Source organism: Pieris rapae, chromosome 2, assembly GCF_905147795.1.
Source record: "Pieris rapae chromosome 2, ilPieRapa1.1, whole genome shotgun sequence".
NCBI lineage: Eukaryota > Metazoa > Arthropoda > Insecta > Lepidoptera > Pieridae > Pieris > Pieris rapae.
Window position 1 is genome coordinate 59,762 of NC_059510.1, and position 70,946 is coordinate 130,707.

Consider the following 70,946-nt stretch of genomic DNA (forward strand, 5'->3'; position numbering starts at 1 on the left):
CCTTAACGGTAGCGGCGATCAATACATTATTAATTGTCAAAGTTCATATATTGTCCAGTACATACGCCACAGCATATTCAATTTTGTTTTATGTATTTACATAAATTTAAGTGTATGGCATTAGTAATGGTACATTGGATGCACTTAGTACTCAAAAGAGAAAAAATTAAAATAAAAGAAAATTTGTTATTTTTTCTAGGGAAAAAAATGAAGTAACGTACTGCGTGCGGCATGCGGCATGCGGCATGCACATAAACAATAATGATTTGCATAAAGCGAGCGAGGCGAGTCTCGTCCGACCACGAATAAAGCTTTTTCGCTTTTACGGGAATGTATTCAATTTGCCTTTCTTTGTAAAATACGGCCTTTGCCCGTGCAAACTGTCCGACATTTTACATATTTCATGGTAAATTTCGAAAAAACATTAAAGACAAAAAATTTATTATGGCATCTGCCCTAAACTTTTTTATTTATTTTTAAAGAGTCTATCAAAACAATAGTGACATACCTGATAATATAACTACGGAAGTCGCGATATTTCAAGCACATTTAATTTATTTGTCTGCCTTAATATTAATTTAGAACGCCACACAGAGAGGGGAGAGGGGAGAGGGTCAGAGCGAAATTTAATTAGCTTTTGTTCCAGCTCTAGTGGCGGCCTTCACGTAGCGTTTATTTAAGAATAACCAGGTTGTCTGGGGCCTTTTCTACAAGCTTATATGCTCATTTTATTATAAAATTACATACGTAACCTAAGCCGTTTTAAATACATCAGCAAAAACATGAATCGTAGTAAGGGCGGTGCTCAAACACTCATTACTATGGCACGTATCGGTAGGGAAGGGTGTGTGGGGGCACATCAGGAGGCGAGGAATGTCGTCAATCAAAGCGGACGATTACGGGATGGCTAGCATTCTACATATAAAATTGTGTTATAACATAGAGAAGATCTGGCTCAGCCAGCCAGCCTGCATATTTGCTTGACCTTAAACTACAATGTCTTACGAACATAATTGAGTTTTCTCCTTCAGCTCATTGATCAGATTATTGGGCGTTTCTTTGCTTTCCACGGATTTTTATGTTAAAGTCTCCGAATGTATTTCTAAAACCTGCATGATTAATCCAAGTTCAGTACCGGTCTCACGGTAAGGTCGCGCGGACTAATTACTAGCTACACGTAATGTTCTCCGCTTTTGTTTCCCATAAGTTGAACCTTCTATCGCACAGACCTACTTCATGCTCAGAAAAATTAATAGTTGCTTGCGGTCAAGTATGCCTGTATGGGCTATTGTGAGGCATTGTTGGCCTGGGCTGGCCCGGATGACCGGGCGGGTCGCGCATGTGAGTCCGTGTAAGTAGCAATGTATTAAGCGCCCTAGTTCTTTTTGGGCCGCTGCATTGCGGTGTTAATCACGAGAACGCTCTCAATGCGATCATTTGTTCTGCTTTTTACTGAAATTTAACTTAATATTACGAAGTTTAAAGTTGGTACATAGCCTCTATACTAATAAATGTAATAAATTAACTACTGGGATCTTTTTTTTAGTTTAGTACCTACTCGTAGTACCAGGCTGACGAATGGCAAATTTCGCAAATTTTTATTATTCATGAATAGTATTGTATTGAAAAATAAAAACATAATAATATGATACAAATTAAATTCTATGTCATTCCCCTCGTGTTGGTAAAGTCGAAAAGTACAACTTCTGCCACTATGAACGTGCGCCCTGCGGGAAACTTAAACGGTCAATGGACTCGTGTGTGTTGTGTGCATTAGAGAACCTAACTATTTCTGTATGTATAGAACAACTACTGTAGCCTCTTAACTAATTCTGAGTCCCTCGTCGAGTTGCTTTATTAAAATTCTTATTGTTTTCTCTTACAGTTCATGCTACTACAATTAATGTAAGCTAAATAATATATAGCTATGCTTTCTATTTAACGTAAATTGAAAATGTATTTTTGTTAAATATACTAATTGTTCTGTTGTAATAAATCTCTTTGAGAATATTTAGAGAGATGAATGTAGCCGCACAAAGTAAAGTTCAGTTTCAATTGCAAGTTGGGGTGAGGATTCCGACTGATAAAAGTATAGGAACGTCGTAATACGACAGCTGAAAGCAATCAAAGAGTTCTTTCTTGGTATTAAAACTTGCCTCCGGAGCCTCTCCTAGCTCACAATCTGATTATTGCCAGGACAACACTAAAGACTGAGCAGAATAAAACGAAACGGGTTTGAGGTTTCTAAATATTTGAAAAGACCCATGGCAAACAATTATCATATTAATTCGCATAAATGCCACCCGACGAACCGAAATAGTTTTGCGTTATATCAATCTTATTTGCTTTAATTTGAGCGGTGATCTTTAAAATTTTACTGTATCTTTAGACTATAAACAGAATCAAATGATTCGAAGGAATCTTCAACGAACAAGGCTTTCAAATGTGAGAAAAGTGACAATGTCGATTTTCAATTAGTTAGTGCTGAAGACTTGTAATATATAACACGTCTGCACGAAAACCATATTATGAGATGATATATAACAACGCGGTCCGAATAAGTACTTACCTACAAATAAATATACATCAATGGTATTTTATACATTTTGATATTGAGATTGACTTTAACGTAAAAATAAAACCGAAGAGCAATGAGATGAGCGACGTGAGCGAGACTAGTGAGCCATAAAACGGCTATTAAGTGAGTGGTTCGGGACGGGACGGAAGAGGGACGGTGAGGGACGGGTCGAGAAGTTCTCGTTATGTTTTATGCAAATCTCGTAAAGATGATTTATTAGCAAGCTTCAGTGCGCTCATTATGACCGCTTTAGGGGTCCTTTAAGACGGCGATGTTCAGAGTGCCCGAAAGTAAAAAGTTTTCATAATTACTTTATAGGCGAAAATTCAGTATTTAAATAATTAATAGTTTCAATAATACTATGAATTCTAAGAATTCGCATCAGGTCGATAGTTAACGAATCGGCTTCTCGCTCACGTTCTCTTCCTTCGTTCAACAAAATCTTAAAAACAATTAGCACATTTCGCAGTTCGCTAATACGCACAAAAACCATTTTCTTCGAGGAAAATTTTATTCAAGTTTCACAATTAAGTATTAATATTGTATTAATAATCTATATCACGATATTTTACTACTAAATAAATATATTTTTAGGGCAAATAAAGATATCACACTACATTAGTATTCTTGCCGCGCGCCTTCGTAATACCACTCGTACCCTTGTTCTGAACCCTATCCGAGCACAATCTCAAATAAAATAAGTAAACAAAGCCCTCATAAGCGACACAATTACGCAGTAAATTGCTTGCGAATCAAACAATAGCAATATAACGTTACGCAATGCGGGCCTCCAGAAGCCACCATCGGAAACATCGCTGTTACCCCAGCAGAAACTGACCGCAACAAACTCATTTTTAGTTTTTCTTAAATTGTTGCAATTTGTTAACGCATATAATTTAATTAACGACTTTTTTGATTGAAAACACTACATTCGATTTTTATAAGAATTTAAATTTACGTATATAATATATAATACAAAACTCTAGTAATAGCGAAAGCGTAGCATTAGTTTGGAGTAAATGTTCAGAGAGACCAAGATGTATTCGAGTAGCCTGTCAGAGCAAGTCTAATAAATTAATTTAGATCACTGTTTAATATTTTATATTTAAGTTTTGTTTAATATTTAAGTTTAGATCACTGAGAGGTTAACAGCTCCTTAGCAAGTATGATATGACATAGTATGGTATATGAAACGTTTTCTCGTATAATACGTTTATTTGAAAAAGCATATCGCTGCTAGTGAAGGCTTGATACGGGATGAGCTTAAATACAATTCGGTACCTTATAGGTGCACACAGAAAACAACTTTATATGAATGGTTATAGAATTCAAAATGTATTGGAGGGGGTTATATTTACAGTGCCGAGAAGGCTATGCCCGTTCTAGTGATATTTACTTATGAGAATTCCGCGCGAACGCCGCCGCTCTATTTTATTTCAATTATTCTCACAACGGCAGTGTACTACGGACACCCAAGAGTTGTACGAGATGTATTAACCACTTCCACAGTTCAATGCGACAATTGCCATGTAAACGTTACATTAAAAATATGCTTTTATTATCCCATTTTGTAAAATAAAATGATAACAATTAGCAGGAAGCATATTACGATAAGTAATAAATTACGAGCCGAAACAATTGGTTATTTAACAATTAACATGTTCTACCGTGCTCGTGGGGATCGATATGTCCAGCGGAGACCGTCCGATGCGAAGCGACGTATTCCCGGCCACTCGCTCGGCTCTGCTCTCCGCCCGCGATCCAATCTATCTCACAAACGGAGCCGCCAATTTGCAAGTTTTGACGAATGTCCAGATTTTTACGGTTTTTCATATTCGTCCAATCGTTATTACTAGGCTTTGATAGATTATGACGCATCGCCCGACAATATTTACTTATTAAACTACAACTTCAAAAATGTGAGTATTCCATTAATTGAGGTAAATATATTAATCAGGATCATAGATAAGAGAAATAATGCCTTATAGAAAACGAGGTCGAAGAGAGGGCTATTTAGGGCGCAGCATCTTTAGCCTGACTTTCTTTAACAGCTAATATGTCGGTCATCTTATCTCAATCACTGTTGCTAATTTACTGGCCGTCTGCCCGATGCTAATTACTTTTTAACGACTAAAGACGCCTGTTCAACGTAGCTGTCTCCTACAGCTCGCTGATCTGTGATCGAAGCGTTTAATAATAGAAAACCGCACCTTAGTACGCTATTTTTATATATTATATCACTATTCACTCTATCACTTCACTATCACATAAAATATTAATTTCCGACTAAAAATGCTATCCTCGCAGCGGATCACAACGCAATTTGTACGATCGGCTTCGTTGGCAAGACGCGCGAGGTCGCATTATTTTCGTATTCACCTAAATGTGTCACGAAATTATGAGATCAATAGCGCCACGGACTGTATGCTTGTACGCCATCGCCATCATTACTATCACTTACCATTTTTATAATAGTATTTGCAACAGTAATTAAAATAATTTTTACCTTAACATTAGCAAAGTGACAACTTGATATGATAATTTAATGAATGATAATTTAAATCATTAATTTCACAATAATTCATGATTAATTGCCGCGTGTTCAGGTAGGTGTAGTTTATTAATTTTTCTAATGCTTCAGTATAACATCGTGTCGGCTAGGTTTAAACAGGGCAATATTACTCCGAATCAGGTTTAGTAGCAGTGCCGCAGCGAATTAGAATACATGCCGTCACGGTGCGACCCTGATACACACACACACACACAAAATACCCTGTCGCCCTCATTCGGTTCTCGCCCGAATTGATGTTGAGCTCTAGAACCTTACTCTAAATTAACCATCACGACGTAAAATATCTTCACTAATAGGTACTTCTTATACCCATTCAGGTTTCGTATTCGAAATAAGCTTTTTACGTCACATGTTTTAAGTACAAATAATATTTAGCATAAAATTAATAAAATGTTTACACACTAATACGTTAACGATCCGAGGCACAAATTGCGATATAATTAAAAACTTTTCTCATAAGTGAGTTGCCCTCGCCCACTCGCGTCAACTTAAAGTTAGGCAGCGCGCGAGTTAATAAGCATGGCTGGTGATGAAAAGGAATTGCTTTGCGAAACTCTACCGCGTATTCGGGTTTCACCTTCGCTACCATTGCAAATGTTGCGATCTCATTTAGGCTTTAGACAACGTCTGCTTTGTCGTTTATAATCGTTAATACGTACAATATGTACTTTGTCTTTGGTATCAATCGGCGTCATGTACCGAAATGATATTGCAAAATCGTGTATAACGATGTATAATATATGGAAAGTGCAAGTCACCGTTGAAGCCTTGTACTTATTTGTAAAAATAGTAGTACTTGTTAATAATTTCATATTTTTTTACGTAAGAGAGCGATACTTTTATCTATAATCATACATTAGGTGTTTACTTAATTATCCCAATGAGTAGCACAAAGTGACCTTGAAATTTTCCCGTTCCCCTCCACCCTTCATATCGATCGCTGCGTGTCAAATGACTGAGAAACTCGTGCAAAAGAGAAATAAATATATATAAACAAACGCAGAAGCAAGGCAGCACGATGTCTATGATTCTATGGCATCTTACTTTTTTGTGATCTCCGTTGACCTTTTGTATTAGATCTTCTTTTAAATTTTACAGATATTTAGCTGAACTAGAGATGATTTAGAATATATTTAGTCGTATTATTTGTTTCATTTGTGTCTACGGTTTTTGTCTGGATCAAACTTTAAGGGGACTATAAGACTAAGAGGTTTTAGTCAATTGGGGCTTATGGTGTAGATCGGTTGGCTTATGTTCGCTTTATTCTTAAACATTCTTGATGATTATTGAATTAAAGTTATTTGATTTGAGTGATTACTGCAAGCATATCAGTTATAAGATTATTAAACGTCTCTTTCTTCTCTTATTTCAGCTATTTAAATTTTGACTTGTAAAATATTTTCCTGCATTTTGATTTCCATTCTTCCAGGAACGCTGCCATAAAAGCGCCCCCAGTTATTACAATAATAATTAAATTGTGTACTTTTAACATTAATCGATCATTTTTGCTTTACTTTCTCATACTATGATAATACTGAAACTCTGTAAAATGTTGTAGCGATGTCGTATATATCGTTATAAACGCAGTTGGTGGTTCGACAACGGACAACAAACGCTCTCGTTACAGAAGTTCGGTGAGCCTCAGCCGCCTCCGCCGCAGTTTGTGCCTAACTACTAGGTTTGTTAAAAACTTTATTACAAGAATAGTTCGCAACTATGCTAAGAGATTCATTTTACACCATAACAATGGCAAATACTGAGTTTCCTTGGGTATTTTTTTTTGATCGACCCTCACCATTGCGCTTATTAAGCCTTTTAGAATGGTAGAAAACAGCTCAGCGAGACGATACAAGAAATGTTACTATATGAACCTGATGATGGACTTCGAAGGTGGGTACTGGGTCTCGAGGATGGTAAGCAGTAGACATACCGTCATTGAGCTCGTTGTAATCAGCTCAGCGAGACGATACTAGAAATGTAACTATATGACCCTGATAATGGACTCCGAAGGTGGGTACTGGATCTCGAGGATGGTTAGCAGTAGACATACCGTCATTGAGCTCGTTGTAATCAGCTCAGCGAGACGATACTAGAAATGTGACTATATGAATCTGATAATGGACTCCGAAGGTGGGTACTGGATCTCGAGGATGGTTAGCAGTAGACATACCGTCATTGAGCTCGTTGTAATCAGCTCAGCGAGACGATACTAGAAATGTGACTATATGAACCTGATAATGGACGCTAACCATCCTCGATACTAGAAATGTGACTATATGAACCTGATAATGGATGCTAACCATCCTCGAGACCCAGTACCCACCTTCGGAGTCCATCTTCAGGTTCATTTAGTCACATTTCTAGTATCGTCTCGCTGAGCTGATTACAACGAGCTCAATGACGGTATGTTTACTGCTTATCATCCTCGAGATCCAGTACCCACTTACAGATTACATCAGGTTCAGCAACTTATTTTACTTTGTTGTACAAGTTGCACTTGAAACTTGACAACTCTAAATTTGAGTTTTGTTTGGGTAGGTACTTATATACATATACTTATAACATACAATAATTTCCGAAGTTCATGTCCTATAATATTTCTTTTTATATTTTGGCATTTCTAAAAAATCGGCGGGTAAAAACTAAAATACGCAAATATTTAATTATTATTGGCTCCGAAACACAAGCGTAGTCCTCCCGTCACAAAGCGTTGAGGTGGACTGAAGACAGGCCGCATGCAGGGCTCGCGGGTGTGAAATTGCCGGGGGAAGCCTATTGCGCTTGAGTTTATTTACCTTTTATTACTTTCCATGCCCAGGAAACGAATTAATACAATTTTTTTTTATCAAAATAATAATATATGCTATATCTAATAATACGTGTAAGATTAAAATAAATCGCATTAACCGTTTTGGAGCGAATTTGTAATTTATGTCTAATCTACGGTTCGATGGTAAATTTTTTTTTGGGAAATTGGTATAGCTTTTATCTTTTTTGGTTTTATCAATCGATACAGTAGGCTTCAACCCACAATATACATTTTTTTCAAATGCATATGAGCGACAGTTCTTCCAACAATTTAATTTAAACTAGGGCTAGTTGACCGATTTAAACACTGTTCAAGCCTTAACTTAAAATTTTCAGAAGTAAGACAAGTTTTTAAAGAAAGTAAAGCTCTGAAAGACTTAAGGAAGTGAATAAATAATCGATTTTTATTTTAATCGATTATTTTTTTCTTACGATCGATTTTTTGTAATCGATTTTATTAATTGTAAAAATCGATTTTTAATAAATCGATTATATGAATTAGGCATTTTAAATCGATTTTTGTAACGACGGACAAGATATATGGCAGGTACACCAGCAAAAAATAATGGCTGCTCATACGTCAATGACCAAAAATTCAGAATTAGACTTATATATTGCGGCACCATTATCAAATCTTAAAATGGACCCTCTCGATTTATGGAGAAGCTCTGAAGGAACTTTCTTAAAGTTAACTGCCTTGGCTCTGAAACACCTCTCAGTTATGGCCACTTCTGCACCAGCTAAAAGGTTATTTTCGAAAGCGGGAAATATTGTCAGAAAAACTAGGAACCGCATTTTAGGAAAGCGATTGCCAAAATTATTATTTTTAAACTCTTTGACTGAAGACTTATGGCAATAATTTTCTTAAGTTTTTTGATTTAATTTCATTTAAAGTGTGAAGAAAGCTTTCTTTTCTTTTTCAATGTTTATACCTAGCAATTATCGTTTCAGTTACTACTTAAACTAATCGGTTTATTTCACTTTGATTCTAGTCGATTGTTTAGTGATACAAAACATTTGTGACAATTATTTATTTTAGTTTTTTTATTATTTAAACTCAAAGCTTGAAGAAAACTTTTTTTCTTTTTCTAAGTTTGATACTTAAAATTATCATTATGTTTACTACTTAAACTAATCAGTTAATTTTACTTCGATTCTAGTCAAATGTTAAGTGATACTAAACATTTGTGGCAATTATTTATTTTAGTTTTTTTTTATTATTTAAACTCAAAGCTTAAGAATAAAATTATTGTGTTTTTTAGTTTTAAAACATACTAAACATTTGTCATTTTATTCATTATTTACCCTTATCAGTTTATTTTATTTTTTTAAGTCAAATTTTAAACAATACTGATGAATAATATATCGAACAAGCATTTTTCGTATGAAAAAATCGAAATAAAACAAATATCGATTATTTCCTCGAAAATCGATTTTTCACAAATCGATTTATCTTGAAACAAAAAGAATCGATTATTAAATAATCGATTTTTTCGACTTGAGGTCACATCCCTAGTCAAAGACTTAGTAAAGTTACTAACTCTCTCTATGTTTGTTTTGTTTACTGTCATGTTTTAAGTAAGAACGGTCAAAGTAAGTCATGAAATCTCAAAAAAAAAGCCTCAATTGTTATCGGCTGCCAGCTGTCACTGTGTTTTCTTCTTGTATAATGACTAACTCATAAGTAATCTGTGGTATTAACATAGCAATAAGCAGAGATTTTAGTCAGTTTACGATTATGTACAAAAAGATTATCTTTGTTTTTAAAACTTTAAACAATAATAATCGAGACGTGCGTCCGCCGTCGTAAACAAAAAAGGATTCTCTGAGGCATTCTAATCTCAAATCATAACACAGTAGAAAAATGGTTGGTGATCGTGAGCGAAGTAGACATGGTAGCATGGAAAGAAAGCGAAGTAGAAGTCGGGAACGCCATCGAAGTCCATTATATTATAAAGAAACAAAAGCAAGTAACAGAATCCGAGAGGATAACAGAAATAAACCTGATCGTAACCGAGACCGAGATGGAAGCAGAGATCAAAAAAGAGGAAGGAGCTCGTTCAGAGGGGGTGAAAGTGGAGGTCTTGGAAGTGGTATGATGAGCTTGTTATTTGACATATAGATTAATTTTATCTGAATTTAATGTGAGCTATTAAAAAGTACTTCCATAAACATTCTGTAGTATGGTCAATTCATATCACCAGTTAAATTTAGACTGCTTTACTTGGTTTAATAAACAAGTAAAGGCTTTTAAAGGTTTAACTGCAGCATTTTTATAATAATTTTGTTTTACAAATAGTAGAGTAGTTTTGAGTCTAGTTACTTATTATTATACATTGCAAGCTTTGCTATTTGTAGACTTACACATTAAATCATTTAAGAATGATGGTGAAACAAAATCTATCTTCATAATAGGCAACAAACATACTTGCCTTGTTTTACTTGAATGCAAGGTCTCTCAACATAACAATATAGGTATTACTTGAAATCTGATAATCCTTGTATATAGCTGAGTACAGCATACTACCTTGACTGACCACAAGTATGGTCAATCTTAATTTGATCAATTTGCCTGTGTTATGGGTCAAACAAGAACATGCATAATAACAATTTTGGATTCTAATAATAATAAAAAGTTTAATTAATATAGGTGTACAATACATTGATTACATGCATAGATAATCTATACAATTTACCAATAGAAAAGTATATCAATCTTTATTCAATAATGAATTCCTCTATGTGTTAAGAACTTAGTTATTTATTTAACTTCTAGGGTTGGGCAGTGGAGGTCTGGCTGCAAGAGGTCGTTACAAACCTCAAGAAGAAGAGTTTCTGGATGCACGGAGAGAAGAAAGGGAGAGAATCGGTGAAGTTGGGGTTTCTTCTATTTGGGGAAAATCACCATTGAGGCCTGAGTAAGTCATCTTTATCACTATCTGCTGGTATTAATTGATACTGCTGTTCATTATGAATACATTATTAGATCTTAAAAAATATTATATATTTATCTGTAGTTTCGTATCATACTGGAATTATATTATTTGTTGTAAAGATAATCATTTACAGTTCTGAAGAAGAACCAGATTCAAACTCGTCCGAAACGAGTAAGAAGAAGAAAAGCAAAAAGTCAAGCAAAGGGACAAAAGAGAAGTTGAAAAAATTGAAGAAAAAGTTAAAGAAGGTAAAAAAAGCCCGTAAGAAAGCCAAAAAGAAACGAAGAAGCTCGAGCGAAGATTCCAGCGCCGACGAGCAAGAGGTGTGGGTGGAGAAAGGCAAAGAGGAAGAGGCTAGGGCGGTCGTGGGCGACGAAATCATCGGTCCCGCGCCCCGTTCCGGCCCACAGCTCGGCCACAAGGACTTCGGACGGGCGCTGCTGCCGGGCGAGGGCGCCGCCATGGCCGCCTTCGTCGCTGAGGGCAAGCGCATCCCGCGTCGAGGCGAGATCGGCCTCACCTCGGACGAGATCGCCTCATACGAATCCGTCGGGTACGTCATGAGCGGCAGCAGGCACCGCAGGATGGAAGCGGTGCGAATTCGCAAGGAGAACCAGATCTACTCCGCGGACGAGAAGCGCGCGTTGGCAGCCTTCAGCAAGGAAGAGCGAGCCAAGAGGGAGAACCACATACTGGCGCAGTTCCGAGAGGTGCTGCAGGCCAGGCAACGGTCGCATCATTGACCACGACATGTGAAACATTCACAAACATAAATATATTTCAATGGCAAAACGACTCTCACCGTCCGGAAGAACGAACTGGAGTCTAATGTAAATAAAAGAAATACGTTTTAAAAAGAGTTTAATTAAAACTTAACAGTACGGTATCTAAGGACTAGTCCGCGCCCCGACTCGTGCCCTCCAAGGCGGCCAGTCGCCGCTGGGCGGCGGCCAGTTGGTCCGTGAGCACCGCCAGCGCCGCCCTCACCGCCGCCAACTCCCTCCTCGCCGCGCAACCCGCCCCGCACCCCGCCGCCTCCTCCTCTCGCGACTCCCGCCGCTGCGGCGTCACGGCCACGAGGCGCGTGAGGTTGTTTCTGTTGAGCACGATCTTGAGAGGCCTCGCGCCCCCGCTCTCCTTCAGCAGCAGCTTGCCCGCGTCTGTCCTCGACACGAGATGGGCGTGCCGTCATTACGTATTCAATAACACTTATTGTTTTAAGAGAAAACAGAGCAGAAGTTTACCGGACAGGCCGACGGTGCGTCCGCTTTGCAGTGCCGTGAGCAGCGTACTGCCGGTGTCCGCGGGCAGCAGCGTGATGCCGTGCCGCCGCAAAAGCGCCGCCGCCGCCTAAGCACACACTTCCCTATCAATATACATCACTTGATTCGACAATTGATAACACTGGAGTCGAACTTTCCTTATTTTTCATGTCCGCCCCGGACGGCTTGTCCTCTTGCGTTTTAGCTGGCGATTTTAATTCTGGTCCTGTCGAACGTAAAGTTTGGTTAGACATTTTCATGTACTCTAGGGAAACCCATTCATCCTATTTAACCACTTGACATTAAGTCACATAAATTTCTTTTCAGCCTTTAAAGACCATCACTAACAGTCATTCTTTTGGTCATTTTAAATCAATGAATAACAACAATTAAACAAATTATAAATAACGTACCAGGAATGTCCTCGGTCACTTCGGGTGATAGCTTCTTTTCTTGCACCAACTGATCTGAAATTTATCACTGTGTTTTACTTAAAATATGTAGATCTTTCAATGTTAAACAATATTATATTAAATAGTAAACAAGATGTCATGGGTTCATTGGTACCGGTGGCGGCGTCGAGCTCGGCGCGAGCCAGCAGCGCCACGAGCGCCTGGTGTCCGCGGCGCAGCGCCAAGTCCTTGGGCCGCTGCCGAAACTTGCAACGCAGAGACGAGTCGGCCCCGGCTTGCAGCAGCGCGAGCGCCACCCCCTCGTGGCCTCGGGCGGCGGCCCAGTGCAGCGGCGTCATGCGCAACATGTCTCGGCAGTCGGGCGGCGAGCCGTGCGCCAGCAGCAGAGACACGACACGCTCGTGGCCGGCGTGGGCGGCCAGATGCAGCGGCGTGCGCTCCACTTTGGTGCGCGCGTCGCGGCTCACACCGGCGCGCAAAAGCACGGCGCAGGTGTCAGCGTGATCGTTGGCGGCGGCGAGGTGCAGGGCCGACGTACCTAGCCAATCCGTGGTAAAGGGCGCGCCGGCGGCCATTAGTTCCAAGACGAGGGCCGTGTCTCCCGCACGAGCCGCCAGCAGCAGCTGGCGCCCGAGCTCGACTCCGCCCGCGACCACCCCTGCTCGTCCGGCACCCGGCCCACCCTGTTTTATTATCGAATACTAAATGTTGCTTTATTTCTATTCCAACTTACAAAATAATGCTGAAAAATTATACTTTAAAATATAAAAGTTTCAGACAAGAAACGATAAATTAAAATTAAAAAATCATTAATTATTCATGTAGGTAACATAATGTACACTTATGAACGTCAAAAAAAGAAATATACTAATATTGAATGCTTCTAATTTTACATTTACTGCCAGTTCTCACAAGGGCGTAGAACGGAAGAGAATAATAAACTCTCCGCCACTCTTTTTAACCGCCAAGTTTTTTCTTTTACACAACGTTTGAAAAGGAGCTGCAACCATTACACCATGTTCCATATGACATCTTGAGTTATAAAGAATAATAAAATAAATTAAAAACAAATATTTGTCCTCTATGAGCAGGAGGCATGGTGAAATAGGAGCACGCACTTCATTCTCGTGGGAACGTTTTTGATGTTCATAAGTGTACAGTACGTAACCTATATGAATAAATGACTAAAAAAGACTTGCAACACGCAAATAATACTATGTATTTGCGTGTTGAAACAACTAATATCAGCGCATACACGAATTCAAGTACGACCAGTCACAAATAGCACCCGTTCACGAGTATGACGCATGGCCAGCCATCGGCCCCCTCGCCATATTTTAGGGAGACGTTAAAATTGTAATTTGCGCGCTCAGCAAAAGTTAAGTTTTTTATATGAATATCCCATTATTATCATATTCTTTTTACTGTAAATTGTCAAATATACATTTTTTTATAGTACTAAAGAACTAAATAATAATTTTACGTCAATTTCAGTTAAAAAATCGGTAGTGTATCCTATAAAAGCCGGTGGTTCCTTATAAGGCCAATCGAAAATTTGACGGTTTTATTAGTTTTAGTAGTTAGATTATATTATAGATATCTTTAAATTTCTTTAACAAAAAGGTTATGTCTAAATATTGCTATAAGAATAAGTCAAATGAGTTGAAAATTGAACAGAAGGTTAAATTTTATAAATTGAAACTATTAATTTCAGATTTCAAGAATGTCAGGATCAAAACCTAGACAATGAGATATCTTATTTCATTTTCTAGGCTTTTTAAATTTAAGTTAAAAAAAGGTAAGAAGGTAAGAAATTCAAACAATTGACTAGAGTAGTCAGGATGTAAGTTTGTTGATAACACAGGTGGTGAGAGGAACTATATTACTATAGATATTGTCAATACATACTGACGTGGTGGCTGTTACGCTAGTAGGTACAATAAAATTATTAATTAAATAATATGATTTAAACAGATTAAGCATTTGTCAACCAAATTTACATTAAAGTATCCACTAACAACCAACTTTTTCTTGGATTTTTATTTGTATAGGACTATAGGTAATATTTTTTTCAAGCTATCATATTGAGCTAAAGGAGGGCTATACAAACTAATAATGTTTATCATAAACATTATTAGTTGCATATGTAGTATGCTCCAGCTCCACACAAGAAACTTTAATAAAAAATTTCACATAGAGGCTCACTATGTCCTTCCTTTCTTAAATTTTTTTAAAGCAATATTAATGAGCCACTGCATATGACATTTCATCTGCAGAACAAACTACCAATCCGATGATTACAAAAATTGAACATAAGTTCATACATTATTAGGCATATTTTTTTAAAAAGATTAATATTAACCTAAATTGGAAAGAGAAATTATTTCTACACTTTCACATATACCTTATATTTATAGGCTAAGTCTACAGTGTGATTAATCAAGATTTTAAATGGCATTAAAAGAATGCTTAAATTAGAATTAATACACTCAATGAATTTATTACTTACAGTAAGCTGAACCACATCTTCAGAACATAGCTCTGAACTCATCTTGTACTAAACGGCATGCTCTGCTCTTGATTATCTGTAAAAACCACTAACTAGTTAAATTTTCTGCAGAATTCATGACAAATATAAGTTGCAATTCTTCACTCACCAAATTTTGACTAACATTGTTAGTATAAATGTATGTGTTGTTTAAGGTATTTCATTCAAATTAAATCTACATAATTAAATATTAACTAAAATCTCCAAAACAAACTTTGCTAAACAGGATATGGATATCGGGCTTTTTTTATATATGTTTAATTATATACTTCCTTTTCCAGTCAACAACGGAAGTTATTTAACATGACTACGAAGGATGTTATGTAAATTTGAAAATTATTACTTACAAAACGTAAATAAGCACAATATTTTCTTTGGGTTCTAACTGAAGATACAAGTAATTTATAGTTACCATATCAGTATAAACAGTTAAACACCTATTAATGTCACATTTTAATGTTTTGTTAGCATAATATCTAGATTATATTATATATTATATTCGTTTATCTGTGGCTTTTTAATACCATAGCCATAAATAGTAATTTGAGTTTTTAATAAATTTAACAAATGTGAGACAACAAACACTGAATAAAAACTGCTAGATTATGAGAAACAAAGTTATTTTTTCTCCTTCGTCACCATCAGCTGAACAAAATGATCAACATACACAAGCAAAAGTATAATTTACCGAGTGTTGTGGACTGGGATTGTTTCAGAATAATATAATCTTAAACAAGTATGTAGTAACCAACAGTCTTAAAAAAAACCTATTTGTAGTCTTATCATAGTAGTAGTCGTATCTTTATTTATTGTCACATGTGAAAAAAAGGTGAAATGAAAACTCGTTTCAAGTTCACTATTAGGTTCGAAATATATATTTTAGCTCTGTTTATGTTACACAAAAGCCAAAGTTTGACGTCAGCGCAACTGTTTCCGGGGCGGGTTCTTCAAACGGGGCTGTACGAGTTCATGTTGGGAGCCAGTTTAGCGACATACAGGAGGCACTTAAGTTACTTAAGCCAAAAAAGGCAGCTGGCCCCGATTGGTATACCGCCCTATATCGAGATTGTGGCGTTGTACTTGCTGAACCTCTGCTCCACATTAATGACTTGTGTCGCAAAGCAGCAACATTTCCCGCATCTTGGAAAAGCAGTCGGTTTATCCCAGTTCGGCAAGCTAATATTAGCCCAGTAGTGGACAGTGGCAAACAGGACGACGTTGGCTATTTCGACATTAAAAAAGCTTTTGTTCGATATGTTGATCCATAATGACGAGCTTTTTCAGAAGTTTGCACATATAGGATTCACTTCACAGTTATTAAACTTTATGACCAATTTTATGGAAGGGCGAACGCAATACGTGGAATACGGCAGTAATTTGGGACCGTGGGAAGAATACCCGGGCTACAGATGGCTACCATAAAAACTTGACCATGGCTACGTACAGGTGACCTGGTGAAGGCTGCTATGGCTGGGTTAAATTACTATGGTTAAGAAATATTTTAAATTTTTGGGTCATTTATAACATTTGATGATAATGACTCATGATCAATAATCAAATTGATTTGCTTTTGTTATCTTTTTGAAGTGAAACTTCTTTAGAATCGTTGTGATTTCAAACCGGATGCAACGGAAAAAAGCGATAGTAAAAATAGACGGAAACATAAATTCATAAGATTTAACGTGGGAGAAAATGAGGTAGGAGGCATTATACAGCCTCTATTTACTGCCGGTTTTTTCATTTATAGAATTTCAAACTTTCGATGTTTTAGTTTTTGCCAAATGAAGGATTTATATAAAATAAAATATACCTACTGTTTTTAAAGAAAAGTTTAGTACATTTAGAATGTGAAAAATGTTTAATTTATATATGATTAATTATAAAAACTTTGTTTTTGAAGGTTTCACTTCAACCACGTGTGAATTGACATATTATGTATGTTTTTTTGTGGGGTATTTCTTAAGGTAAAAACTACCCCACAAAATATGGATTTTTTTTCTCATGGCAATATTAGTGACATATAGATGTAAATTATAAAGTTATGTCGACATTCGCTATCTCACAAGCTGTACGCTGATGCCTGGTCTAGACCATAATCCGTCTACGTTTATATACGCCACTGCTAAGGCATTTTGTCTAAGCCTCCTGGAAGCCATTTATCAAATTTGACTTTTGCATATTGTTTTATGTCTACTAGCTGTGGATATTGTTTGGATATTAGATATCTGTGTTTAAGACTCATTAGTCATTATGTTATATGTTTTAAATTTTATTAAATCTCTGGATTAACTCCATTTTATAAGTTGAAAGTTCATAAAAATTTACTATAGTATCCATTGACATATGATTGTTTTTTGTTTGCAATTAACAAATGGCATTGGGCTACATAGTTGCTTAAATATTTTTACTGTTATTAGTAATATTTATTTTAAATTATTATCGTATTGTTTCTTTTCGAGCAGTCGTTTATTTCTTATTTAACCGGTGGGCAACATGAAAGTATCGGTGCCTAGATACTCGACATGTTTGGTGTTTCAGATGTTATTTATGTGCTGTGATTTGTTATTTAATTGTTGGAGTCTCTTTCCAAAGAGTCGTGGTGGACTTCTTCTGTTATTCTTGTATGAAAAGTTTTTCTTTTATCTACGACTATATTATCAAATCTTCTAGAAGTAAAAAAATAATAAATGTCGTTAGTTTTCAGGATTTGTGCCTTGTGTTGGCAATAACATCAATTTTGATACCTTTGTTCTCTACATATCTTTTTCAAGTAAGTGTAAGCTAAATAGTAGATAATAATTAGACCGAAACTTTCACACTGCTTTTGTGTTGTAATTGTTCTTTTGTTTGATGCAGGCTGGGTTAATGGAAGTTTTGATCCGCAAATTTAGAATGGCTGGAATTGTGATTTTAGCATATTTTTTGCTGTCCATTGCTTTGCAGTCTGCATGGATGATTGAAAAGTGGGATGATACAGAATCCGTCTCAACACCCCTTGTAATGGTTTTATTTACACTTCAAAGATGCAGTAAGTAATATTTGTTATAACCTTACTATTAATAAGCATTTGTGTGGTAGTTGCTAATCAAATTGCTATAAATTATAATGATGTTTCAGTGGCTCCCGGCTATTACTTCTTCTATAAGCGTGCTTCACTCATGGTAAGTGACCCACGCTTCTATGAGGATGTCGACTGGATCAACCGAAATAGGACTGAAAAGTAGACTCAAAAAACATGCCACAAAGAAACGCTAATGATGAATAATGATGAAATCATATTAACATTTATCAATTAGTTTAATATTATTATTTATCTGTAGAGGCTGCTCTCGTGCCAGGTGTTAAACCTTAAGACTGTTTACCATATTAGGCTACAAACATGAATAAGAACTTACTTTTAGGGAGTACTCATAAATAATCATAATATCTAAGAAGTACTCAAACCACCTGTATCTCTAGGTCTACATTGATCTCATTAGGCATTAGTACTAATCCTATTTAAGGAATGTGATTGTAAACTTTAATTCTAGTCTTGTAAGCTGATCTCAATGCTGTATTATTACTATGTGAATAAATGTGTGTAAATGAAATTGTTATTTTAATTTTTTGACATCACAGAATGCAGTTTCAGGAGCACCAAAATCCAAAAATATTTTTTAACCAAATTTAAAACTAAAGAACACAATTTACTGATTTAAGGAGGGAAATTTCAATTGTCAACATTTCAATCTTCATTATTTTATTTTAAAATTATCAACACTTATAACAAAATTGTTTTAAATTTAAAATAGAAGAAGCAGCGTCGCAGCTAGAATACTGTTCTACACAGTGGACAGTTGGACTTCTGGCTAGTTTTGAACCATTTGCGCTGTGAAACAAAATTGTGTGAGATTTCGATAATTAGGTATGAAATATGAAAGTCAATTACTGAAACAACGTTACTTCGCCCGTCGGGTATTAGCTTGGGTGGGTACGAGGAGCTAAATATGATCGCAATATCGAATCAGAAATCGAATAAGCGACAGGCACTCACGAGACAGGCCGAGTGGAAGCGGTTGTTGCAGGTGTGGCAGGGCACGTTGGGCAGCCGCGCGGTGGTCGGGTGCAAGCGGCAGTAGCAGATGTAGCACTGCGCCGCGGCATCCACGCGGCAGCGCAGCGCTTCGCTCCACAGGCGCAGCGCCGTCACGAGCCAGCCGTTCTGGTAAGCCAGGTACACGCGCACCCAGTGCAACTGCGAGGCCGGCGAACGCTGCGGCGGCGCCTCTACGCGGGGCGGCTCCAGCGGGTGCGCGGCGCCCAGAGTCACCGTCATCTCCACCCAGCGCTCCTCCACTCGCGCCCTAGCGCGCACCTCGACCTGGCCGCCGACTCGCGACACCGTCACCTCGACGTCCTCCAGGTCCTCACGCGCCCGCTCCTTGAGGCGCCGCAGCTGCTCCTCGATCAGCGGCTGCGCGACCGCGAGCGCGACGAGGCGCCGAAACGCTTCGGCGCTCCGGGGATTCGACGCGCTCCAGTGGGCCCTCACGGCCGCCCCGGCGCTCCGCGCCGCGCACAACACGACGCGGCAGGCCACGCGGCCCGCGGCCGTCCGCTCGTCGGGCTCGGCCGAGAGAGGAGGGTCGGTGGTGAAATAGTCGGCGACGCGGGGCGGCAGCGCTCCGCCGTCGGGGCCCGAGGCGCGCTTGACCTCCGCCGGCAGCGCCCGCCCGGCCACGGAGAGGACGTCCCCGATCGTCTCGCTGACCCTGCAATGAGCCCTAGCGCGTCATCGTCCGCTCGCGATGCCTTTCGGCGGTCGCTCTCCCGTCGGCTCACCCGAGACACTCGACGTAGTGGTGGACGAGATCACGTCCGGCGAGATCGGCGTGGCGCAGGGCGGCCAGCGCCGTCAGGAGAAACCCGCGGGCGCCGTCCCACCACTCGGCCGGGGGCTCCTCCTCGGGACGCCTGGAAAGTCGAGATCGAGCTGCAGATCGTCCGACGAGCGACTCCAACTCGAGACGGGAAACGATCGAACTCACCCGTCGTCCGGCAGCAGATCGGGCGCGCGACGCTTCAGGGCCGTCAAGTAGGGCCGCAGCGAGAGGGAGAGCTTCGCGTCCTCTTCCTCGCTCTCTCGCTCGCTCGCCGATTTCAACTTTGCCACTGAAAAATAACATCGTCACGGTCGGAACGCGAGAACGATCGCGTCTCCGGGTGGATCGGCGAGAGAGCCTCACCGTCTTCGAGCACGAGCGGTTTGGCGAGAGTCGCGAGCGCGGCGTAGGCCAAGCGGTGGACGGGCGCCGACGCGTCGCGCGACAGCGCCTCTAGAGCGGTGCCGGTCAGCCTCTCCAGCGACAGGTCGGCGTCTCGTCGCGCCGCCGCCGTCAGCTCCCAGCGCACGAAGGGAAGCGCCGCCGCCACCGCGTCCGCCAGCGCCGTCTCGGCCGCCGTCGGTCGGCCCCGGCCCGGCGCGACGGCGCGCTCGAGGAGTCGAGCCTGCAGCGTCGAGACGTCGGTGTGGGCGGCCGGGGCGAAGATGTCCCGCCACTCGGCGGGCAGCGACGCCACGTGGGCGCTCGGGAGGCGGCGCTCGCTCTCCTCTCGGACGCTCTCCACGAAACCGGCCACGCTCGCGAAGAGCCCGAGGGCCGCTCGGCCCGCCGCGGCTATTTTGGTGCGAGGCAAGAGGTCGGGGGGCGTCCCGGCCAGAGAGGCGAGCGCCGAGCAGAGCGCGATGTTGGCGAAGTCCCAGGTGGCGGCGTCCAGGTCCCAGGCGCCGGCCTCCACCGCCTCGCGTAGCAGATCCAGCACGCCGATCTCGCAGCTCACGACGCTCCATGGCACTTTCCAGTAATCTCTGTGCGAACGAGAGTCGGTCACGTCTCGTCTCTCTCGTCGAAGGACCGGGAACGAGGGGAAAGGCGTCCCTTACCTGTCGTTGAACATCTTGTCGCAGTACTTGTAGTAGTCGTCCATGAGGGGCTCGAGGCCGGCCGACGCCAACGCGGAGGTCAGCTTGCGAACGAACAGCTCCTTGCGCTCCGAGTCCGCGAGATCGGAGGCGAAACCCTGCGCCAAGTACCAGCCTCGGATCGCCGACAAGTACCGTCCTCGGACTCCGCCTTGAACCTAGGGAGGGAAGGATGTTTCGTTCGTTAGTCGGACACTCATCCAAAAGAAATTCATCCGTTCTGGAAGGTAAGATATAAAGCGTATTGTCAGACAGACCTGTGTCACGTGGAAAAAGCCGCTGCGAGTCACGATTTTGTCCAGCAGAAGCGGGTCTAAGACGGCCCCGTCTGAACCCGCGTCTCCGCCCGGCTCGTCCCGGACCCCGTCGATTCCCTTCGTCCCCGTCTTTTCGAGGTACAGTCTGCGGGCGAAGGCCCAGTAGTAGCCGGCGTCGAAGGCCCGCTGAGTTAACGACTTCGCCAATTCCTTCGCGTCCTCCTCCCGAAGCAGCGAGGTCGCTTCGTCGATCGCGGCTTCCACCCGCTCCTTGCAGCGTTTCACGCTTTCGTAGAACGGGGCCTGAAATGGAAATTGCGCTCTCGAGACGTCGGCGTACGTCTCGGCCGCTTCCCTCGCGAGCAGTCAGACCGCGCCTCACGTGAACGTATCCCTGGCAGAGAGAGCGCAGGACGGCCGCGTCGTGCAGGACTTCCGCGAACGCCTCTCGGAAGCACTCTCCGGTCGGCGCCGGCTCCGCTTCCTCGCTCCGGCCTCTCAGCATTTCGCACAGAAGACCCGCGCGAAAGACGAGCGCCCGAACGAACGGAGCCACGTCCCTCGAGTCGGGGTCTCTGCAGTCCTCCGTCTCTTCCCTTTCTACGATTTCCGAGAGACCTCGGGCGCGTTCGTCCCGGACGGGACAGAGCAGGCGGCCGGAGACGCAGTCGGCGCGAAGGGCGAAGCCCTCCACCGTCCTCGTCGACCTCTCGACGTCCACGGCGAGCAGGCCCTTCGCCGTCTCGACGAAGTCGCCGGCCGCAAGCAGAGGCGGGCAGAGGGACACCCAGCGCTCTATTCGGACCGGGTCGAGGCTCTCGTCTCTGAAACGATACGCGAATTTCATATTTTTAAATATTATTCTCCTCTAAAAAAATTTATTTTATTTATTTTATAATATAAAAAACGGTGTGTATTATTAATTTTAAAGGATAACCCTCTCCAGCCTCGCCGAATGGGTTAAGTACATTGGAGACCAGGCACAACTATTGAACTTCAATATGCCTCTAACGAGACTTTGCTTCTTAAGGTAGTAACAGCGACACTAGAATCGGTAAGACTCCCCGTTATTCTGGACATAAAACCAGAAAGCTTTGAGGATCTACGTGCTCCCAAAATCTTGTGAACTTTCATTAATAACACCCAAATCTCTTATGCTTTTAACCTCTTATACATTATTTTTAATTTTGTTTTATTTTAAAAGGCGAACTAAGCAAACACTTATCAGAACACATGACATACAGATACATCCCTGTGCATCAACGACAAGTGTGCACAACACTTAGAGGGAAACTTTAAAAGTAAAAAACCAATTAGATTAGAAAATACAAATGTGCAAGTTAAAAATAAACATAGATTTTTTATCACTATCTTATTTTACACATGATTGTGTTTCTACTCACGTGTTTGCCAGCAAAGCGTGTAGTCGGCGACGCGCGTGCGCCGCGAGGCGGGGCCCGCAGAGGACCTGCCAGCCTTCGCCTTCTTCTCCGCCCTCTTCGCGCTCGTCAGCCTCCGTCGGATGCTCGTCTCCGACCTGCTAAGTCGGGCAGTTGTTTCATAATAGTCTTTTTGTAAAATCGTTTAGTAAAAGAGTATCTGACGACCGTATCGAGGCTGCGGTCGAAGAGCAGCTCGGCCAGAGGAATCGCGATGGACGCGCGGTCGGTGCCGGCCAGGGTCCGGCAGACGTCGGCGGCGGCCCGGCGGCGGACGGGCGGTTCGCTCAGCGTCCGGACCACCCCGGCGACGGCCTCCTCGCTCACGCGCACCTCTGCGGATCAGACGGAGAGCGCGTCACGAGCCATTCGTTGATTTACTCGCGGGGCCGATCCGACGGATGGGCCGCGGCCGGGTTACCTCCGTGGCGAGGCTCGAGGCAGTCCAGCACGAGTCGGTCCGCGTCGGGTCGTCGCCGGCGACTCAGCGACACCAGCGTCGCGGCCACGAGGCGACCCCGCAGCCACTCGCCGGCCGGTCTTCGGTGCAGGTCCAGCGACGACGAGATGATCCACTCCACTACGACCGGCGACATCTGCCCAAACGAAATAATTTTTTTAGGCGACGAAGCCCCGTGGCCTCGGACGCGGGAAGTCCGAAATCGTCCGTACCCCGTCGAAAGAGTCGTACGCGAGTTCCAGTTCACGGTCGGTGAAATGGGTCGCAGCGAGAAACAGCAGCTGCACGAGCGCGCGGCACCGCAGGGCCTCTCCGCGGAGCCAGGCGCGCCAGAGCCGCTCGTACAGCGCGTAGGGGCCTCCGCCGACCTTCGCCCGCGCCACCTCGGCGAACAGCCTCTCGTCGCCCAGGCGGCGCAGCGCCGAAACCAGCGGCGGGAAGACGGCGCGGAGCTCCCTCCTCTCCGCGCACTCCAGCCACGCACGGCAGCCGACGCTCAGGAGCTCGGTGACTCCGCGCGCGAACCGCTCCGCGACGGCTTCGTCCTCGGGACCCGCGTCGCGTCTCTCGGGTTCGTCGGCCGCTTCGTCGTCGAAGCGCAGCACCTTCTCGCTCTTTCCGTCTCCGGCGCTCAACGACTCGAAGGCTACCGTGTGCAGGTTCAAAAGAGCGGCGACGTCGTCGTCGGACGGCGAGACGGCGTCTATCTGCGCGACGACGGTGGCTCCGAAGTTTTGCCAGAAACATCTGATCATTTTGTCGCACTCGTCGTCTCCCGTCTCGGTCGACCGTCGCATCCAATATTTGACCAGAGAGGCCATTTTGCCGACCGAATATTTGATCAGATGCGGTCGGGCCGCGGGCTCCGGCGAGGCGAATATCTTCTGCAGCCATGTCCTGTGAGCCTCCGAAACGGCTTCCGTGACGTAGTCGTGTCTCTGAATGGAGAGAAACCTCAAGAAGTCCGCCACGCTCGTGATCCAAATTTGACGCTCGCTTTTCGAGTTTAATATACTCTTTAGTTCTAAACTGAAACAAAGTTCAAATCGTTACGACTACACATATAGTTTTCATGTATGATATAATATTAAAATGATTGAAATGAAATAAAAAAAATAATTAAAATTAGGTTTATATTTACTCTAGTAGTTTATTATTATTTCTCCCTCACGACTATGCTTCAGCGCACTCCGTTGAACGGACTGTTGAATATTTGACTATGAGAGAGAGAGAGATTAATCTAAGAATCTGCCTTTATCAGTGGTTCCATGGAATGCGACGATGTGTAGAGAGGAACGGGGATTACTTCGAAGAACAATAACTAGTTAGTATCTTCTCTGAATAAAGGCTTACATTATTATTATTATTATACCCACAACGTAGGGACTCCCTAATGTGGGGATTAGATCAATTTTATCACTACCAGGTGTCTGTAATGAATAAAGATAAAGATATATTTTGTAATACGATACGATGAAGATGAATTAACTGAATTTTTCAAAGAATAGTACTAAATTGAAACGTGCGGGCGTCGCCACGGGCGATCGATCTAACCGAACCGTGTTTGACCCTCACGCTTCGAGTTATGCTCGAAACGTTGAGCATTACCACATATTGAAAATCTTATTCGGAAGTAATACAGCAAAATGACGGCGCCCGGCGAAGATATGGAAATGGAGAAAATGGCAGAAGACGAGCTAGCCAAGCTGCGGAGACAGTTTCGCGTGATGGAGGTGGACCGCGGCGCCGTGGGTAGGAGCGCGCGCCCCGCTCTGCGTCGCCAACGCGGACAGCTGCGCGCGCTGTCCGCCGACCTCGACCGCATCTGCGATCGACTCCAACGGAGCAGAGGGGCCGCTGCGCTGCTGCGCTCCGAAGACCGCCTCCGGTTATTGCTCGCCGAGCGCGACGAGTGCGCGGCCCGCGTCAGGGAGTCGCGAGCCAACGTCGCCGAACTTGATTTTCTCTCGAAACAGGTGCAGAAAGAGATCAAGCGACTTCGGTCGAAGGGGACGGCGTCGGAGAGCGACGGCGGCGCTCTCGGCGATCGGACCGTCGTCGCTCGTCTGGAGAACAGGCTCAACACCGCGATCACCAAGTTTGACACCGTCAACGGCGAAAACTACGATATGCGTCTTCGAATAGACCGGCTCCTGCGCGACCGCCAGTTCTTCAACGGCCTCCGGAAGACTCGGATGAGGAGGCTGACGGAGGGTAAGGCTGAAATACTGGAGCTGGTCGAGCAGGCGATCGGGACGTACGATCAGCGCGAAGAGTGGTGCGCCAGGTTGGAAGCCCTCGAGGAGAGAGCGGCCGTCGACCGCCGAAGACACCGGCTGGAAGTCCGAGAGCTTCGACGGCGACTCGACCACGGGGCGAAACTCGAGGAGTTCCTGCGCACCAAGGGCACCGTCAGGCTGACCGCGGCCGACGCCAAGGCCGAGGCGAAGAGGCTCGAGCGCCAGGAGATGGAGACGCGGACTCGCGACAACTACGTCGACATCCTCGACGCGCTCGAGGAGTACGCGGGGGAGACGGACGTCGACCGCCTGATGCAGGAGTTCACTCGGCGCGAAGAGGAGAACTACGCTCTCTTCAACTACATCAACGAAGTCAACAGCGAGCTGAAAAATCTGAGCGACAACGTGGAGACGCTCGAGGCCGCCGTCGCCGAGGAGCACGCGAAGCGTCGGGCCGAGCTGAGCAAGCGACGGGACAGTGCCGGGGCGCTGCGCGCGACCCTGCACGAGAAGAGGGGCGAGAGAGAGAGGCTGCGGGTCGCGTGCGACAAGACGCGGCGGGCGTCGGCCGAGCTGCTGGGCCGAGTGCGAACGCTGGCCGCGGCGGCTCGGTGCGACGCCCTGCCGCTGCTCAGGCTACTGGGCCGCTCCTCGGACGTGAACGAGAGCAACGCGCGGCTCTACGTCGAGAGCCTCGAGCGACGAGCGGCGGAATGCGCGGAGGCACTGCGGGCGGAGGAGCGCCCGGCGGATAGCAAGGAGCGCACGCCGCGCAGGCGGCGACGCCCGGAGCCCTCCCCGCGGCGGTAGCCCCCGAAACTCACCCGGCGAACAGCGCCCTCGTCAGGTCGCGGTACAGCTCTTTCGACCGCAAGTCTTCGGGCAACCGCGCCAACAGCGGCAGCAGGATTTCACCGGCCAGGCTCGCGTCACCCCAGGCGCCTGCGAAAGACGTGTCGAATGAGAGGAGCCGAGGAGCCGAAGCGACTTCGTTCCGAAATGGGCCATACCGTTCTCTATGGTGTCTAACAGTCTTTTAAGCAGGAGATCCTTTTTCTGCACCCACTTCTGCCACTCCTGAAACAATATCGGTCACAGTTAAAACGCCGTTCGGTCGGTCTAACGAGTTCGGTGGACATCCTGACTACAGACCTCGACGCGCAGCATCATCAGAAGTGCGGCCCAGCGAGCGACGGCCACATCGGGCCTCCTCTCGGGCTGCGCCAAGATGGCCGCGCTCAGCCGCCCGCCGACCGCGTCGCCCAGCCGCCCGCCCTCGCGCTCTATGAGGCGCCCCGCGGCTTCGAACCATGCCGCCCTGAACAAATTTCGTGTCGTCACCTCGTCTTGTCGAGCAGAAAGTTCCTTGTTAGCGGAACAGTCAAGGTTAATTTCCAACATAGCGTAGTTTATTTGCCGAAAGAGAAGGGGAAGTACTCGACCACAGTGTACATTTGAGGTTACCTGACGTGATGGTCGTCGTGCGCGTGAAGCTTCCAGAAACTGGCGGCCGACAGCAGCGGCTGCAGCGCAGGATCCAGCGGAAGGTGCGGAGGGAGCAACCGCAGCAGCAGGCCGAGGGCGCCCAGACTGCCGGCTCTCACTCGCGACGCCGCCGACTGTCTCTCCTCCGGCGCCTCTATCCTGTGCAAGGGGACACAGTTATCGGGTTTATGTTTGGTTGACTTCTCCTATTATTTAATTACTCACTTCTTATTCAAAATTGCTTCAGGATTTCCGGTTAGATTGTCCAGGACAAGTGCCATTATCTCTGTCTTGCAAAATGCTATCGCTTCAGATAATTTTGCTCCCGGGAAAGTACTCTACGGACACATTAGAATAGTTATTTCATTGATTGTGGAACGTAAAAGTAAAATGAATAAAGTAAATGAAGTTGTTAATTGTCTTTTATTATTATTATTAGTAATTATATCAACTGATTTCAAAAAAAATAACCCGATGACCAGACATCAACATACTCTTCAGTCAACAGATCTACCAGGAGATGACATGGTACCAGACATTATGCTAAATGAAGTAGTAAAAGCAATAGCCTCACAGAAACAGGAGAAAGCTCCTGGTTCAAAGCTCTTTACATATGAATTTCACATATGGAGCAAATAATTAATGCATTGGTACACAGGTGAAATAAGAGCCGTGGAAGGTGTCACATGGAACTGAATGGCCCAGGTCAGAGACCTTTGCCAACAAAAGACAAACAGACAAGGTTGTCGAGGGAATAAAAATTAAACTATATTGAAATACATCTTTTTCAATACAAAACATGTATATTCTAGAATATAGTATCTTGACTAAATAAGGACAACTAAAGTCTAAAAGAGATATATTATTATATTATATATTGTAAAAATAGGAAATTAATGAAATAATACAAAAGCACATTTTACATTGAGATAAGTGGAGGCAGTATGTCTTGAGGGTCCGTAATCATCGTGAACGGCCAGCAGCCACACAGGTAGCAGACGTCTTAAGTGCGGAGCAGCGCGCCGCCCAATGCGGCTGAATATTGCACCATTGCAAGCCTAAATTTGTTATATTATGTTCCATCATTATAGTTGAAATATTAAGTAATTATTAATGTTGACATGATAAAATACACTAGACCTCCCCACTGTTAAATTCAAAATACTTAAATACTTATCTGGAAGGCCTTAAATTTAATTATAAGCTTTAGCAATAGGTGGTCAAATCTAAAAATCTTTTCTCCTATAGCTAAAGCTCTAAAGATCTGAACACCTACTTGATTATAACTAAGATAGTCTGATTTATAAATATAAACATGTCTATCTGTGGTTCAGAGATCATAAAACATGACCGTGTCTACATGTTCTAGGGACGGCACCACATTTTTTTATATTTTCATATGTAAGTTGATGTTGACATGTGTTTGTCCTAATTTTGTGGTCCAATAAAAAAAAAAAAAAAAAGAAACCTTCCAAAATTTCTAGTTAACTCTGAATGGTTTTGCATTACATAGGAAATTAATAGTCCTAAATAATATAAACAGATAATAGAGTGCAGGTAATTTATAACATTCAATAATTGTCTCAATATATACCTGTGTAAGCTCCCGAACTTTTCGATCATTATCAACAGTCAGCATCAAGTAAAAAACAGTCCAATTAGGAAGGGCAGCCACTACCTCCTCTATATCACTTTTATTAATCAACTCCAAAAGCTCTTGTAATGCCTATTAAAAACAAAATAAAATTATTACCAGAGGTCCATCAATGGTTTAATCCATCAATCCAGTAATTATGGCAGAAAACTTAGTCTTTACTTTAATTAAGATAAAAATGAAAAGGTGATAAAATATATAAAAGCAATTAATTTAAGTCTGTGACTTACAAGTACAAGTTTGATGTACTCATCAAAACACATTGAGAGAAAAAATATTGATATTTATTTTTTTGTTTATTAATAATACTTTACAACTAGATAATTTACCTTTATTCTGGTAATGGGATCCTTTTTGTTAAGTTTTTTAAAGGCTAGTATAAACTCATTAGATAAGATATTGTCAATTATAGGTGTCATCGTTGGAAACAGAGCAGGCACCATTTTTCCAGTACTTAAAGCTCCAAATGTAGAGTCTGTATTTATAACATTATTAAGCAATTCTGCACTGCGCCCACTACTTGATGGCTATAATACAAAACACAATGTTAATTGGTATATTACACATCTGTAAGTAGATATCAATATTTATTCACAATATTGTAAGAACTTACTCTGGCATTATTTTTAGTTCTTTGACTTTGTTTTGATTTTCCACCCATGTTTACCAGAAAACAAAAGCTTGAATGCAAAAATTATTCCAGGTGTGGAAGTCTTAACTATGAACTGAATGTCGATAATTGATATGGTCGCGTTACTAAATTTTTTTGGTTATGCAAATGCAATTCTGAATTTGTTCAATATTCTGAAATCACATAACACTATAACAAATATTTGATTTGGTCTTGGTGTTGTAATTTCAATCATATGGAAATATTTTATTGCATACGAAGTTATTTTGACCGCCAATGACAGATGACACAAACATTCGTGCAGTCAAATGTGTTATGACTTATGACGCTGTGCGCAAATAAAGAACCACAGAGCTGGGATCAGGTTAGCAGTGAAATACTTATTCATGTTTTTTTTATTAGTTTCCGATTTAGAAAGAAAGAAAAATCCCAAATGAAAAGTCTGTCATTTCAAAGAGTTCCGACAATTAATCAGAGACTGATCGAGAGTTCTGACCGCCCTAGGCTATTTATCGGGATGCGGCCTCTCATTTGTTTTTTCAGATTTTTTATTGTTTCAAAAAAATCACATTCTGTGTGCAGTAGCGAGAGCGCTGTTAGTTTTTGCTGGCGGAGTGTGAAGTGCAAGTAGCTTTTAACTGTTTTTAGTGCTGAAAAAGACCTTTGAAGCTGCAGTTGGTAACACTTATCTATTTTGGTATCATTACTTTGATTTTTTTCCAGTTTTTACAATTTTTTGTACCGTCGATTCTTCATCTAATTTGGATACCAAAATCTGCTTGTACTTCCAGTTCACAGTTCATTTAGTATATGTCTCGGTCTAGTTGAAATATTCAGGGGATGATGGATAGGATCTAGCGAAGACGCGATTTCAGCTCGCCCTAGTACATATATCGTCGTGCCCTAGGCTGCAGCCTAATTGGCCTAAGGATTAATCAGGCCCTGCAATTAGGTTGACAGTCGGAACAAGTTGCAATGACGATTCCGCACGTGTACTGAACAATTATTTTTAATACAAAAACGAAAAAATTAAGCATTTTAATAAAACTATTTGCATTTTTCTCTTCTGCCCACGCAATAAATTCGTCTTATGTAGCGAATTTTTTGCTTTTCTGATAAAATGTTCTCCGAAGCATTTTGTACAATTACACTAAGTTTGGGTGGTGTTAATTCAAATAAAATATCATCGAAATAACTCATTTTGTGCAACAAACAACACAACTCGCATGAACATTTTTGAAAAATGGCGCCAACCGTAAAATAATATGAGCATAGATTTTTTTTTCTAAAAACCAACCACGAAGTTTTTTACTAAAAAAAATTCTACTTAAAAATTTGTGAACACCAAAATTACGAAAGCTTCAATTGACAGAAACATTTACAAATAATAAGTGACAACTTTCATAGCACCTGAAAAAATTACGTTTAAAATATAATTTATATAATAATATGTATTAATTTATGTTAATCTATTTTTACAGGGTTCTTGAATCTTAAAATCTTGAATCCTGGGTTTTTACTGGTTTTGCTCTTTTAATAGCTTTAGAACTAGATTTTTTATTCAAGTCTAAAAGAACAGATTAAAAAGTGCACTATGAACTATTGAAAAATTTACTTTCCAAATGAAACTTTGTTATTCTTTTATTTGCGAAATAAGCACGTTCCCAAAGTATAGTAAGCTCCCAAAGAAATAATACCCACCATTATCTTTGCATGGATTCCAAGTCACTGGGAAATGTGTGTAAAGAAGAAAGCCGATCCTTCCTTTATACTTTATTTGATTATGTATCTTTCATAATCAATAATAAGATTTAGTATGTATTTCCTTTTAATGTCTTTGTTTAATGGTTTTCGCGTGTGGTTTCCCTACCTTTACATGAAACTGGCATAAAGTTAAACTATAAAATATATACAAAATAACCTTTATTCAAGTACACTAATGTTAGTCCAAGTCATTTATGTTGTCACTAGCACAATCGACCTCCGACGAGTGAAGGCCTCCTCCAAATTCTTCCACTTGTCGCTATTCCTTGTGACAATTTTTCCCGCTATCCTTTGTATTTCATCTTCCCATGTTTTTGGTTGGCCTTTCTGATCCACACACCATCCACTACAACTACAACAAATGCGGCCAATGTGACCAGCCCATTTCCATTTTAACTTTTTTGTATACATATGTTACGTCTTTTATATTTGTACGGCTTCGTATCACGTCGTGTTTTACCTTGTCTTTTAGCTTCAATTGAAAAATCGAGTGCTCCATAGCCCTTTGGCATACTCGAATCTTATTTATTAACGCCTTATTCAAATTCCACGTTTGGCATCCTATTATTTTTATATTTATCCATTTTATTTTTATAGTTAAGCTAAGGTCGGATTTCAGAACTTCTTTCAATTTCATCAAAATTAGTTCCATGCATAGGTTTACTCGTCTGTTTGTTTCCACATGTCCATTAGGAAAGGAGGTAAAATGCCTAATATAATATTTCAGCGAATGCGGAAAGTTTTTATTTTTACTTAAATAAAATACATTTTGTGAGGAATCGTCAATATATATTAATATATTATTATATTTTTAATATTCATAAATTCAATATACATTGTAATAATATCAATTAAAATGAATTTATATCAGCAATATTTTAACACTTGTTAATCTATGGGTAAGTTTAACAATTCTGACATCGGTTCAACATGTGCTCCGCGATGCCCTTCTCAACAAACACATTAGGCATATACAGTAAGTCCTGCTATAACATTATTCTTATTCTATATAAAAGACATAAGCACTCCTCTGCAATATTATATTTCAACACAATATAGGTACATATTAACTTTTTACAGAATGCACGAATGTTTCACAATAAAAATAAAAGTATTCTCTTGATTAACGTCTAGTTATTATATTATGTATTAGTTGTTTGCTAATCTACATCTAACGACGACGGTTTTATGTACAGATGCCCGCGCCTTATACGAGTTAATTAATCTTTGGTTTTCCTAGCCCACCATGTCGGTTTCGACTTAGCATTATACACATACCACAAATAAATATATCAACTACCTACTCTTAAACGTCCGCCGTGAGACGTAACTATATTTATCACGAGTAATAATGAAATAATTTTTATTACATTAAATAAGAACAATGTATAATATCTACGTAATTTAAAATGCAATATTCAGTCCCGCGTATGAGATGTTTATTTAGTGCGGTCGCTGCGGTGGCGAATCAAGTTATTTATTACTTAACGGGTACTCTATAACTCTCAATAGAGAGATCTTTTACTACATCAATATTGAGATTTGATATCTCACAATCCCAAACTTGCGACATAAGCGATACGTTAGTCGCGAGAAAACTTAGTATTGATTTCGGTATCGCTATGAAAGTTACAGTTGGCTGGAAATCTTTATTTTAATGATAAAGTACAAGTTATAGCGCTTGTACAAATTACAATAATTCGTTGCTTGGAAACCTTTCACAATGCTAAGTTGGCTTACTTAAGTAATCACTTCTTACAGTGTAGTCCTTATCTAAAATGAGCTTAGGAACTCTGTGTTCATATAATATTAGGTTAACGGACATTTTCAAAATCAAATTAGAAATTTTGAAAGTACCTTCTGCAATTAGTAGTTATGAAAAGTGTGACGATCTTCTGAAAACTATTATCCGAAAAAGAATTGTTTTAAGAAACATTACTTATACTTATCTAATTCTTATACCAAAAATTATGCTATCAACGATTTATACATAGATTTCCTACCCAAAGTAGTTTAAGCAGACCTTAAATATAAAGCATTTATTACTTATTGCATCCAATAAATGGTTGTTAATTATTTATTGTCATAACATTCATTGTAATCGTGCGCTATTTTACGTCACACTTCTAGCTAAGTGAAGGTATAGGAGGTTAAGCAAAAAACTACTTACATGAAAGCCTTTAGCTACAAACATTTGTTTAGATCTATAGTCCTAGCATATTATTGAATAAAAAGAAGGAACATACAAACACGGTAGAGATCCCATCCAAGTTTCAATTCTGGAATGCTTTAGGCTAAGCTAATTTAAAACTCTGAGACGTTTATATTTACTTAAAAGCAATATTCATTATAATTTACATATTTTTTTACATTGAGTATGCCAAATGGATATACGAGCACTTTTAGTTTGTCTGTAATTCATTAAAAAGATAATATTCAACAGAAAATCTCACACGTCGAATAGTAAGCATTTACGCCTACCAAGTTGGAGTATTTTGATACACATACTAAAACCAGGTACCAGTTTAAAGTCAACAATCGATACTCGATTAAGTATTTTGGCACGTTCGTTACATTTAAAAGAAAATGGCATTGAGCAAATACTTATTTACAATATTATCAGCTAATTAATATATTTGCAAAGTAAAGTATAATAGCTAGTATTTTTCTGCTAAATAAACTTTGATTCTAAATCTATGGCACTTCTTTACATTATCTTTGGTTAGTCCTTTGGCACAAGCTCATATTATCACACTTTTTAGTGTGACCATCTTTGGTGGATTCATACACGAAATGTGTTGTATATAAAGCCGAAGGCATCTTATCAACGTTCTTACTCGGAACTCAAAAAGCATGTTTTGATTAGTCTCGATAAGGCTTGCAAATGGCGAACCGATGATTCATGTGCTGACTGTAGGAGCCGGAGTGGGAGAACTTCTTGAGGCACTTGCAGCACTGAAACGGCTTCTCCCCGGTGTGCAATCTCTTGTGCTCCGTCAAATGGTGCTTGTGCTTGAATGCTTTCGGGCACTCGGCACATTTATATGGCCGCTGACCTGAAAAAGTAAACTTGTGCTTATATTGTTGATTAAGAAACTAAATCTAACAAATGTAGAGTTATTTATTCAATAGGATTTTTGTAATCCCAAAATTATATTTACGGCATTTGAAAACGTGTTATAAAAAGTACACATAGTTTTGGAATAACATGACTGACATACTGAAGGACTGGAACAGACATTGTGAATCTAAAGTAAAAAGTTTAAGTTGACTAAATAAAGACAGAATAAATAATCACCTGAGTGTTCATATTTGTGTCGAGCTAATGAACTTTGCTTGACGAAGGTCTTGTCACACTGATCACAGACAAACTGTCCCTCTCCTTCTTTAATATCATTTCCCTTTAATTTGCTTTTCTTAAGTAAATTGGATTCATCATCAAAGTCATGCTGGGCTTGGACCTCTTCATTCCAAGTGGAACGTTCGTACGAGGGGCTTGCACTCTGTCGATGGTCTGTCATTATATGCATGTTCAACATGGACGGTCGGCCATTAGCGATATCGTTGTACTGGAGAAGTTTATCCATTGGTATTAAAGGATTTACTGCCACTTTTTGCAAAGATCGTTTTTGGGCAGTAATAGTTTCTCCCGGAGACGGTGACAATCTGAAGTCGGTGTGAGAGGAGGATGAGCAATTGGAATGTGGGTAAGGGTTAACGTAAGTGGTGCGGTATGGTGTTGTACTCCTGGAAGATTTTTGGCTCAAATTAACCGCTTCTTCGGAGTCCGAATGCGTTACCGATATACTACATGTAGGGGACGGTGACGGACTAGAGGTGACGGATATATTTGATTTCCTGGTTGACAAATCAAGGGGTTGATCTGAAGGAGTTGCTGTTAAACTCATTCGTCTTTCCCTCGCTCGAAAATTCTGAAACCACACTTGCACAACTCTATTGTCCAGACCTATCTTGTAAGCAATTTTCTTACACTGATCTCTGTTTGGTCGCTTATTAAACGCATAGTGTGCTCTTAGTATTATCTGTTGTTCCTCATTTAGTGCCGTCCTTACTCTTATTTTCCTGTCATTATCATGAACAGACTTATCATCGCGGTCGTCCTTTCCAAACTCCTCGTCTTCGCTAGCACTAATACCACTCTGCATCGATGTTCTAATTTCTGCTTCTAACCTATTTAATGCTACGGTTTCGGCAACTTGTGCAGCCAAACCCTCATGTTTTCGAAAAACGTTTCCACACAGTAACTTCTCATGCTCTATTAAATCATTCTTGTTTTCAAATGTCAAGTTACACTTACTACAATTCTGACTGTCGTTAGGTTCATCTTTGACGACAATGTGTTGTGTCGGCGGTGAGTCTATACTTGGACAAACATTGCCAGAAATAGGTGATAATGTTTCCATATTAGCTCTAAAATATTTTTTATTAACCGAATCTAATATTAAATTATATCCATTATTATTTTCAAGTGAAGAGCCGTTGTTATTTGAAGGGACGGAGTCATAATTACGAAATGGTATTCTTAGATCTTCATTTTCATGTTCCTTTTTTACCGCAACAGCTTCTTCTTCTTCTATATCCATCACGAGTTCGGCACTGCCTTCAGAATGTTTATCGTCTTCTTCGGGAATTTCTTCTATCAGATCATCTATGTTCTGTGATGAATGACTCATCTGTTTTGGATCAGGACTCTCTATTTTCCGTTGTTGGTACTGCTGTGTAGCTAGTTGTTGGAACAATTGGCTTAGTGACGCAGGAAAGCTGTAGGGAGTGATTCCTGACTCGGGGCTCATTGGCATTCCGGGTGGCATGTAGAAGGGATTTAATCCTGGTTGAGTTAGAGGCGGTCTGTGATAGTTTGGATCCTGTGCAGACATGGATGCAAAAAATGCTTCATTGTACTTTGGCAATATTGGTAAGAATCCGTTTGGCGCCATGTTATGTTTTAATTGAGACGCGACCATTGCATTCGCACGTTTCCTCGACGGGCTACGGTCAGGATTCAGGGCGGGGTTATTCGGTTTAATTCTTCCCATTTTTAAATTCATGACTAGGCATTTCTTAGATGTCATGTGTGAAGAGTAAGAGCCGGAATGAGAAAACTTTTTTCCGCAATTGGCACATTCGAAAGGTTTCTCTCCGCTATGGATCCTCAAGTGTTCCTTGAGATGATGCTTGAATTTAAAGGCCTTGTCACAGTCATTGCACTTGAACTTGCGTAGATTGGCGCTTTCGTCGTGACTCAGCATGTGCCGTTGGAGCCGGTACACATTCGCGAAACTCTTGTGGCAGATCTTGCAGGTCTGTAATGGAAGTTATTTTTAATTTTCATGACACTTTTAAACATTTAGAAGCGAAGGTTGATAAATATGTAGTTGTCTTGACACTTTTTTACTTGAAAGTACCTCATAGAAAATGAAACATGTTGAAGTTTACGTTAATTTTGGTTATTTCTTGTTGGCACTAAGTACACAAACTAAGACATCAAGTACACAAACGAGTATTTCTTTTATGGCATACCATTAAGTTTATGACAACAGACTCATCTTAATGAGGACCCCCAAATGATTTTAATAAGCATTTGATGGATTATTTTCCATTAACATATAAAAAATAATAGAAGTAATCATCACAATATTTTTATTAAAAAACAGTATTAGATTTATTTATTATAAACATATGTTTTACAGGTTCTAAAAAGCTTTTAATGTTTTACTAAATACAAGATAAATGACTTGCCAACGGGAATTATCTTTTCTATAACACATTTACTATTACGTGTTACTAAATGGAAGACTTGACACGGGGCCTGTCCTGTCAATTTACTGACTTCAATATTTATAAAACTTTCGCCATTAATTATTTGTATATTTAGTAGTCCGGTCAATTTAGACCAAAACAATGAGAGTGAAGGTACATCAAGTCCCAAAAAGCTGAAAATCAGTAAAATTGTTCAAAACATAACTATAAATAATATTTGAAAGTTCCCCATCATTCCCGTGTATGGATTTTTTATTTAATGTCAAAGGTTTAAAAAATTTGGAAAATGAGTTTTTCGCGATCGCCAGGGCTTGCAAACGGGCATCCGCTTTCTTCTTTCTATGTACGGAGCTCCTAAAAGAGCTATCTGTTTAGATAACACGAATAGAAACCACGTTAAAAAACGCGCTAAGTACACTACCTCTTAGGTGGCGTGAAAACGTGTGCATATTATGACGTTAACATCTTTTTGAATCGAATCGAAAAGTGTTTGAAATATCTCAGAAGCGGTAGTTTGTGGGAAAACAAAGTATTGGTATATTTTTTATAAATAATTTTATTATCTACATTTTTGTTTTATGATAAAACTTTCTATTTTGCTGGAAATCGCGAAAAACTCATTTTTTTACCTTTGACATTGAATAAAAAAATCCATACACGGGAATGATGGGGACTTTTAAATATTATTTATAATTATGTTTTGAACAATTTTAATAATTTTCAGGTTGTTGGGACTTTATGTACCTTCGAATGTTTAAATTGACCAATCTTTGGTACATGAAAGAAAATAACAGAGGGCGCGGGGCATTTTTTCGAAGAATTCCTCCAGGCCCTGTGACAGTAAGAATTTTATTAATCTATATAATATCAATTAATATGGCAACTTAAATTCACATGTAACAAAAATAAAATACAAAAATAGTTTTGATTACTATTTTTTAAAATTGTATAGTACATAATGCCTCTTATACATCTAACGATACCGACTCCTATATACAAATTCGTATCGTAAATACTTAATTTAATATTTGGTTTAGCTAGCCCTTTTAAATCATTGCCTATTACTAAGCCTTAAACTACATAAACAAATGTAATATATATTTGGAAATATAATTTGAAAGGCGTAGATAGTAGATAGTAGATATTCTTATTAAGTATTTTTTAGTTCATTCATCAGAAATATGGTCGTAAGTAATAAACTTATTTTCTAAACAGATTTTTTTAAAGTTATCAGGTTAATCAGAGATGTTAATGAATACTGTTTCTTTAATATTTTTGATATTTAAACTATAGTAAAAGTATTTAGATAAATCAAATAAGGATTTAGTGGTTATGTATAGAAAACAAATATAAAATGTATATGAATATTTTGTCAATAAACAATATAATGTAATTCGTAATCAAGCATACCTACACTTAGCCACACGACCGTGCCTATACTATGGAATGCTTTACAATATCTATATAAAATTAATTAATAGACATAGAATCTAAACCTATTATCTACAAACGAGTATTATACTACAGGCACTGTATTTGAATACCTTTAATATAAGAAAGGTCTTATCCAATACATTAGATGGCTCTAAGATCCAAGAATATAAAATATTTGAGCATTTTAAATACCGCAAAAATACTTACTTCGATTATACTTAATCTAATTTAATATTTTGGTAATTAAGTATTACTTGTAACGTTTAACTCATACCACAATCTCTTTTGCGTAAAGTTTTGGCACATATCTTTGGTTTACGACAGGTATGGTTAACCCAGTATATACATGGTTTGATAGTATTTATAAAAGTACATTACATAAGTACAACTAAATTTAAACGATACTGCATATACTTCTGCATGGCTTAGAATCAATTAGTGTGATTTGCAAATTAGGCGCGTAAGATATCCCATCGGCAATATAAGAGTACTTAATTAAACTTTAGAATTCACTTTAAGTTCACGTTTTCTCACTAATGTCATGTCATATCCAAAGTAAATACTTCAGTCTCGATAAGGTTTGCAAATGGCGAACCGATGATTCATGTGCTGACTGTAGGAGCCGGAGTGGGAGAACTTCTTGAGGCACTTGCAGCACTGAAACGGCTTCTCCCCGGTGTGCAATCTCTTGTGCTCCGTCAAATGGTGCTTGTGCTTGAATGATTTCGGGCACTCGGCGCATTTATATGGCCGCTGACCTAAAAATTAAGTCATTTAATCATGTTTACATTTAATTTATATAGAAATATCGTTAAAGCATATTGTGTTAAAATTAAGAATTGATTACTTTAAGCTAAAATATAGTAAAGTACCTGAATGTTCGTATTTATGTCTGACTAATGAACCTTGTTTCACGAAGGTCTTATCGCATTGATCGCAGGCAAACAGTCGTTCTTCGTCTCGATTTTCTTTTTCTTTCAACTTGATGTTTTTAGGAAGTGACAAGTCTTCATCGAAAAGCTCAGTGGTAGGCTCGTTACTAAGGACAGGTCGTTCGTTAATTGGATTCCACATTTGTCTATTAGTACCGGGCGTATCGGTGCCGTATAATTGAAGAGATGGATAACTCCCCTTCGCTAGATCATGGTAATGAAGTAACTTCCCTATTGATATTGAAGGGTTGTTCGATAATTTTGGTTCTGTATACCTATAATTAGCTTCCGTTGGAGATGGTGAAAAACGAATATCAGTAAGAGGCGAGGAACTATTGGAATGTGGGTAAGCATTGTAGCGATTTGGAGACGTGCTCCGAGACGACTTTTGGCTTAAATTGATCGCTTCGCAGTCAGAAATCACCACGGATAAACAGGCAGGAGAACCAGACGTACTTGTATCGTCACTCTTTTTTATGGATAAATCAAGAGGCTGATCGCCAATAAATGTTCCCTGGCTAGAGCGGCGTTCTCTGGCTCTATTATTTTGAAACCAAACTTGTACTACTCTGCTGTCAAGTCCGACTCTCTGTGCGATTTTTTTAAATTGTTCCCTATTGGGCCGTGGGTTCAGAACATACTGTTCTCTTAACATTAGTTGTTGTTTATCAGTTAATGCCGTTCGAACTCGCAGTTTTTTATCAGCATCATTTGGATTTTTTTCACAGCTTGTGTTACCTAAATCTTCTTGATCATTAAAGTCCTCTTTACAATCAAATACTAAATTTTTGACGACTATCGATGACGCCTCAGAACTTGAGGCCTTGTCTTGAAAAGTCCTCAGAAAATGTCTATTTACAGAAGCATTAACCGATTCAAGCAACGAGTTAAACGTTAAAGAAGGTTCCACTTTAGTATCATTGCTGTCTGAACTGATCTCTTTCTCCAAAGACCTTTCATTTTGGTCGTCCTCTACATCCATAATGAGATCTGCGCTTCCGTCGGACTTTCTATCTTCTTCCTCTAAGACTTCTTCGATCAAAGCTTCAGGGGCCATGAAATATTTAGGTTGCAGTTTAATATTTCTACTTAACTGTTCTTGATAAGTTAAGTGCTGCATATAGTTAAATGAATTTGGGAAAGCATAAAGAGAAAATTCATTTAAATTCGTGCTTACAGTGCTAGGCAATGGTGTATAACCTGGATTTGCTCGTTGATCCGGCATTCCCGGATGCAGTTCCGGGTTGTAACCGGCTTTCTGAGATATTATTGATGCGAATATTGCTGCGGCTTCTTTATACTTGGCTAGCATAGGCATGGCTGGATTGTTTTCGAGGTTTTTACTTATATCTTCTGGCGTTTGTGATACATCTTCCTCTTGCTTTAAACCGGGACTGATATTTCGATTATAAAGCTTGTTGTTAGACTTAATTCTACCCATTTTTAAATTCATTGCCAAACATTTTTTCGATGTCATATGCGAGGAATATGAACCCGAATGAGAAAATCTTTTACCACAGTTCAAGCATTGAAATGGTTTTTCTCCGCTGTGTATCCTCAAATGCTCCTTAAGGTGGTGATTGTGTTTAAACGCTTTGTCACAATGATTGCATTTATATTTACGAAGATCTGGGCTCTCGTTGTGACTTATGGCATGTCGTTGCAGTTGATTCATTTTTGGAAAGCTCTTGTAGCAGATGTTGCAAGTCTGTAAACAAGTTTTATTCTATCTTATCAAAAAAAATAACACTACTATAAGGGTTCTACTACTAGGTACTACAGGAATAATTACTACAACTACTTCTACTAGCATTTACTAAGGAAGCCAGAGCTACGAAAATTGTTTATTTTGCGTACCTTGTGAAGTGGTTTCCAATATTTCTTTCAGTGAAACACCCACACACACATACATTTTTCAAGATTTACCTTTATCGTAGTCACTTTATTTTACGACACGAAACAGTCATATGGTTATTATGCCTTGTGGCTAATGACCCATACAATTAAAGAATTAAAAAGAAAAGGTAGGTAAAAATGATTAGATAGAAACACAAAATGTACAATAAACAAGAGAGAGAGAGAGAGAATGGGAAAGAAAGAAAAATAAACAGTCAACGAATCAAAGAAATATCGTCAGGGTTTATTACGTATACGGTTCACTTGGGGTAAGTGATTTTGTAATGTAATGCAATGTACACTGACATATCTGAGGGTATCCACCTGAGTGCTCGGCGAGTGCAGCGTCTCGTGCTTCTCTAGCTGGTCCCTCGTGGGGTACGCGCCGCGGCACTGGCTGCAGCTAAACGGCCCTCCTGGGCCCAGCGGGGACCCGCCCCGCTCCTCCTCCTCCTCGGGCTTAACCTCAGGGCCACTACCCGCCAGGGGACCCACTGGAACAAATATACTAGTATACTACTTGCCACGCGTTTAAGAACTAAATCGGAAAAAAACATGAATGTCAATTAAGTAACACTATTATAGAACAAGTGCTACAAGCCAATTGAACTTATAATTAACACAGTGTATATAGGCAGAGTTATTTGGTACGTTGGCGGTTATACGGGTAATGGTTCATCGTTTTTAAAAATAGTTCTTGTACGAGCGAACGTGCGGCAGCCGTCTGACTTCACAAAATCATATGCCTACGAATCAATTTATCAATCAATTTTATATGTCTAGCTTCAGGCATTCTTTATATAAAATAAATTGTTATCTGTGTTAAACTTAAACACGTATGTAATAAGTAATTTTCATCGAATACACATTTAAAAATGTTATTTAATTTCTGTACTCAAAAGTATATTAGGTGACGTGGGAAAGCCCTGCAGGCAGATTCTGTGCAATTGCAGCCGGTGTCTGGTATTGAATTTTAGAAATTACGGCCTCGTAAACACCGCACCGGTCATTTCGTCCACCCTTTACGTGTGCCGCCCTACGCCCGTCCCACGCTATCCAATATCAGAGGACAGTCGACAGTCATTGTCATTTGTCCCTGTATATATTGAACTATACATAATAGACGGAAAATCGCTGTAAATCTCAAATATCCGGAAGTCAGCCAACTAAATAATTCTATTCGATAACAGATGGCGTTGGTTATGCTTCAATTTTTGTAAAATATTTGGCCAAACCTCTAAGCAATATATATATAAATAATGTTTCATTTTTCATTAAAAAATATTTGCTAATTTGAACATAGTTATCAAAATTGGCTTTTTCCTTTAGATTCCCTATTTTTCTGGTTATATTGAATTGCATTGTATCGCTTATTAATTATACATAATTGTTAATATATTAGTTTTCTTTTATATTTAAAACATGCTCCGTAAAATTGTATACTATATTCTAAAACAAATTAAAATCCGTATATTTTACCGTCGCACGGGAAAATAATTCTTACCTGTTATATTTGTATTGATAAGCGATGCTTCTTAACTGAATTTACGTTAATTATCGTAAGCGTTTCTTGAACTCTGTATTGACAACACAATGAGCGCTCTGAGGGCAACAATATTACTATCAGCTATCAATGAGGATGAACGGACGGGAACACCTACACGAGCCAGCAATCTGCGCACAGGCAGCGTCGGTCAGCCGCTGATAAAACTCACACACTCACTGCGCGCTTCCTATTGAACTACATGAACAATTATCGCACGCACACATCGCTGGCGCCGATAGTGAGTCGGTCGATGGTCGACGACGTCGGGACTCTGATTGGTCGCACCTGGACACCTACTGGCATCGCAGTCTTTTACTTTTTTAAATCAGCAAGAGTCCCTAAATTATTGTATTATTCACTATATATATATATATATATATATAAAATGGCTTATGCTCTTTAGTTCGATTTTCCTTGTCCGCATACGCTCAGTATCTACTTAGGTATGTGGTTAAAGGTATTTTTATAAGGTGATTCATAATAGTAGGTAAATTGTTGTATAAAACATAAACGGATTTTATTTATTTATAAGGAATAATTACCTATGCATTTATAAAGAAACTATCGTCCGCAAACATAGCTAAACTTTGATGGCCTCATATAGCAGTAGGTTACCCAGATAAATTACCTACTTTACTCATTTTTTGGGTAACCAATAATTATTACAGTAAAACCTCAAAGGTAATATATGGAATATATATTATAAAAAAATGTAAATAAGTAATGATTTGCATGTGCAACGTCTTTAAAAACCTTTTTTCATAAGATTTAGTAGATAGTAAATAATCGAAACAAATCTAGCTGAATTGAGTTAAATATATTTGCTACGATAAAAAAAAAATACATAATTTTATAGGTAACGTAATAATAAGTATGAATGTTGGTATGAGGATTGATATTTGATATTCTTCTTCGCTGCCTTCGCAGTATTTTATTATATTATATTTTCATTTTATATTGACGTCAGTGCTAATAATACAATACCGATATACCTAATAACAAGTAAAAATATAGAAGTTAATCAAATTAATATTGGTTTATTTATCAGTTTTAGGCATAGGGTAAAACCGGGATAGATGCCCCACTTTTCGAAACTGTTTCATTATTTGAATACCAAACATATTTGCTTAGATTGACCCTGTAATATAGTTAGTTTAATCATTCATAAAGCTTTAGAAACTGTATTTAATTACCTAACCATTACTGGTTTTGTAAAAATGTAATTCTTGCGAAACATATTTTTTGGGGATAGATGCCTACCTATATGGATAGATGCCCCACTATAAAATCACTTAGGAGGATAGATGCCTGTGATGCGGGATAGATGCCTTTTTAAATAATCGACAAGAATACATAATCAAAATGTAATATTTATTTATTATCTTCATGTGTAGGTAATATAAAATGCTTAACCATAATTATATTTATGCATGTCTTTAACAAAAAACGCAAAAAAAACTGTTTAAGCGATAACATATTAAAGTTATCATATAGAATCATCTCAAACGAAACATTCCCGTTTTAACGTAGAAATAATTATTTAACAATTATAAAAATCAACATATTCTTATTACATATTATTTATATCTTAACATATTCTTATTATTAACATAGCTTCAGTCTTGTTTATCTTATATTCTATTTGTTTCTTTTTCTTGCCAGCAATATCCCTTTTTTCTTTTATTTTTTCTCTAGAATTGAGAATATCTGCCGATTGTTTAGCTCTCCTTGCTAAAGTCAGAGGAATTTGTGATATTGGTGATGCTTCGACTAAAAATGTAGATGTTTCTTTTTTTTCGTTATCTAGAGTCACTTCTTCTCTGCTAAGACCTTTAGCCCTAGCGACAGATAAACCTTCTGCTTGCCTAATAGACAATTCTGGATTTCGCTCAATAAAGCTTTCGAACCATTCATTCCCAGCTATCTGGTTTTCATTATCAAAATTGTGTTGAATCTGCAGCTTTTCGGCAAATTGGTATGCTAACGTACGCATAGAACGTCTATCTGGGGGAAATACCGCGTCGCTAAGCTTCAAAATGTGCGCTACCAACCTTTTTTCGTGTTTAAAACCCAGGACAGGATGTTTTCCCAAAGTCAACTTAGTTTGGTTTTTAATAGCGTAACGCCTTTGCAATATTCTGGATGGAATCCCAAATTGCCTGGATATTTCATTGATCCCCAATTCTTTTTTATCCAATTCATGAAAAGCTGACTGTAGCTGCTCTGTTGTCCAAGAAACTACTCGAGCTCATACGCCCTCCTTTCTTTTGTATTTCCTTGGCATGGCTCACCTACAATAAGCAAAGTAGTATAAATAAAACACTGTGTCTACACTCATTTCATTACATTCGAAGTATGAAATTAAAGATGGATACATTTTTTTGTGTTTTCTAATATTCTACTATTAGGAAATACCAAAATATTCACGACTATGACTTTTAAATATTTTGATAAGGCTTTTGCAGTATAGAGGGATAGATGCCCCTAAAGTCAACTATCCCTTGTAAACTCGGGGCAACTATCCTTTTCACTAGGGATAGATGCCTTTCAATATTTTATAAATAAAATAAATGCAAACATCAGTGATTGACTCTTACATGTGTTCTCAAAGAACCAATCTATTAAAACTATTCAAATAAAATGTAATCATTTAACTGTTTATAAAGATATGGAATAGTGAATACTTACGTTTGAAATTTTGAAGCGTTCGTCGCGTCCGCTGCAAATGTAATTCGACACACAAGGGAGAAACGTCACTCTAGCACAATAACTCTTGCATCACCGAGATGGTCAGTGCATGTGGCGTGTATGTAAACAACGAATTTGCTGTTTCGTTCTCTGGAAGTTGATTTTTTAGAAACGAGGCATCTATCCCAGCGGGGCATCTATCCCGGTTTTACCCTAAAGATGAGAAGCGGAAGATTGAGAGCGGTCCTAACTCCCAATATTGTTTACGGAGCGATTATAGAGGCTCGTTAATGAGTTTGCTAATTTGTACGTCTGTCTTCAGCAAACAAGTGATTAGGCGACACGGCTACGCTCACTTACGACATCCTGTAGGCACCTTATCGATACACCGCTTATAAATGACAACAAAATAATTTTCCTTAACGCTGCTCAGGTCTCCAACGGACCTGTTCAATAAATTGTATCGTAATTGTATTGTATCGTATTCTAGTGACAACCACAAATTATTACAGTTTACGCGTTAGAAGTCAGAATGTAGAGATACTTATATCAAATGTCCCTTCACTCCAGACAGGCGGCCTCAAATGTAAAGTGGAAAGTAAAACAGAAAAAGCAAATGAATTAAAACAACATAATCATTTACGATTTAAGACGTTAAAAGAGATCGGTGCACCCCTCGACAAACGAAACTTTCTTTTAAGTCGGTGTATACCTGTTCCCGGCTCTCGAGTGGATGAATTATGTCTCGAGGGAACGAGGGAACGGCGGCTAAGGTGCTCTAATGAAGACGTGAGCGAATTATATTTATTATATCGCTAAGATTGCACTCTGTGACAGATCGTCCGTAGAAAAATAAAATTTCAAAATTTAATTAAGCTATAATTACCTTATTGCTATAATTACCATTATTTGATTTTAAAAAACGATTATATTATATGAAATTTACCTCTTTTAAAAGTTTATAAAGAAGCGAACTATCTCGACAGTAGTACAGTTAAGTGCTACCTTATTGACTGAAAGTTTGTTTGTCGTAAGTTAACAAATTAACTAATGGAAAGTTGAGATATGAAATAAGATATCAAAAACAAACACAAAATGAGCAGCAAACAAAAAGAAAAGAAAATAAGCTTACTGAAGGCAGCGAGCCGCCTGGCCGAGGTGGTCGAAGTGGGGACCTTCTTACTCCTCATGTCCGCAAGCCAACCGGCCGCAAAGCTTTCGTACCAACCGCCAACTCCCATAAGCGAGCTGTGCACTTTCATCGGAAGACACGAGCACACAGAACACACCGCTTAGACCTACGCGCTACTCACAGCGGCAGCCCCACACGTTGGCCAGGCTCCACAGGCGATACGAGTAACTGTCGCCGTAACACCCGAACATGTCATCGGTTCTCGCGACCATGGCCCGCACGGCACGTCTCGCCGATCTGACGGCGCGCGGCGGAATGCCCGCCGGTCCGCCCTCGGCCCGCCCTGCAAAGCCGCCCCCGCCCCACCCGCCTCACCCCACCGCAATCTACCTTACCAACTGGCCACGGTAAGACGCTGGTCTTCATCTCGAAACACCATTAACCTTAAGGCAATACAATATTTAATTTTTATCATATAGATTTTAAATGCCTTAACTAAGGGCGTTCTTATTTACGTAAAAATAAAAAAGTCTGGTTGTTATTTGAGTTTCCCATTTATTAATAATAAAATTTAAAAATATAAAATACATATGCCAACATTTGCCTCTACGATATATAGTATAATCGCTGCTAGCAACGGTAGAGGTGATATTAATACGCTCCACCTTCGTCTACCTGTCTTTTTCTAACATTATAGCGATTTGCTTTATGCGTTTAAGGACAAAACTGAAAACAACTTTATATAAAATATATGTTAATTAATATTATTTCCTAGTATATAATAAACTCTACTTAATATTGTTTCTTTAAAGGTTTAAATACATGTGTATAATACCTTTTTACTTATGCCAAATTCGGACTTTAAGAATCTACTGCAACTGACTACGTGACTGTCCCAAATAAATAAAACTGCGAGTATTTATTATTATTATGTATGTATTTATTAATGAAATGGTTTTTTCACGCGTTGTGCAGAGTAGACGTTTACTTTCGCTTTCTGCCACTAGATGGCACTGTTGGCTCCAATAGCTAATAACGTCACGATGTTAAAGTTATTCCGTTAATTTTAGTTCGCATTCTTATTTTGCTTGCTTGCTCAATAATTATAAGTTTGCTTATTAGCTATATTTGTCAAAAAATTGATATTTGTTATTTTAATAGTTAACTATACTAATTACAATATGATTATTATTAACCATATTGTAATTAGTATTTTTAAAATAGTGATTTCTTTAAATGTGTTTTATAGATGTAGGGATTATATGTGGATAATAATCCAGGATATAAATTTAGATACCATCAAGTTTTGTAAATAAGAGGCTGTGTATACAATAAAATGTAATAAATAAATTAAATTTCGTTCTGATTGTTAAAATAAAAATATATAATCGCATCGTATTTGTTATTATAAAATTAAATTTCGCATTTAATTGCTTAAGCAATGGACCCGCACTCTCACCAATGCGTACAACCTGAACAAATCTCGTGTTAGTTGGGGCATAATGAGGACGTGGAAGGCTTGCAATAACATTTAGGGCACATTGTAAAAACAAGGGCCACCCGCGCATCGCCACACTGACACGTGTACAAAGGCAATCCTTTTACCGCTATATAATAATAATATGCCTCTGTGCGCTTACAAAATCAAAAGAAATTAATTATCTAAGTATTGAATATACAATGAATATTTTTTTTTACTCTTCTATTGACATTATATCTACGTACATATAAAATCAATATAAACATTGTTAGTGTGTTTATTGTTTAGTTGCTATCACTAAGGAGTAAACGTAATTCTCTCACGGTTATTAAAATAACTTCAACCAGGTGCTTAAAAATGACGATTTATGGTCTTTTAAAGGTGTCTCCCGCTATTACCTGCCGGTTGCGTCTGTCCATGGATGACAGATGTGACTATGATTTGACACAAGACAACAAATCACTTATCTGTTAATTTCTTTTTACTTTTAATTAATAAGCTGTTTTTTCGTTTGCTCTATTAATTATAATGAGTTTAATTCTAAGTACCTGCATGTAAAACGAGCTATATCCTTGCGACACTGTGACCCGCATCGGCTGACTAAATATTGTGTACAATGTAGACGTGCGGGAACACCACAAAAAATTGATTGATCGGAGATTTTATTCTATTGATGTGTGTATCAATGTCAAGGTATACGGGTGTTTAGTGTCTGAGCATATTGTACATATTACAGACGTTAATGTTAAAAATTAGAGAACATCATTTGATTCGGTTTTATAAAAAAGAGAAATAAAAGCTTCCAAAACTTTACCAGTTCCTTATAACTTTGATTTAAAAAAATCCATTCGTAGTGGATAATTGTATAGTAAAATTAAATATTTGTTTAATTAACTCATAATTTATAGAATAAGGAATCATTTCATATGTCATAATATTAAATTACTACACTTTACGTTTGCACTTACTGCAAATAAAGTAAACTATTGATTGATGCATATAAAATTTACACAGAACTGAGTTTGTCTATAATGTCAGCTTCGGCTTTTCAAAGTAGATGTAAATGTTGTTGTGCACGAGTGCATCAGAATGTAAATAAAAATATTATTTTCATTATGTATATTGTTAAAGTGAGATAGTGACGACACGCGGCCGTTATCGCAGGAAATGTACGTTTAATGCATCGTTTATCTGTCGCTGACGATTACTAACAGTGAAACAAAAAAAACTTAATCAGTTTTAGCCCTTTCGGTTATCGGGAACTGTCAGAAGATGTCAAATACTATCGCCTTTCTCATGAATGTGCAGTCACCTATGGTTTCAAACCATTGATGTTAGTAGAAAATCGAATACTTCTATGTATTTTTGAGGCGAGACATATGCCCAGTAATCTCATTATGCACCAGCAAAAAGTTGTCAAAGATAATTAAGAGAGCCGTGACTTCCTGGCCGAGTGGCCACATGTCTCACCTATCGATGCTCTATTGTTCTTTGTTATCTACAAACAAGGGACTTAGTATCTATGACAAGTGCACAAAGAGGTTTGCATTGACACGTCGGCAGTAGACCATCTGGCACCAGGCTGGCGGCCGTCCCATCGCCGGGGGACAAACTCGACCCTATGTCCCACGCACTAAGGTGCAGGTGAAAACAATTAACATTTATTCTCAGGTCTACTACGGTATGGCCGACACATGGCAATCGAACAAAGACACTTGTACCAATGAGATTTGAATGAGCTTAATTTAAATTTGTTTGGGTTTTACTGTGAGCTTGTTTAATTATTTGTGACAATCACCTTTGCACTATTGTTGTAAAAACAAAACTATATTATTATGTAATGCTTTAGAGATCTATTATATCGTCAGGTTTAAAAAATATTTATCATTTGTGATGTTTTTCGTAGATACCAAAAGGTATACAATTAGCCTTCCTTATCTCAAAGTTGTAAAACACGTGGGTGTCAATATAATGTCTGTGTCGCTTGAATGGCTGCCAATCTTCGCGTCGGCTAATGGCTTCCTAATCAATGCTCACCATTACCTATTCGAATAACGTGAAATTGCATGTCAAACAACAGAGCCATTTAAATTGACAAAATTAGCAAGCACTTTATAAAATGTCGTATAAATATCAGACGGAATGTTATCACGTGTATGTTGCGGCATTCGCTCACTTACTGACTACGGGGTTACTGCGCTGTGGTTTGCGGTCGCGTTTATTTTCAACTGATTGTTATATTTTAAAATGTCTGTTTTGGAAGAATTCTACGGCTGAAATTGAAATTGAAGTTACCCTGTTTGTAGCACTATCAAGCATAATGTATTGAACATTTTCACTAAACTATGGGCTTTTGGGACAAACCTCTTCTCTCACCTGACCGTGAGTCTGGCAGAACTTAAAAAAATTTGCACACTAACCTACATTGTGTTTTAGCGATGGCTTTATATTTATAAAATATAGGTATATGATTAAAATAACGAACCAAATGATTTTATTAATACGGGGTTGAATGGGCGATAGTAAAAAAAGATCTATTGTTCGAATAAAAGGCAAGCTAAGTTGTAGCCCATCGGTTAGAGTAATTACGTTAGCAGTTTGTTTATTTTAAATGTAGTGCGGACGAGAGAATACTCTCAATTCAGCTGCGAGTGGAGCCAAATTGTACACGCATTCGTTTCACTTCGCCGGAACCGAGAGAAGTATTGCGCAAAGATTGAGTTGGTGCTGCTTACCTTACTATACTCCACAAAGGATGCAACAAATTCAAAGTAGACACACTACACAGACAACCTGCTTCTCATTATACTAAAATCTTGCTCGATATTGTTATGGGTAATAATAATAATAAATTATTTATTGCGAGAATATGGCACAAAATATGTTAATTAAGTAAGTTAAGTTGGTATCATTTTAGTTTGTTTATTTTGTTTCGTTATACTGTTATATATTCACTAACAGTCTTAAACAACATCGTCTCAACGTATCTTATGCATAAACAGATTGTTATTGTAGCTCAATTATAAAATGTGAGAGGTCAAAAGGAAGAGACAGGCTCCCACAGGACACAGGAATACCTAGTTTGGGGGCTAGTGCACTTTTTACCTAAATAACCTTTTTACTGTGAGTAATAAAGTTTTTTTTATTTCCTTCTTTATTTCTTTTGTTATCTGTAATAAACAATTAATTATGTGGAGCGGTGGCGGAGCGTCGGCGACTGGCAAATGTCGCGAGTGTCGGAGAGCGGAAGTGCGGAAGTGCGCACTGTGAAGGTTCGCGCCGACGAGTTGTTTTTTAAATTTCAATGCGAACCGGAAACGAGGTCGCGCCAACAACCTTCATAAAGCTATGTCTTGCGAAAACTTGAATGGGCTGTGAACGAAATTACAATTTAATATGCAAGTGTCGCCATGATAAACATATTTTTTGTACACATTTTGAAATAACTTTAAATTTATTATGGCTTTTGTTTCGTACAGTTGGGGTTTCGTTATTGTATCTGAATTCGATTTAACATCGTATTTTAAATTCACAAAATAATTTCGATACTGATGATAATACCAACAGTAATTTGTCAAATAACTCGTCACACGGCTTTGCGTTTGACTCAATTATACTTTCCTGTTTTGCCCTAAGTGTTATGTGATGTCATCTGTTGAAATAAGTTAGCAGGTAACAAATAACAAAGAGCAATTAATCAGATAGATTTCTGAGAATGCTGGAAGTGGGGCCACGTGGAGCGCCCCTTCACCCCTGGCCCACGATATCGCTCATTGACGTCACGGCGACAGCATTCGCTTAAGCTAGACACGCGTGAGCTGCTTTCATCTTTGCATCATCTCTGAATATTATGCTAATCACTAATGCAACATGAAAAAGAAAACTAGTCAAAAACAAAAAAAACGCTAAAGAAAAGCTCGACTTGTTGCATAACTGCAAAAAGTCTTAAAATGTAGAATGATGCAATATAGGGAAAACCGCAAGCGGCTAACGCCCGTGTAGAACGCGGGATAGAGTCGATCACATCAAAGTAATTCGATGGCGACTTTAGTCGCACCTTCGTGTGGCCCCGGCCTCATTGCTCGCATAACTACGCAATCATAATTTATTACACTCCAATAATAATCATTTAATAACAACTGCCAGTTTACAAGATTGCTCACGTTGACGTCACGTATTGTTAAGCCCTCGAAATTAGAATCTGTCACATTTTTGTGCTCATTGAAAATACCGTAAATTGCTCAAACAGAGATCAAAGGTTAAGTTGTCATACAGGTTGTTGTTGTTGTTACACAGATGACAACTAAATCTTTTTTTATGAACTTTTCCTGCAGTTTGTAACCAACGTCGGTCGTGTTTTTGTTGTAATCAGTGTTTTTATTATATCAGTTCTGTATTAACAAATAATTTGTAACATCGGAATAAAATATATAAGATTAGCATGCAATAATGCGCATTTGATTAAAATCGTAAAACCCCATGAGAAAAAATTTAGCTCTTGATAACTAATACGAGAAGAAGTATATTTTTTTCAGAAGAGTAATAGAAATAAATAATAGATTGCCTGTAAAAGGAGCAAAATACCTAAATAAAGTATTTTGTAATATTTATAGAAATATGCGTAAAAAACTCATGTCAATTCCACCTTTTCAACTTAAAGTAAAATATTAAATGTTTATATTTCCTCGAGTAGATAAGATATAATAATATTCACCTCGAGGTCTTTAAATACATTATATCAAATACGCACACATACACAAGAGTACGTCATATTAAAACAGAGTCAATAAAACTGTGATTGTTGTTGATAGTTGTTCTTTTAAATTAATATGTCATGTTTGTGTGTGTGTTATTACGATTGAAGCGTTAAACTAAAGTTTAGTATGAAATGATGAGTCATATTTATTATTATTTTTTTAAATTTAAAAGCAAATAAAATTAGGAAATCCTGTAACCTGCTCTTAGCATACAGGAAGGATTTAAAATTAAAAAAAAACTTTAGTGATTCTACTGTTTGTAATTGGTGTATTACTCCGAGCATTGTTATTCAAATTTATTAAATGTTGCATTTGAGATACATGATACGTAGCAATTAGACTGACGTAGCTCCAATCGCAATTGATCACATCGCTGTTCTTTCATGTTTATTTATTTTATTTGTGTTAAACAACAGGTTCACACTACACGGTTTTTTCGTTGAGTTATTTAGGTTCAAAGTAAACATTAAATAGCAGGTGATTTTAATTTGTAGTTTAATGAAACAAAAACATTAATCCGTTGCCGGCAGTAGTATGCTCTTTATAAAATAAAGATGTTTAGGTATTAAGACCCCTTATTATTAATTTTTAAAATACTATAAAAAGACATCAAATTAACAAAATGGTTTCATTTTTAATTGAAATTCGAAAGAGATGTCGCGTAGTGTGATAACGCATCAGAAGTGGCGTATTCTTCCAATCTGCGTAATGTCTGGTGATTCGCGTTCCACTTATTATCCTACAACAGCATTTGCATAAGAATAACAAGGAGCATTATTGACATCGCTCCTCTCCCCGCATTTTCGCCTTTGAAGCGTGCAATTGAGAAGATTTTTTTTACGAGACGAACCTATACATAGTCTCATGTTAGGTTTTCTATTAATTTAACACCTTGAAATAGCTCCCATAACAATTAATATTTTAAGAAGTTACGTAAACGTAAATTTAGTTTCGCATAAAATGTCTATAGTAACAGGAAAGTTATTATTGAGTTAATTTTGAAAATATCTCATGATTAAATGAATATAGATGAACAATTTGTGTAATGGGAAGTTGGAGGGTCAGCTCCGAGTTATCTAAGTGGAAAGTTAGCGAAGTTAAGCACCTTTCATCGGCCGCTCTAACGCAATTAACAACCTTCGTAGCACGTGCCGTAGCCACGTAGTTCCGCTACGCCACGCTACAGATGCTACGTTGCTACTCATTTGTGTCTTAGCCGGTTTGTTTAACCAAAAATTTCAATTCAAATTTAGTTTCTATCTCAATCTATCTCAATAGACCGTAAAACTAACCAAAATTAACCTTAAACAATCGTCGGTCAGTGTTTGGTTCTCACGATTAAAATTCCTGAATAGCGGCCGTTTTCCGTTTTTCGGGGTTCGTGAGCGGCGCACAAAGGCCGTGATTTAGGTGCAGGACTTACTTAATTCAATCATGATAACTGCGGGCCCGGCCTGCAAGAAATAAATTGACCAATGACCGCCCCAGCGGAGGCGCAGGGTTGTCATTCATTGGGCTTTATCAGTCAACGTAGGTATATATGCGATCTCTTCATTTTTAGATTATTTCTTATTATTAAAACTCCCGTTTGATAAATACTTTGCATGTTTTTGTGAGCAGAGTTAATGTGCCGGTGAATAGGCAAATTAATCTCAACTCAATTAGATACGAAAATCGACTACAAGTGGGAATTAGTATCCTATAAACAAAGCTGTTTGTCAAGTTTTATACTACTTATACTAGATATAAAGAGATATGGAATTTATAAATATTTGTGCTTAGGGGCTAAGCACTTAGAGTAGAAAGTAGTGAAATGTAACGTAAAACTGCAAAAACTAAATAACTTGACGGTGGCAGCCCTAAGGTAAAAGAAAGGGCTGTATCCGTAGTACCTGGCCCGTCGTCCTGCGACCTTGCAGTAGTAGATAACAATTGAGATTCGCCCGCCGCAAATTCAATACCCGAGGTGTCGCTGTTACGAGCAGCCTCCCCTTCCACTGACAGCCGCCCGGGAGGTAAACTCTCGCACCTTGCGTTTAGTGTCCATTCTACCCTACCCGGTGCAGAGGATATTACCACTTAACGGCAAGACCTATGTTCAATTCAATTTGTGTACCTCTTGTCGCCTCTAAATTATAATCGAATCTAATATAGTTTGTATAGTATTTGGATTAATGCAATATTTATTTTCTATAGTACTGCTCAGTCACAAGTAGTGAAAAAATTCTAAACAAAAGATCCAAGAGAAAAACATACTATCTAGTCTTCTTAATTGTCGTTTACAACTTTCGCCGCCACAAGGTGATATTTCATCGGGTCTAAATTTAAATGTAAATGCGAAAACTTCCTGACTTTTGATCACTACACACCGCAGCATAACTCCGAGAGATCCGTGGACATTTAAATATAAATCAACATTGAGAATATATGATCGAAATTATACAATAGGTGGCTGGGTCAAGACGGCCGATCGCCGGTCAACGGAAGGGCAGGCGAGGAAGGGTTATAAACAAGAGGCGGCCGGGCCAATTAATAAGGCCTGAAGTAGTGCAATTAATTCAGTGCCTTCGTAGATTTTAATAGTTCACATAAATCAGCGCTGGCCGGTGGGTTAATCGTCGTTTAATATGCCGGTCCGTATCGGAGCCGCCGGATCTGCGCGTCTTCATCTCGGCGATAGAGCACGATACGTGATGCGGAAGCTTCTGTTTGGACGGATTTTTCTTACAGATTCCTTTTTGTGTGATTTTTATGTTATCCGTAATTTGGGCAGCTTTATTATTCTGTTTGTTAGGCTTTTCAGTGTTGATACATATTTTTAACATTACTGGCAAACATTGCGTATATTGGTTTATTTTGTTCATAAATAGCATTATCTAAGTTTTCAGTTTTTTACTTTTGTATCGATTATTTTACAACGACATATCTCTAAACTAATTCGATCAGATTCCAATAGTAGGTTAATGTTCCGCGATTCAACGGGTGGACTTCGTGAGCAGCGTTGGCTAAAGTAGTCCCACACCTGCGCTCAGTGGTTTGCCTGAATTTATCTTATCCATACCCTTTCACCATGATTTATACTCCTATAACTAATAGTGAACATGTGTTATAATTCTTAATTTTAAATACGAAATAATTGATATTATTTGTCAAGAAGTAGTTGAAGAAGCGGGAAGACTCTGTTTTGTAGTAGTAGTAGTTAGTATTTTGTTTAAGTAGTAGTTTTAAATTCTAAGTATTATTTGCTGTCTCAAATGTTACATTTTAGTATTTTTTTAAATGTATCCTTGTTTATAAATGCACTTGCTTATTTTCTGTTTCATTTATTTTTTAATCTGTTTTTGCTTTCTGTATTGTCTTAGTGTTTTATCTTATAATATAATATGTATAAGTATAAGCTGTAAGATTACTTATAATTAAATCAGTAAATTTATATTCGTTACATAAATATATCACTCTTTGAAATAAAAATTGTAATTATACAGACTTACTTGTTTTAAACGATATGCTATCCTATACGTTGCTATATATACGTTGTTGAAAAGGTAGAATCAGCGAATGTGTTTCGCTGTTGGTGCTAAAGTTCACCGTCGATCGAGAAGGCCCTCGAGGACATATCTTGCGTTTTATGAAGGTCCTTTTATAGTTTCGTTGTTCGCTACTCGTCCGGGCGCTGAGGTAGGCTGCCAGATAAGTTTTATTCTCACCCGTGTAATAAGTGGTTTAGATAAGATTAGGTATCATTTTTAAAAATAGATGGTGAATACTAAACAAAACTTTTCTAGTAACATCTAAATTCTAGATTAAGTCTATATTTCTGAAAAAGTCGACTTAGTGTTCATGTAGAATAAAAGGGCTACTTAAGTTACTAATAAAGATTTAGTTTTGCTACGGATAAAATAGCAAAAAGGTTAAAAATCCTGGCATTTCGAAAGTGTGATATAGGGATCGTTCTGTAGATTTATAATGAATTTACCACTAGGGTAATTCATACTCTTTAGGTTTGTGAATGGTAAAGTAAGGTATATGAGGTATATGCATAGATAACTAAACATAATAAAACCTTTTTGTACACCTGTTACCTACAGTAATCAAACAAAGATTAAATCTGTTACAACTAAAGTAAAACTGTTTATTTAACTGCCACAATATGTAAAACAACATTATCCCTGCTCTAATAATGATAATACATAGCAAGGCGAATCTATTTATTTTTATAATAGATAAGAGGGTAAAGGTCTTAGATGTCTTTAGCGTACATCATTCATCACAAGATAATGCAAGTAAATATCTTACTACTAAAGCTAAAATACATTATTATAAATTGTTAAAGATAAACATGTCGTTAATAAGCCGTTTTATGAATGATATTGCATTCTTCGATACGCAGCATATATCTTAGTTTCTTGTTCACATCTTAAGAAATTCTGTAAGCTATATGTCGAAGATAAACAAATGATATGCCAATTCTTATTGTTTATTAAACTTAAAAACAGTAGTCAGGTAATATCTAAAATACTAAAATATTTCGTGTATAAAAGCAATAATTATACTTGTCCCAAAAGTGTAATAACATTGAAGAGGTTCAGAGCGTCGTATCACAGCAGTTCGTACGTTCCGTAGCCGCGAGGCGTCTGCGAGTGACGCCCGCGGCCTTCGCTTGTCTCTATGACTCGTATCCTTTTACGACTCATACCTGATATCGATGGTATTTGCTGAAATTGAAGATCACAATCTTTTGTGATGAGATTGACGATTTTATTTGACTCTAATATTGGAAATCTCATTTTAAAGGAATTTTAGGTGATGGTCAATTAAATAAAATACACAATTTTATCTTAACATTCTTATTAATATAATTATTGTCGACCAATGCAAAAGTAACAGTAGGTTGATTTCTTTACTTTAATTAAATATATGAATGAGTTCATTAGCACCACCAATAATAATATAATATTTGTGGGTGTATTAGCAGTAAAGAGAAGCGTTTGAGAGCGGCCGAGTCCAACAAAATATTCATATCCAAACGCAAACTTTCCGTCCGTCTCTGAAAATACTCGAAGCGACCATAATTACATTCAAAGAGACACGAGTTTGCAAATTAAATATTATTTTTTCCGCAGAAACTTGTGTTTAAAGCTAGCTATAGACCCTTTAATATTCTCGCTGCACAATTAACGCTCCAACTATTCCATAACTCCGTCTTTGAGCGAGCAATTTAAAAAAAAACAACGTCAATACAAAGACGGCTGTAATTAGATTAGCTCGGATCAGCCCCGGCTTCGACCACCCGCCCTACGCCCTAGTCCCAACTTGAAAAAAGTAAACCGATCGTTACGTAAAATATTATTAAAGCTGTATTATGAATTTGTATTAAATTTATTACATAGAGTTCCGATTTGACGACGTCAGAGTGACGAGCGCCTGCGGCCGTACCCAGCCAGTTATGCTCCGAGCCGCTCCTTACGCGGAAAGTGCCATAAAAATAGAGAGGATCTGCAGATTGAACTGATAACGAGGCCGAAAATGGTTTAACCGATGTGAATTGGAGATGACACAAGCTATCGTATAAGCTCTGTATTTCAAGATCAAACATCATCTACAAACGTTTAGATGACGAGTTTAGATACTTTAATATGTAATTACAAAATAAAAATAATTCCTTGAAAAAAGTTTTTTATTCAAGACTAAACGTCTTCAAGACCAATATTATAAATGATGAAGTTTTTAAGAACTTCTAGCAGTTCTCTGCCACGGGAGTCCAACAAGATCCGACAAGAACTTGAGCTAAGACGAAGCCATTACTCTCCGAACTCAAATCATTACTCCACACTAATTAATTCCTTCGGCTTTTAATGTTCAAAAATCGTGGCCTCTAATTAGGTTTTGATTCGTTTTATTGGGCCCAGTAATGATATAACGGCGGGTGGCCTGACACAGACCTGTTTTATTACTGAAATTCTCCCTCTTAGCTGTATGCTCGTGCTTTTGTGCCATGGAGGTGTTGAAACCTTCAATAATGTTATGAGAACGAAATAGTTGAATATGAAGGCAATCCATTATTCACCGAAACAATGTCGTGCAAATTTTTTACATTATTTAATCCAAAATAATTTTAGTATCCGTTCACTCCGCCCACAAGTTGCAATAAGCTTGTTTAATTTTATATTCAATTAACTTTTTTGGTCTTATTATGAAATGTACATATAGAAAGTTGTATGTTAGATGTCGATAATATTAAACTCTTTCAATAAATTTCTTACCACGTTTTCTTGAATGGAATGCTTCATAACGTAATTTCTTCTGATGGGTCTTAAAAGGCCGCACTTTTTGCTAGTGATTGGTAATCGTTGGCGTCATTAGGCGACGCTTTGTTTTTTATAGCTTTGAGTAATGACGCGAAAATGCTCGCAGCTAACGGCACCCATTGAAAGGGCAGGTGACATTTTTCATCGCAAATCTTAAGGAATTCGGAAACTTCTAACTCACTTGGGAAACTAAGCCATATTTTAGTGAAAACATAGCGAGCTTAAGCGATCCAGAAGTCAAACTCTTAATTCATTTATAAACGAAATCAACTTCCCTCCATTATCGTCTTTCATAAACACCTTAATTCTCATTAAGGGCCGGTCATTTGGAGCCCAACAACGTCTACTTTAAGGATCTCTATACATGTAAGACTTTTAACATTTAAGAATCGTACAGTTGTTTTGTACCTGATTGACATCTGATCTGTTATTTCGGTATATTTTTGGCTCCGATGATATTTTTCACAAACGTAAAATTGCCATGGTACACAATTACATGCCGCGTGTCTTACAACAACAGTGTGACATAGGTTGGTATTTATAGGTATCCAGGGCAGACCAGGTATCTTCGATTGAAATAATTGAGTTGGTTAAAACGCAAAGAGTTATTCAGCTTAAGTGTGTAATTATTCCAAGTTTCAGGATTCGATGAAATGTCTCACGATTTTTGATAATTAACCCGACGCAATCGGGAACCCTTTGGGGGACAGAATTTATTTCGGTTATTAAAAAGTTTACACTTCCTGTAATTAAGAGAGAATGGTTTTCTTCGATATTACCAAATATTTCAAAAATTATTCACATTGCAATGTTTATTAGATTCAAGAATAGTTTTTTGTATGATTATGCTAAATAAAGTAAAGAGTAAAGTAGTAAGTAAAGAGGTTTTATAAACATAGTAGTATAAGTCGCACAAATCAGAAGCAAACTGCGGACCAATTTTATTTATAATGATTTAATTTAACGAATAAAATCCTAACCGGGGACAATGTCTCTTTTTCTTAAGTGAGCCTCATCAAGACAACACATCGTGATGTTTATACATACGTAAGTCTGTCACGGTCAAACTCAGAGATTGATTTCTCTTCAGTTCTTCCTGACCTCCGTTGGAGGGGTTAACTCCCACCTCCCCGGTGCTTTGCGTTCGTTTGATCGCGTTATTTGAAGACATAACTCGCTAATTGCCCGTGAAGCAGGTTGATCATCGTCGATCTTAAGAGTTGCAGGATTTGAGGGGTTTCCTATATTTTCATTACAAATTATTATTGTAATAATAATTTAAAATGACTTAACTTTTCTTTAAAGAAAAAGCAATAAAATATATTTATACCGTTAGTAAGATACACAGCGGCGTGTATCTTTCTCCTTCAGGTTGGTGGGCAAGAATAAAAGTCGGGAAAGTTGCGCCATTGTTGCAGGAACAAAGAAAAGGAAAGCCGAGAAAACTCAAGACACGTTTTAAATACAGTATTTATCTTAAACCATTGTCCGTATTACCTCCATCACACAGTCTCTTTGATGTTTCTTGAGATGCTGCCAGTAAGACGTTATTATTAATTCAAAGACTTTTTCCACTACAGCTTTACAGTAAGTGTTTTAATTAGGAAATGCTTGAACACAATGGTATTTAGTTTTTATTGGGCCAAAACGATTAATCTGTCATTTTAAAGTAGAAAAATCCAATTCGTTTTACTAATTTATTATTATAATCAAATAATCCAATTTGTCTACGGATTTATTGAATTTTAAATCGAGCACTAACCCTTTGCGAGAGCTCTTCTAATTATTCCGATATTTAATTAAATTGTTAATTTCATTCTTTCATTCCATAATAAAAGTTCTTAAGAATAATTACTCAACGTAAAAAAATTCACTTAACACGAATTGTTAACACCCTCTTTCTCCCATCCGTTTATTGAAGTCGGTTAATAATAATTAATTCCTCTATGATTTTTAAGACATCTTTGCCTTTATTATTTTATTACAAAATTATATTTTCACTTTTTGTGCAGCATTATTTCGTTTAATCCTTTTTAAAGAAAACAGTCGTCGAAAAAAGTGGAGGGTGCACCTCAAGCTGAATTCAATATCGTTTGTGTCGAGCATCTGGCGGACTCGGCCACCTCAACCCTTCCAAAAATTATATAACAATAAAAGACTAATTACTCGAGAAATTCCGCCAATAAAGCCAAGGCGGCGCTCGAAAAATAATAAAATTAATTTAATAAAAACAACTCCGCGAGCTTTTAAACTCCCTCCGGGGGATGCATTTGATTGTAAGATGAACGATGTTTGAGATCGAACCGTGAGCCCCAACAAGGGAACTTTTCCAATTTTCACACAATAGAGGTGCCGCTGCTGCAGCTAATTTATTGTAAAGCACTTAAATAGTTGCACATTAACTAATTCTAACTATCTTTATTTTATACTAAGCACAATATTCATAGTGTAATTTGCAGTAATTAGTCTTAATTGGTTTTGTTTGTCTTTTCGTGTGAAGATGCCTTCCGTTATGATTCAGCTAATTGTTATTTTGACATCCAATAGGAGGCCATTAAAGGTAGAGGTATGTTTGAAAATTTATCTCTTGTCGACATTTTAAAAGTAGACTGGCAACATTTGGCAATATTATGTGAATGTCTTATTATATTTTGTTAAGCAACTTATCTGTGTATGTTTTGCTTCCTCGTTATGTATATTATACGTAGGTAGGATTACTACTTTAAACACATTTAAAATATGTGGAAAGGGATCAGAAGGATTATTATTTTATGTTTATCACACACACTGTTTTATTGCTTATTTATTACTCTTTAATGTATATTATTCTACGGTTTCGATATTTGTAAATATGTGAGGAACATGTATCCTAACGACACAATAATTGACCTGTACAGTAATTATATTCTGGGAGTACATTGTTTTCACATATAATTATTTAACTAATGTATACAAATATTGTAAATTCTATTTTAAAAGAGTAAGTGTGGAGTTTCTTGCCCATTCTTCTCCACACGAAACTACCTTTTGGAAGGGGCAACTAGAATCATCTTTATATTTTATTTAACATTCAAAAGTGCCATTTTAGGTAGTCTAATTGGAATAAATGATTTGATTTGATTTGATTTGAAGGGTACTAGGTAGTAGATAGAACATAGGAAGAGTCGTATTTAAATTAAATAAAAAATATATCTAACGATATTCACCAAGTTTAATAGATTCATTTTTAAGACGTCAATGTGTATAATATTATCTGTATTGTGTGGGCGTGGCCAGGTGCGTCAGGTGAGAGGCGGAGGAGAGGTGGGCGTGGCTACCTGTCACACCTACCGCACAGGTACGCCGCTACCTGCGTATTGTGGGTGTGTATGGTTACCTGGGCTTATATACCTACTTATTTATATTGTTTTTTACCTGACTCTTGGTTGGATCGCGTTGAGAAAGGTTACTTTTGTTGATAGGTATATACAGTCGTCATAAAGTTATTGTGACAAGCTATGTAGAAGGTTGATATCATTATCTCGAATACTTAGCCAGACCTATGGACTGCACCGGACATGGAGGTGCAGAATAAGAGAAGTTTGCCGGCTTTTACAGAACTGCTAAGTTCATGCATTTATATGGTATCACTGTTTGTTACGATGACGTTATTTATGTCCGTCACCCGCTGTCTTTGAGAGGAGATATTTTTTGCACAGTGAGTGTACCCTAACACGGAAGGGGAGGTTCCGTCTTTGCGGCCGCTGAAGGGTTTACCTCTTTATACTGACCTTTTATAGGACTGGTCTGATTCGTACTCGACTTTCGCAATCTCGACTCACGAAACTTATTTACTTAGATTCTCCATTAGATATTTTTACATTTATTACTAATGCACTTTGCATATTATCTGGAGGTTAATTCTTGGTGAAATAAAAGTGATTTTCGACTTCTAGGTTCCGAAGGCCGAACACAAATCAGAAGCCGGGTTTCCAAAGAACAAAATTTAAAAAATACAGAGTAGGTACGTTAGTCAAGTAAATAAAAATCAATAGTAAAGTTATATCTAAAACGCAGATTGACACTATATTAACAGCTTCAGTCACAATAAAGACTCGAGCGAGCATAGAAAGCATCGGAGCCCCGTATGTTGTATCGTGCAAGGTTTTGCCGACGCCTTTATTCAATGAGATACGTTTTTATGCCCGACCTTCGGACCTTCGATATCATTTGCAAATACATTTGGTAAAAACTCTTTAAGTTTATTTTCAGTACAAGTAAACTTCCGTTTGTGTTTCTGTCAGTATAATTATTAATTACCTACAGATATTAGATCTCCTCTTTGTACTTTAAACTGTTGTTATTTTCATAAGACGTTCATTAGTTAAAATAAACACTTACCGGCCCATTAACTTTGATAACAGTCAATCATCAATGTGTGTACCTCTGCTCGTTAATTACACCTCACAGCTCCGACTTACAGGCGCCACTCACTTGCACCCTGATATTTAACTGCCTACAACGTTGTTATTCTATAGCAGTTATATCGTTAAGGTTTGATACATTTCTCGCTTTGTTTCCATACTTATTGCAAGAAACTTGTTTCTTGTTATATTAACGGTAATGTATGCCGAAGTATATTGTTTATATTATTGTCTGGATGTTTTGAATTTTCTAATACAGAGCATAATGATGAGGCGTTATAGGATAAATCTATTGTCAGGTGGATCGCTTTTCAATTGACGATATATATTTTTTTTTAAAAGATAAAAAAGTTGTAGATGAAGTTTTTATTAATTTCTTCCTTTACCACGTCACTGTCACTAAAAAACTGCATTTGTTTTAACCTTATGCTTGACGCTTAATAAATTATTTCCAGATAATTATTTTTAGCGTGTAATAATGCCGATAGATATCATGCGTTAGAGATCTTTTACTGTATAAATTGTAACTTTTTAACACATATGCTAAATTTGAGTTTCTGGCCGGGCTGTAAAACCGGGAAATAAAAAGTATTTTTAAACGAGTTCCTCTAAACTATGTATATAAAAACTAAAATAAGACAAATTTTAACAGCAACAGTTATAGATAGTTTACTTTTGACTGCGGTTAGCACGAATGTGAATAAAATATATTTTAAAATTTTTGGATACACGAGAGAAATGTCTTACTCACAGATGCAGTCACAATGTAAAACAAACAAACACGAGAAAATGTGTTTACTGACAAGCCGGCGCGTCGCTCCCTTCCTCACGTAATTGAAATTTTAATTGAACAGGTGCGCAGTAGGTAAGAGAGTACGGGGACAAACAAAAACATTGTGTTCTAAATTACATTTCTATTTAGTTATCTGTGGTATTGAGAATACTGTTTACACCACAACACATAATATACTGCGTTTTTGATGCCTTGATACGCGTATCATTTTGGTATGAAACCACCACCACTGTGGTATCATTCTTAGGACAGAAACAAAAAGTTACTCATTAAGACTAATTTTACTTTAAATTAATCGTAATTTTAAGTATCATAATTTATATTCTATACTTGATAAATGTTAACTCATCATCAGCAAAACAGAGGAACAAAAGCCATTGGGCTCCAATCAAGCATCACCCACGTGGCTCGTCGGAACCTGCCCTAATCAAATTTATGTTTGTGATTCAAGACACCCTCTCCCCCCTTGCCTCTCGCCTCCCATCTCAGTGGAAATTACTCCATTTGCACTTCAATCCAGGTCGCTTGCCTGCCGGCGATTTTTCCCAACAATAAGACGTGTTTGATTGAAATTTGTACCTCCGCAAACAACGAGCTTCTTTGAAGAGAATCTAATTATTCCGCGCGGTGGCTTCGCGTGGAAACCTTAAAATATCTTTTCTACGACATGTGAAATACGTGGAATCTTTTTGATTTCTCGCTGAATAAATTACACTATTCTATGTAATTTTATTTTCAGTATGTCTTGCTTATATAACTATATGAACACATCAGGGATTGTGAACAAGAACAAATATGTGGCGAAGTACAGTAAAATCACAGATATGTGAGCCTCTTGAAATTTGAATCATTTTATTATTAAAAAACATATTTTATACTTGTTTTTTTTTTTTAAATTATTTTTGATGTTTAATTAATTACAGAGGATTGCTTGATTCGTTATTGCGCACTTGTAATTCTGCTGATATTTAGCTATTTTAATTCTTTCGTGAGTGTTTTTCCCATTTCTGTATTAATTATTGTCCACTTACGCCTGACAAATTATAAATTGTGCAATGTTCAATAGCCATCGAACCTCTCTTTGTGGTACAGTACTAGTATAATACATTGGTTGGTATATTTATTAATTTTCCTTAAAAAAATACACTACTTTGTATTACTACTATGTATCGTGAGACAAATAAAATAACTTTAGTTTCACCCTCGGAAGTCGGTAAGTTTACGAAATATGAAGGTGTTTGTTTATCGTTTTGTTTTTCCTCCACTCTGTCAGTGGCGGCGGTCGGCGGGAATTGTAAGTCGTTGTAAAGTGATAACTGCGTGGCGGAAGTTTTTATTACGCGTGCAAACATTATTGCATTTATTAAATTAGTTTTAAAATCTATTCGATTCATACATCTTTCACCTCGAAAAAACTCAAAAATACACTTCGTAACTAATATTATATTGTTTCGTCTGACAGCTGATGAACTTGTATGCTTTCATAAAAAAGCTTCAAGATTAAATATATTCATTACTCACACAATCAAATTAAAAAGTAATAAAGGTATTTATTGAATTACACTTATAAACTTCAGTAAAGAAAATATGTTTGTAAATAAACATTTACAGTTCTCAAATAAATTGTATAGTACGGAAGGACGGAGAAGAACTAACTATTCTTTGTCACGCTAGGGTTTTTTTTCATAAAATTCTACCTACCTGCAGCCATTACTTATTTAATATTATATTTAAGCTTATTAAATAAATATTATTAGCCACAGTTCCCGTTTAGATATTGTTTATCGCAATAATTGCGGCCGAGGTAATGTGCTAACCTCTTACTCCGCCGTGAACGCAGATAAGCACACACGTGTAAACAACAGAGCTCATTACTGCGTCATTACGAGCTCTCAATAATTATTTGTACGTCAGATGACCCGCTGAACTTTGTTTTACCAAAACTGTCGATTCAGTTTGAAGAAGCGATTTATTACAAAATGCCAATTAGTATCTATTTGACTTATTAAACACTTGTTAGCGTTTTGGAGCCGGTTCCGACGAGCCACGTGTGTGATGATGATGATAAAGTATAGAATATAAGTTATGGTATTTAAGATTAACTTTCATAATTGCGCACGATGTTACAACTACGTAGACATCTTCAAATACCTTTATAAGAACCGATAAAATAATTGAGTCATTTGTTAATTACTAAGCGAGCATACAATGGTGAGTTTAGCATCAATTTAACTAATTGGCGACCTCTCGACAAGCTTGGACACAACTTGGACGCAACTTGGACGCGAGTTGGGTAAGCAAAGGACAAACTTTGCCTACGCTCCTCTTCCAACTTGTATCTTACGTACATACTACATACTTGAACGTTCCAACTCAGGCTGGGACTTTTCAACTCGGTTATCTACGGGATTGTGAATTATTGTAATGAATTAAATACATAGGTATGCCGGTCCGCTTTCAATATGTGATGAAAACCGCTTTGATCGGCATTTGGTTTCAGATATGGCTGGGTCTTACTTACAACGGCAGCGGCCTATATAATCTTCATGTTTAACATGGGCCAAACCATGTAATTAGTATGTAGGAGGTGTTGCGAGGAGAGTAAAGTGCAATCAAAGTTGTCTCATGCATATGTAACTTTGGACACGAGTTTAATCCTACAGTTGGTCATTATTAATAATTTCTAACTAGACGCTGTATGCGGATTTATCTGCGTAAATTTAGGTATCATCACGACTGGATTTTCACAATGTTTTGTACTGAAACTGCTGTAGCAGCTTAATGAAAAATACTTACACCCTTGTGACTAATCAACTAATTTTAACCTCGTACGTCAATATTGAAAGAACCGAATACTTACAGTTGCTAGCAGTTTCTGATAAGATAAAAAATCTAATTTATTTATTACCTTAGGAATGTTCCGTATATTTTTAAAGAATAAAAAAAATCGGATTGAATTATCTAATATGTAAGGGTGCCCACAAGTTTGACAATAATTGTTTTAATGTATAAAATAATTATTTCAAATTGAATTCAACGTAATTCTTCTGAGGGAAATATTAAATAGGAGCTGGATTTGCAGCAAACGGACGAAGGGTACAGCAATCACATTGAGTCCTGGGAGGAGATCGTTCGCATGTTAATGATAATATTATTCACAGCAGTAGATACAAATAACTTGAGATATGAGGAATATGTTTTTTGTTCTTATTATGCTGGACGTACATACATTAAGGCTTGCCGCACGTGAACTACGAAATATCAAATATATATTTTTAAACGGTCGCGACCGGTGTAGTTTTAGCAACTTTAAGAGTAGTGATATTAAAACTAAAAAAAAACAGATGGTAAACGCTGTCATCATTAGTGCTCTGTTTATTAGTCAGCTCTTTAAAAACTAGTAAGTGGACTTTAATTTATGTAACAAAAAACACTTCTAACATCTGATATAAAAGAAGTGTCTGATGTTCCTGTGAAGTGTGATTTAAATAAAGACAAAAGTTCGTCTACGAACTGCCTGAGATATAGTTGATATGCATGAGAAATGTAACCACCAGTTAAATCGTCTTAACATACAGCTCCAATGTACTCAAATATGTATTGTACAAATATCATTGTCTTTTTTACGAACCCCAGTTTTTTGCCTCTTGATTAGACGCCTCGATTTACGGACCTTGTTTATTACTTCATAGCAGTAAATGCCGAATTACATATTACATATTCCTTTGTCGAGAATTTCATCGAAGTTCGAAGCTGGCTACTGAAATTATCTGTTATGGCCTTAATTATTCGTTGTACGAACAGGTAAACAATTTGTACTGAACGCGGAAAATCAAAGCAGTTGGTATTTCGAAAGTAAAATGAAAGAGCAGCAATAAGACGCCAGGCATATTGGATTGTTCAATGAGTCAAATTCAATGCTAGTGATGCCGGATCACTCGCAATCAGGTGCTCTTTTATTATCAGTATATGTGTGTGTGTCTGTGTGACACCCTCGTCTCTAATAGCTTGCTTGCATGAGGCCAGGAGATGGGCGTTTCTATAAACTGTTAATCAACAATCAATAATACGATATTTATCTCCCTATAGAATATTTACCTGCTATGAATTGAGACTAGTCTGTTGAATAAAAACAAATTAACTTGTTTTTTTATATCATAATCATTGTATAATGTACTTTTGTAATGGCCGACACAGCTTAAACATTAATTGAACTTGATGGTTGTCCTATAAGAAATGCTTTCTTTTCCACTGAGCACTTTCCCGCTCATCGCCTGGCCAGACATACATCGAAGCCCGCGTCACGCGCCATTCCGTCAGCAATACTGTCTAAAGCAATTTGTATGTAAATCAATTGTTCTTAATTCTATTTATGCCGATGGTTATGGAGCATTACTATTTACTTTCTCCCGACGAAACCTTCAACCGACTGACGCTCTTATGCTGAGCCGTGAACGACACATAGTCGGGTGTATCTTTCGAGGGCTTAGCAAAAAACATAAGAATAAGACGTGATGATAGGGAATAGTTAGTGAGCAGTCACGTCGAGAGGTTATAAATTTTGTTGTATTATAAATAATGTTAGTGGTACAGTTAAATTTATTATTCGTACGACTTGTGCTGTTGATATCAGTTAATGGTAGGTATATGTTATATAGTATATGTTAAACCATTTTTGAAGTTGTTAATTTAGTTTATAAATAAAGGGGGACTTTATCGTAAAGTGTAGTAAATAGGACAACAAATCACAAAGATCCGATCGCTCTATAAGTTATTTATGTGAGACAACTTGTCGATGGACAACGAAATATGGATATGACAATTAGCTCCTTTGTTTTCGTGTGTCTATAATTTCATTATAATGAAATTATTGATTTTTGTCATTTGGAGGAAAAGGCTCATTTAGTCTCTTCTAATACTATTACTATTTCACTCCGAGCCACTACCTACTTTATAAAGCCCAAATACTGTTATCACCTCTGGGCTACCGGGGAGCTCCCCAGTACCAGCTCTTTCCACTTGACCGTATTCAACTAAGAGGATCTTTTACCACCCTTACCATGGAGAGAATTTAGAGGTTTTGTTATCGGAATAAAAATATTCCGCCATTCACAACTAAGCGTATTTCTGTGAAGTTCTACAGCGCTAAATCACCATGTGGAACCAGCAACCCAGATAAAAAAGAGCATACTAGTTCTGCTCTACTCTGGCAATATGAATATATATCAATCAACATCATATACCTAACCATCCTGGTCGTTTGCAGTTTACGTTTATATACTGATATTCATAGGCATTTCGAAATGGGAGTAAGGTTGACACGTGTAGTCAAGTCCTAGAAACTTGCTAGACCATTCTCATAAGCCCTTATTAGCCTTTTAACATCTAGTATAACTGTTGAGTTATGTATTTTTTTATTCTGAAAAATTAAACAGATTTTATAATACTGAATTCTACCTTTATTTTACGTTCACAAAACCTTATTTGTAAGTTTTTAAATTAAATTTCTCTAACAGAGTAAATTTATATTAATAGTATATCTACTGATTAATTATCCTAAAATTTCTTCCTAAATAGGTTGTACATATAGCGGTTGACAACTATAAATTTAAATCGCGGTCCTCTTCAACGTCTCGGCTCGACCACCGAATCTTATTTATTTTACACTATTTAGTTGCTACAAGTTAATGTCGAATGAATTATTATTACTTATTATTTTATTTGCGAATTCAAATGCTTTAAAGTGTAGCTATTTTTTGGTTTATTGTGGTTGGAATCGCTTTTTTGCTCCATGCTAGAGTAATATTTTATTTTCTAAATGATATAAATTTAAGCAGGCGACTGTAATCTCAAAATATTGAGTATTTTTGAACTCTTTATTTAATTATGCAAAATAAGTGCATTAAGAAGTAGGTTTTATTGCGGAGATCTCATAACGGTAGAGTTTATGACGTCATAACAGCTACGTGTAACCTCGCTATTACTAACGGATATAACGACGCACGTGATCACTTTGCTCTTGAATTTTAATACACTCCAGTTTGTCGTTTGTTAAAAAATTATTTTAAAGTAGTAGTAGTTTAAATACATAAAGAATATATCTAAATAAAAACTAAAATTGATTTCATACGAAAATAGATATATTATATGCATATATACATACTGTAAGTATAAAAGAACTGTTATCTCAGCTAAACCGTCTAAAGGCTAATAGAATCGTCTCAGCTCGCAGCCATATGGTCTCTCGGTGATCACTCGATAAATCATCCCTCACAGAGATATGAAAGCTTCACCTCCAACTTGTGTTGTAGCACAGTGGGCGCATATCGTCAGTTTGGCAAGAGTTTGCTTGGTATGCGATGCAATTTACAGAAAACCTCTAATTCCACCAAAATAATAAAGTATATACGATTTTAAGTTTTTTCTGCAATATATATCTCTTAGGCAGGCGTAGTTTATAATATAATCTACAGTGGTCAGTGAAGAAGCATCATCTGTCCTAAATGTAGAAACAATCATTTGATAATTAATTATAAATAAATTCACTCTTAAAATTACATCCAAAGAGCGAGCTGATAGCACTCGCAGCCTAAGCAAAGTTGCGAGCGTGGTTAGTGCGAAACGATTGCATCTCTAACTGCACTGTGACGTCTTAATACAGCTCTTAGCCGCACTCCCGCGTGCATTACGTGATGTGACACGCTGCATTTTCAAAATTGAATCACGCCTTCTATGGCTATATCACGAGATATTTATGTCTTTATGAATTAGGTTTGTGTAATATACA

General features: G+C 38.2%; 6 protein-coding genes and 1 long non-coding RNA gene across 17 annotated transcripts; 4 read left to right on the forward strand and 3 right to left on the reverse strand.

The window, feature by feature from the left end:
* The first annotated feature begins 9,621 nt into the window (after window positions 1-9,621).
* Window positions 9,622-11,751, forward strand: LOC111001842 (NKAP family protein CG6066). 2 transcript variants are annotated; one of them, XM_022271884.2, is made up of 3 exons: window positions 9,622-10,051; window positions 10,741-10,876; window positions 11,028-11,751. In XM_022271884.2, exons 1-3 carry the CDS (start codon window positions 9,823-9,825, stop codon window positions 11,635-11,637), a joined length of 975 nt encoding a protein of 324 aa, XP_022127576.2. In that variant the 5' UTR covers window positions 9,622-9,822; the 3' UTR covers window positions 11,638-11,751. The 2 variants fall into 2 exon arrangements, with proteins under 2 accessions (XP_022127576.2, XP_045489229.1); XM_045633273.1 differs by having other exon boundaries at window positions 9,626-10,051; window positions 10,735-10,876.
* LOC111001841 (poly [ADP-ribose] polymerase tankyrase) lies at window positions 11,668-15,595 on the reverse strand. 6 transcript variants are annotated; one of them, XM_045633255.1, is made up of 8 exons: window positions 15,345-15,417; window positions 15,227-15,273; window positions 15,079-15,154; window positions 12,724-13,270; window positions 12,570-12,623; window positions 12,315-12,382; window positions 12,139-12,244; window positions 11,668-12,054 (listed from the first exon to the last, which is right to left on the reverse strand). In XM_045633255.1, exons 3-8 carry the CDS (start codon window positions 15,118-15,120, stop codon window positions 11,789-11,791), a joined length of 1,083 nt encoding a protein of 360 aa, XP_045489211.1. In that variant the 5' UTR covers window positions 15,121-15,154; window positions 15,227-15,273; window positions 15,345-15,417; the 3' UTR covers window positions 11,668-11,788. The 6 variants fall into 6 exon arrangements, with proteins under 6 accessions (XP_045489211.1, XP_045489213.1, XP_045489208.1 ...); XM_045633257.1 differs by lacking the exons at window positions 15,227-15,273; window positions 15,345-15,417 and adding an exon at window positions 15,530-15,595; XM_045633252.1 differs by lacking the exons at window positions 15,227-15,273; window positions 15,345-15,417 and adding an exon at window positions 15,465-15,588 and having other exon boundaries at window positions 11,669-12,054.
* On the forward strand, window positions 15,162-15,543 carry LOC123690177. Its single transcript, XR_006750975.1, has 2 exons — window positions 15,162-15,272; window positions 15,344-15,543. It is a non-coding gene; the product is annotated as an uncharacterized LOC123690177 (long non-coding RNA).
* A 1,618-nt stretch (window positions 15,596-17,213) lies between the features above and the next one.
* LOC111001843 (transmembrane protein 138) lies at window positions 17,214-18,707 on the forward strand. The gene is made up of 4 exons (XM_022271885.2): window positions 17,214-17,738; window positions 17,815-17,887; window positions 17,974-18,145; window positions 18,235-18,707. The coding sequence occupies exons 1-4, from the start codon at window positions 17,611-17,613 to the stop codon at window positions 18,339-18,341; spliced, it is 480 nt and encodes a 159-aa protein (XP_022127577.1). The 5' UTR covers window positions 17,214-17,610; the 3' UTR covers window positions 18,342-18,707.
* Window positions 18,708-18,839: 132 nt separating this feature from the next.
* On the reverse strand, window positions 18,840-29,540 carry LOC111001844. Its single transcript, XM_022271886.2, has 21 exons — window positions 29,228-29,540; window positions 28,944-29,141; window positions 28,555-28,686; window positions 27,884-28,018; window positions 27,186-27,298; window positions 26,940-27,119; window positions 26,628-26,793; window positions 26,486-26,552; window positions 26,300-26,417; window positions 23,448-24,264; window positions 23,197-23,371; window positions 22,944-23,110; window positions 22,740-22,873; window positions 21,719-22,160; window positions 21,337-21,639; window positions 21,041-21,237; window positions 20,343-20,965; window positions 20,145-20,268; window positions 19,939-20,070; window positions 19,151-19,868; window positions 18,840-18,985 (listed from the first exon to the last, which is right to left on the reverse strand). Exons 1-21 carry the CDS (start codon window positions 29,273-29,275, stop codon window positions 18,926-18,928), a joined length of 5,049 nt encoding a protein of 1,682 aa, XP_022127578.2. The 5' UTR covers window positions 29,276-29,540; the 3' UTR covers window positions 18,840-18,925.
* On the forward strand, window positions 24,882-26,293 carry LOC123690665 (coiled-coil domain-containing protein 63-like). The gene has a single exon (XM_045634408.1). The coding sequence runs from the start codon at window positions 24,882-24,884 to the stop codon at window positions 26,283-26,285; it is 1,404 nt and encodes a 467-aa protein (XP_045490364.1). The 3' UTR covers window positions 26,286-26,293.
* Window positions 29,541-31,151: 1,611 nt separating the features above from the next.
* LOC111001840 (zinc finger protein 1) lies at window positions 31,152-46,724 on the reverse strand. Of its 5 annotated transcripts, none has more exons than XM_045632400.1 (4): window positions 46,600-46,724; window positions 41,359-41,546; window positions 34,308-36,333; window positions 31,152-34,065 (listed from the first exon to the last, which is right to left on the reverse strand). In XM_045632400.1, exons 1-4 carry the CDS (start codon window positions 46,688-46,690, stop codon window positions 33,872-33,874), a joined length of 2,499 nt encoding a protein of 832 aa, XP_045488356.1. In that variant the 5' UTR covers window positions 46,691-46,724; the 3' UTR covers window positions 31,152-33,871. The 5 variants fall into 5 exon arrangements, with proteins under 5 accessions (XP_045488356.1, XP_045488353.1, XP_045488352.1 ...); XM_045632397.1 differs by having other exon boundaries at window positions 41,377-41,546; window positions 46,419-46,723; XM_045632396.1 differs by having other exon boundaries at window positions 46,419-46,723.
* Between the last annotated feature and the right edge of the window lie 24,222 nt (window positions 46,725-70,946).

Bases quoted from the DNA above. Each gene is read 5' to 3' on its own strand.
- LOC111001842 (XM_045633273.1), top strand. From the start codon at position 9,823: ATGGTTGGTGATCGTGAGCGAAGTAGACATGGTAGCATGGAAAGAAAG. The intron at 10,052-10,734 runs GTATGATGAGCT...TTTAACTTCTAG, and splicing joins AAGTGGAGGTCTTGGAAGTG to GGTTGGGCAGTGGAGGTCTG. The intron at 10,877-11,027 runs GTAAGTCATCTT...AATCATTTACAG, and splicing joins AAATCACCATTGAGGCCTGA to TTCTGAAGAAGAACCAGATT.
- LOC111001841 (XM_045633257.1), bottom strand. From the start codon at position 15,120: ATGAGTTCAGAGCTATGTTCTGAAGATGTGGTTCAGCTTACT. The intron at 13,271-15,078 runs GTAAGTAATAAA...AGCAACATTTAG, and splicing joins AAGATGTGGTTCAGCTTACT to TATTCGATAATAAAACAGGG. The intron at 12,624-12,723 runs GTACCAATGAAC...GATAAATTTCAG, and splicing joins CGAGCTCGACGCCGCCACCG to ATCAGTTGGTGCAAGAAAAG.
- LOC111001843 (XM_022271885.2), top strand. From the start codon at position 17,611: ATGAAAGTATCGGTGCCTAGATACTCGACATGTTTGGTGTTTCAGATG. The intron at 17,888-17,973 runs GTAAGTGTAAGC...TGTTTGATGCAG, and splicing joins TCTCTACATATCTTTTTCAA to GCTGGGTTAATGGAAGTTTT. The intron at 18,146-18,234 runs GTAAGTAATATT...ATGATGTTTCAG, and splicing joins ATTTACACTTCAAAGATGCA to TGGCTCCCGGCTATTACTTC.
- LOC123690665 (XM_045634408.1), top strand. From the start codon at position 24,882: ATGACGGCGCCCGGCGAAGATATGGAAATGGAGAAAATGGCAGAAGAC.
- LOC111001844 (XM_022271886.2), bottom strand. From the start codon at position 29,275: ATGGGTGGAAAATCAAAACAAAGTCAAAGAACTAAAAATAATGCCAGA. The intron at 28,019-28,554 runs GTATATATTGAG...TAACAAATTTAG, and splicing joins AAGTTCGGGAGCTTACACAG to GCTTGCAATGGTGCAATATT. The intron at 23,111-23,196 runs GTAACCCGGCCG...TCTGATCCGCAG, and splicing joins CCTCGAGCCTCGCCACGGAG to AGGTGCGCGTGAGCGAGGAG.
- LOC111001840 (XM_045632396.1), bottom strand. From the start codon at position 46,548: ATGAAAGTGCACAGCTCGCTTATGGGAGTTGGCGGTTGGTACGAAAGC. The intron at 41,547-46,418 runs GTAAGCTTATTT...TATTTGTTCCAG, and splicing joins CAGGCGGCTCGCTGCCTTCA to TGGGTCCCCTGGCGGGTAGT. The intron at 34,066-34,307 runs GTGATTATTTAT...TTACTTTTTCAG, and splicing joins ACACAAATATGAACACTCAG to GTCAGCGGCCATATAAATGT.